The sequence below is a fragment of the Amphiura filiformis genome, chromosome 5, assembly GCF_039555335.1.
Source record: "Amphiura filiformis chromosome 5, Afil_fr2py, whole genome shotgun sequence".
Lineage (NCBI taxonomy): Eukaryota > Metazoa > Echinodermata > Ophiuroidea > Amphilepidida > Amphiuridae > Amphiura > Amphiura filiformis.
The window spans coordinates 57,951,702-58,023,790 of record NC_092632.1 but is presented as its reverse complement, the minus strand read 5'-3'; the positions used below and the strand labels follow the sequence as shown (position 1 = coordinate 58,023,790).

At 36.9% G+C, this 72,089-nt stretch overlaps 2 protein-coding genes across 2 annotated transcripts; one reads left to right on the top strand and one right to left on the bottom strand.

Moving 5' to 3' along the window:
• Positions 1-13,176: 13,176 nt before the first annotated feature.
• On the bottom strand, positions 13,177-68,949 carry LOC140151692 (protein TALPID3-like). Its single transcript, XM_072174028.1, has 19 exons — positions 68,846-68,949; positions 67,166-67,285; positions 66,604-66,675; positions 60,785-61,017; positions 56,998-57,070; positions 55,023-55,259; positions 53,572-53,773; positions 52,727-53,055; positions 51,931-52,035; positions 51,231-51,314; positions 39,535-39,728; positions 32,463-32,587; positions 31,753-31,940; positions 29,783-29,960; positions 28,287-28,503; positions 26,926-27,119; positions 26,422-26,513; positions 15,153-15,909; positions 13,177-14,458 (listed from the first exon to the last, which is right to left on the bottom strand). Exons 1-19 carry the CDS (start codon positions 68,846-68,848, stop codon positions 14,034-14,036), a joined length of 3,828 nt encoding a protein of 1,275 aa, XP_072030129.1. The 5' UTR covers positions 68,849-68,949; the 3' UTR covers positions 13,177-14,033.
• LOC140151693 (uncharacterized) lies at positions 34,232-35,765 on the top strand. Its single transcript, XM_072174029.1, has one exon. It carries the CDS (start codon positions 34,248-34,250, stop codon positions 35,763-35,765), a length of 1,518 nt encoding a protein of 505 aa, XP_072030130.1. The 5' UTR covers positions 34,232-34,247.
• Positions 68,950-72,089: the final 3,140 nt, after the last annotated feature.

The window sequence follows — 72,089 nt, the reverse complement described above, 5'->3', positions numbered from 1 at the left end:
GGTTACAGCAAACTACCATGTTTTTGTTCATACCACCTAAACAAAACATATTTCAGGCTTAAAATTGCACGGGAGTTTATGAAAAAAATATATGCTTTTACTTGATACTAAAATTTGCATATTGATGTGGTAAAGTGGTGGATAAGGGCAGGAGGTTGTCAATTGGGTCACACACAAAACAGTTAAACTATTTTATGCTGAAGATCCTGTATCATTTAAAAATGTCCAACTGTGGCCCAAGTTGATAAGATGGTGTGATCTACCTGACTGGTGTATTAATACAGAATTTATGGCACAGAACATTAACATTCTGTGCACCGAGAAACTTGAGTCTCTTAAAGTATCCTCTTTCTACAAATGTGATAGTTGGCTAGCATTTGATATTGTCAGCTATAAATTATTCAGAATGATAAGAGATATTGTGGCACAATAATGCAATAAGGTAGGGATGCTAAGAATAAGCAATTGCACATTTTTTTTGTGATTTTTTCTTTTCTTTACAGATTTGGAGAGCCAAGTGCTGCAATCATTTGTGGCTGATTAAAAAAAAAATTGCCAAAAAATAACAGTTTTGTATCCAAAACGGGCAAATATATAACTTATGTCACTTCAGAATCTATTTAAGATTGTGTACAAAACCAACACTTTTTTAGATCTTTAATAGTAGGGATGACCAATGAACCATCAACTTGATTAGAACACTCCCATAGACATGCAGGGAGCTCAACTGTGCACTGCTTGCACATACATTTCTAAATTGATCTCATTCTTTTATTTTTCAATATTTTTCTGTAAAATTTGGGGAAGTTACTGCCAATTATATTTTGTAACTATCTTGCAAATTACAGCAACATAACTCATTTTGTTTTTCTGTAAGTGCGAGTCAAAATTGGTCCATCGCCACAGTGCGCTTAATTGCCAGTGGCTGAGTTTAGCACTGCTCAAGAATGGCACAAAATATTCAAATCAGTAAGATCAGGTGAAAAACGTGGCCTACTGAGCTGTAATTTGGCAGAGTTGCCAGTAATACCTCTATCATACCCTCTGTAAAAAGGTTAAAAAATTGAACAAGTAGATCTCGAGTTACAAATTAAATCACCAGCTTCCCTTTGGAATTTTTATATTCCTTTCAAATCATGTTAAGAAGACACCTTTCTGAACATAAATGTGAAGTTTCGTGCTCATTCGATGTATTGTTCACCTGATCTTAACCCTAAACGTTTTCTTATATTTAGGCCTATAACATCTACAACTTGCTGCTGGCTATACCTTGTTTAGGACTTTCAAAAGAAGTACCTGAATGTGCAACCATAACTGTTTCAAAATAGCCCGCGATAGTCATGCAGGTAACTCCGAGGTCAAGCATTGAATTGGTTTGAACAAAGATACTCATAATGTATTGAGTGCTACTTTGGTTTGAATGAGGAATACTACAGGAATACACATGAGCATGATGAGGATAATCTCTATTGTTGTGAATGAGTCAATGACCTTCAAAACTTAAGATTTTGTTTACATACACCTACTAATTGGTCATATTAAACCCAATAACATTGAAATTCTTGGTTGTGAAAAAAAAGTTCACCTACTTAGTGCAATTTTGATTTTGTGCCATATCGGCTATCTTGGATGATTTTTGGCAAACGTCCTCTAAATGCATGATTTCAATGCCTTGGTTTGAAAAAATAAGTTATGCCAGTGACTAGTTAAGTGCCATTTCATAAGAAACCCTTTGATACTTTCACAATATGCTTGTTTCATGTTTGCAAATATGTTAAAATAAAGAAATATATAAAGGTAAATATATGCTTATGCCAATTTTGCTCCCAACTGCTATTTTTGGACCTTGTCATTTTATTTCGTTCCAATGACCGGTCAGAATGGGAAACTTTGATAATTCATAATTCAAAAGTTTTTGACCGATTTTGACCATTTAACCACCAAAATACTTCTGTTGATTAGTTCTACTCAGAAAACAATCTTTTGTAGCAATAGGATCAACATGAAATTTTGATGGTTATCCCTATTAATAGATACATGTTACAAATCTGCCGCTTTTGGACACAAACTTGTAATTTTTTGGCATTTTTTTTCAATCAACCATGAATGATTTCAGAACATGGCTTTAGGTCCAGGGACTCTCCAATTAAGCAAAAAAGAAATTTAAAATTGCAAATTTTTGTTTGCATTTTTGGCGGGAAATCGCATATTTTTATGTTTTTTCGAATATTGAGGTGCATATTCTTAGCGGACCTATTATAAGGTTAGTATAAATTTGGATTAAGGGTACTACTTCAAACTTGAAAGATCACCTGTATCTTTTAGATCAGCATATTAAGTTATGGATCAGTATTTAAGTTATAGATCAGCATATTTAAGTTAATAGATCAGCATATTTAAGTTAATAGATCAGCATATTTAAAGTTATGGATAAATTAGTTGCTGACATACTTGTAACAGTAACAAAATGTTTTGTTATTATTTTATGTAGATGCATAATGGAATGTAGACTTTGGTGTCAATTTTATCCTTGCCATGTATTTTGTCATATTTAAAGAATACAAGTTTGATGTTACTATTTCCCTAGCAATTGAACACATATTTGAAAGGAAAAAAAAGGAATTTTCTTGAGTAAAAATTGAATAATCAGTGAAAACATTGTTTTTGCTTGTATATAGAAATGATTGATAAAAACAAGAACTTGTAAAGAAGTGTGAACACATTATCTAAAAGAAAAGAAAATTCTGACTCTGTAGCAATGATTAATGCAATGTTATTATTACCATAACTGTTTTTGTACCTCAAAAAAGGCAGAGCAAATTCAAGATATGGTTTGGATGTGAAAGATGATATCCTTATGAATATCAAGCATACTGTCTTATGAATCGCTTTCATCTACTCAAAGTGTGGTAAAAAGAAAAACAACCCCAGCATAAGCGTTGCTAAGAGTGTGGAAGGGGACATGTGCATTAATAGCATTTGACAGGTATTTCTGGACTGAAGTTGTCAGGACTTGACATGTTTTGTTTTGGCTCTTACGGCCCGGCTGAAAATAGATCAGACAACAAAGTGTGTAGAGAAAATACACGGCAAGTCATGGATCCATAGCAAATACAGACAGACCATTCACCTTTTACATTGACATGAGCAATTTCTTTGCTAAGTGCTGCAGTGTGGCATAATGGGAAGAGATATTGAAAGAATATTGGCTTTGAGCTGACGCATTGCCTTCAAGGTGTGCTCTTATGAAAAGCTTTGAATTCTGTAGGGTTATTACAAAGTAATGGTTATTCTTTACACTAATGGAATAAATATATCTGTAATTGAATTTGATAACAATCAGTTACTCTTTAGTTCAATATACCTCTCTACCTTGATAGGACAATAGCAAAGTGTTTCCTGTAATTCACAGTAGTTTCAATGTGAAATTACATGTTGTGCTACAGTATGAATGTTTAGAACCAAATAACTTATAAAGAGAATATTTGTATCAAGATCAAACAAATAGGTTTAGATTTTCTTCCACCACATTACTGCGCACAAAAAGTATGTGAACACTTAAAACAAAAGCAATATCTTAATGACACTAAACCTAAATTACCTAATGAAGTAATCAATAGATGGAGAATTTTATTCTGCATATTTTGATTCCTCATTCGACGTTATGACAGTTTATTTTCCCAAATTATACCGATTTGAATAAAAAAGAGTGCATTTCAAAAGTGACAAAATTTACATGGACTTTTCTCTTGAAACACGCTAATTATGATCACACCAAGTGATTGTTGATCCATCATGCTATATGAGCCCGTTAGAATAGTCGGGAATCACACTAGGAAATAGCCCACATTGTCACTTTTGAAATGTTCTCTTTTCCCATTTAATTTGGCATAACTTAGGAAATAAAGTTGCATTTTGCTTTTTTAAATGTTCGGATACTCTTTGTGTGCAGTAAACATGAAATGTGTGTAAATTGAGATCCATATTACATGATGGAGAGGACTAAGTCTGTTTATTTAGTATAATTACAAAGTCTTGTGAAGTTTCTTGCTGTATATGTTGTACTTGGCATACATTCTGCTTAATTTTCCTTGTTTCAAGCATATCAAATATCATTTTGTTGATAAAACAGTAGATTTTATGTGCATAAACATTGTGAATATTAGTCATGTATAAAAAGTGTTATAATCACACTTTGCTTGATATTAATTCACATTATGTTGATACATCCGTTGTTAATCAAAAATATGAGTGGGCAGCTGACATGTACTAAGGTTGTATTAAAGCTGCACTATGTGGGTGAACATCATGTTTTACAAGTATAGCATACATCACAGGATAAAATGTTTGTTTGAGCGAGTGATCATTAAGCTAAATATGTGCACATTGATATCAAAAGGATGCACTTTTGTCAGCTGTTACATGTGTTGTGTCTCTTTTGAAATAATAGATAGGAATGAATACCAGACTCATCTGAAGTGGAGGATACCTCCAAATCATCGCAAGTCACATGGTTTAGTAATGTACTCTGTATTCCTAAACCATGTGACTTGGGGATGATTTGGGAGTGTCCTCCACATGAGATGAGTCTGGTACTTATTCCTAGGAGGCCTGTCGAGTGCAGATCCATCGGAACACGCTTTTCAATACGGAATAAATGCTAACCTCATCATGACATCATCCAAGCAGCAAAGTTCATTTCCCATTGAAAAAGCGTTATCCGACGGATCTGCAGTCGACCATTCTGCTTGCTATTTAAAAAAGGACACATGTAGCAGTCGACAGGAGTGCATCCTTTTTATATCTATTGTACTTCATAACAGAGTTCATTGATTAGGAATGAGTGACTGATTAAGAATTGTACTTTCCATTCATGTGCTCAACTAGTTCACAACAATGCGAAACAGCTGTCATTCATTACAGATGAAAATGACTTTTTTTAGCATTGCCTGGAATTGGTAACAAGATCAGATCAATATGACCATAAAATTTGCTTATCCTGCTGTTTAAGGTTAATGTTCTATTCCTTATGTGGTTAAATACATATTTGAAGCATGAATTCAGAATTAGGCTACCCATCGCTGGTGACAGGAAGTCGACACTAGTTCTGAGACTTGTTATTTTAATTAACAAGAAAACCAAGGAAATCATTGTAACTGCTTTATTCAATACAGGTGTGCATGTGGAACCATAGTAAACATGCAAAGAAAACTGAAGTGTGGAAATGTATGGGCCTGTGATTGAGAACTCTTTAGATATAAAGTACCTCATGTAGGCAACAATAATTATGTGGACGCACAGATGAAGACATATACAATCCTATTCCTATTCATCCATTCATGGATAATGTGACAATGAAATTCTAACACTTGACACCATATTTGCAAGATATTAACCCACCTCATCTATTTTGTTGAATAAGTGTTGCATGACACTAAAGTGAACATTAATATTTTATTAATGTCTCAGAGTGAATTTGGAATTTGTTTATGATTTATTAATTTCATAAAAAAATTATTCATAGGTTGGTGGGATTAATATGCATTACTGATGGGCAGGTTAGCTAACATGCAATTTTAGTATCCATAGGGAGTTTTATTTGAATGTTTGTCAATATATTTGCATGATTATTCAAATGGAAATGTAACTTGATTTGAACAAGAAAGGATGTTGATTGACTCAGAGTCACTATCAGCTACTTAATACATAGGTCTTTGTAAACTTATTTAAACATTTCGTTAATCTATTGCATTATTTTTAAAAATTTTGTAGTGTTTTATTATATTTTGACATATCTTGACTACACTGTGATTTTGATGTCATGAAATGTGTCCTCTCTGGATTGATCATATCATATTTACAGATTTTTCTCAGCAGTTAAATTATTGATGCACTCCAAGCTTTATAAATAATATTCTTTTAAGCTCCTTCCGTAGGAGTGCAAATAGTATAAAAAAGTCATACATGATTAGGAGTCCGTTAAGCTGTACAGATGGTAGTTGTATGACAAATACAATGCTTCCTTTACAGCTAAAAACACTTCGAATACTGGTGTACTGATCAAATGTTATCACTTAACATGACCCTAAAAAGTACAATTGATGAAGGTGGAAGTGTAAAAATAACCTGTTTTGTGAACTCTTGTGGTAGATGGTAGTAGCAGTAATCAGCATAGTATGAGAAAGACTTGATATCATCTTTAAAACATTTGTTCTTAGAAATTAAATCTAGTCTTTTGATGGCATTGTTTGTAGATTGGAAGATGAAAACCTTGCATATAATTACATCAGTGATATATTCTGATGTCCAATAACTTGTCTACTATTGTAATATATTATTATATAGAAGTTATGTATGTACTATAGGGAGTATGTTATGTATTATAGGGAGTCTAGTATTATTGTTAATGAAATGTTATGGTGTGTATATCTCACATACATTCAAGCTTTCAGGCTACCTTTTTGCATGGACTCATCTAAGTAGCACTTAATCCTCTTTGTTCTATCTGGGTGGGTGCACACCATTAAACCGGCAATAAACTAGATTTAGAGGCCGTAGGTAGCCCTGTTGAGAGCTTTTGTTTGTATTGTCATGAATGATTCCACAACTGACCAAGACAAGGCGTGGTTTATTTTGGCTTTTATAAATCGATAATTAAAGGGCATGAATTTGGCAAATAGTATGTGTATGGCATGGGATTGTTTGTGATATACTAACAAACATTGCCTGGACCATTGCCTTCATGTGCATTCAACAAAATTGTATTCATAATTGTGATTACATACATTACCCACCACTGTTTTGATGATACCGAGTATGGTTAATTGTTTGACTCGAGGATTCAGTTTAAAAAAGTGATCAATTTTGTTTACATATTTTGTCATTTGAAGTGTATGAATTATGTAACTTGCCCCCAATGATGAATCCTTATTATATAGTCCCAACTTGACAAAACTTGTATGCATGTAATACAAAGAAGTGTTTCCTGAACTACCATATCAATGAACTCACAGACTCCTCTAAATTATGACCTATCTGTGAAATCACATTCCCGAGTCTGTGAGTTCATAAACCCTTTCATTTATTTCAATTTTGGCAGCAAATAAAGCATTTTGGCACTCACAATAGACAGTTAACATGCTCCTTTGCTTTATGTCCACAATATATTTTAGTAAAGCAAAAGCCAAATAATCAAATTCGTTCATTGTTTTCAGGATGTTATGTTGTTGAAGCACATAGCAAATGTTTAAACCACAACAATCTAAAGCCCACGTACAATAAAAACTAGCTAAAATGCAGCGACAGTACGGGTCGGTGAATTCAGAGGAGCGCCCCCAATCTGATATAATAAACTGGAACATAATGGGAAATTCCCAATATTTAAAGACTGCCATGAATAAGTGGAACATCTGGGTCCACTTCAAATGTATTCTACATAGACTGCCAGAGTACCTAATGTTACATTTGGAAACTTGTCTAGGCTTTGTGCCTTTGGTATCAAAACAATGAAACTTGCATGTAAATGATTCATCTTGGCTCCCACTCCAACTATTGTGAATATATATATTTTTTTTCTTGTGAATAAATCCATGTATAATGAATTTAATATAATGTATTAATTGTAATATAAGGGTGTATCTATGAATGGGATTCAAACAAAGGCCTTGTTATCAATTATATTCTTCTTTCCAAATGCAACGAAAACAAAATATAACATGTATATAGCGATATTTTTGTACAAGTTTTGATGATATGAAATCACCGGGAATGTATTTCTAAAAGGAGTCAATCTTTAATCTAGGCAAAACCATGTTGCAGGCAAGTGATGGTTTGAAGGAAGGGTGCCTCTTTTCCATGTTCAAATTATTTTTGCAACCTTTTAAGGTAATTTACTCTTTGAACCAAGATATGAACAAAAGAGTAGTAATGTTGCAAAGTTCTGAAAAATCCAACATGTTGAAAAGTGTCACCAATGTTGGCACCATCATGTTGACTGTTTGGGGCACACAAAGCCTAACTGCATAGCTGCCTGGAGTGCAAAATGGGTTATCTGCTCAGTAGCTAAGTTCTATAATGCATATCCATGTACAAAGTACACACATTTTATGGAGACTTGACGTTTCGAAACCACCTTGTCTGGTTTCCTAATCATGAGTGATGACTTGATCCAACAACATAGGTGGCAGTTAACCCTTTTGTGCAGAAGGCAGCTATTGCAGTTAGCCTTTATGTGCACCAAGCATTCATGTATTGTATATTTTTCATTGAACTGGTTTTGTGCCAGGTCAAAGGTTAATTTCCTTAACATATAGCCAATGGTATCAAGATGGGGGTTTGAAGCTTGATCATTCTGTGCTCTTAAATAAGTTGTATATTTTTGTTTGATGCTTAATTATGAATGTCTGTTAAACAAAATGATCAATATTATGTTTCTGTAATTTTATGACACAAAAGTACTTTCATTCATTATTTTTCTCCTTTTTTTTATAAGCTTCAGTTGCCTTGGTGATCTTGCCTCTGTAGAAATTGATAAGGGGTTCTGGTGCTCGTAGAAAGAAATCTTCCATATGCTTTCCAGATTGATGAAAAGAATTGATAAATTTGATTTCAGATGTTTTAAATGGTAACTGACCGTTTGATATGAAAAGTTATCAAGCTTCAAACCACTTTTTTCTATATTATGTAAAGGTGTAAATAATACAACAGAAATGGATAACAACTTTTCAAAAGTTAACTTGATAAATACAATATTTTATCTTTTTATGTCAAATTTGGCCTTTTGGCAATCCAATAGGCATGTTTATAAAGCATTGCAAAGTAAGAATTGTGACATGTCTGTATTTTTTGAGAATAAATCTTTTTGGAGGTATGAAGCACAAATCAGAGTTGAACTTGTTTTATTCTTTTGTGTATTTGTGGAGAAGACAATATAAACAATTCAATACATTTTGTAAACATTTTATTATAATATTTCCATTTACACAGTATATACAATGAATTTCTGATTGATACAAATAATGATTTGTACCCATCAATTTGAAGTCAACTGATGAAAAAAGATTACATTCAAAAGAAAGACAATGATTTGAATACATGAATACAAAACCCATCCAAGTCCATGGGAAGTGATTTTGAGAGAAAAACCTGTGTATCATTTTAATTCCTTCAGTTAGATTTACCTGGTCAATATGGTAAGTTTTACGTGCAAACGAGTGGATTAAACTGTATTAGGTATGACGATTAGTATTTCAGGGACTTTGTGGGGTTCATTTTAAATGCTGGACTTGGGTGGTTTTTTGAATCATATACAAAGACAACAATGTTGGAATGAGATTACCACTAGTAAGATAATACAAAATAAAGCACACAGGTTTGTATAATGTTGATAAGCTTTCTGCCATGTAATATAAACCACACACTTTCCTTTATTAAACCCGTTTTTTTTTCTAAGTCACTCTCCAGCAATGAATGTGTTACAAGTGGACTTTTATACATACTGGATTTCAATTAATGTGTTACAAGACTCAAATCATGGAATTGGGTGGTTCTTTCATACATGCTATTTTTCACATGCTCAATAGACACAGAGGATGAATTTGAGTTGATCTTTTATACATATGACAGGCCTATGTATAGCAACAATTTCCCATGCTGAACTCAATTTGGCCAAAGTATGGACTTGGGTGGGTTTTGTATTCATATATTCATTTATTTGAATATGGTTATGTTGTATGTGGCAGGCCTGGCATGTGGATTTGGTAGTCTTGCAAATAAAATGATCTTGCACATGGACATTCGACAAACTTAACTATATTTGACACAATGTAGTCCATGGAAGACAAATGTGGCAAATTGGAAATTGAGATAAAGGCAAAAATTTGAAGTTTTGTGTATTTCATTGTTTTTACTCCATAACTTTAGAACCAAGTATGCTGGACGTTCGGTGTTTTCAGTAATGTCTCCTTTGGCCTCCATGAACCATATCGTGTCACATATGTGACACAATCTAGTCCATGGGGGCCAAAGGTGGCAAATTTGAAATTGAGATACAGGCAAAAAATAATGGAGTAAAAAACAACAAAATACACAAGAAAATAGACATCACAAAAATTCATAACTTTAGAACCAAGTATGCCAGAACTTTGGTGTTTTCAGTATATGATAGCCTGATGTTTGAATAAGGTAATAACAATAGTAACAAAATGTTCAAAAACGCCTCCTTTGGCCCCCATGGAGCAGATCGTGTCACTTATTAGCTTGCAAATTTGATTAGTCTACCTTTCTGCACATTCCTTTTCTGGCTCAAATTTCTCTATTATGTGACGTGGTATATCGAAAGGAGACACCTTTGAGCTGTATCGTAAATGGAGAAATAGCAAAAAATCTGACCTGGTTATTTTTTTCACAATTTGGATTTGTTGCAAATTTGATGTTAATAATGTTGAAAATATTGTCTGATAGGTTCAGACCGGAATATAACTGGTATTTTGTATTTTCATTCCTACTCTCAACATTGTCAATGATATTTTTAAATGCCAATATCACAATTTCCAATTATATATACCATAACTTATGAAGTCAATATCTTTGCTTATGAATGTCCGATTTTCATTGGGGAAAGTTTTAAGATATGTAAAACACTCAAAAGTGGTAACCTGCTCGAAAGTGGTAACCTGCCCAAAAGTGGTAACCTGCCCAAAAGTGGTAACCTGCCCAAAAGTGGTAACCTGCCCAAACGTGGTAACCTGCCCAAAAGTGGTAACCTGCCCAAAAGTGGTAACCTGCCCAAAAGTGGTAACCTGCCCAAAAGTGGTAACCTGCCCAAAAGTGTCTCTTTTTGATATACCACATCACATATTATCATCGGGGGAGGGGGTGGTCTCTATAATAAATCTCAGAAGAATGTAAAACCAGTAATAGACATTAAAATATAAATTCTGCTCACTTATAGTTTGACACAATGCTCATGACCTTTTCCCTTGTTGTGCCAGATGGAAGATGTATAAAAAAGAGGGAGATAAAAAAACTCAACCGACAGGGAGATATATTCATTTAGAACCTGAGTGAACTATCAATTAAGATAAAATCCCTTGCTGTGTAAAGTGATGCTTGAGATCAGCACATACTGATCCAATTCACAGCACAAATCAACTCCACCTACAATGCCTTGCTCATATGAAACTTGGCTACACGTCATGACACTAAAATATCTCAAACCGTAAGTAAAACGTAATTGTCTTAATTTGGCAAAAATTACAGATGGGAGTGTTTATACTGAACGCATGATACGAGTAATCCCTCCTTCATTACGAGATAGTAACTCATAATTCTCATTCAGGCAGGGTGGGGGGTGTTTTTTTGACCTGGAGTATATGCTATTGAAATAAGGCATGATGGGACACCATGCTCCAATACAATGTTGACACATCAATGCAAATACTACATGATCTACTGATTTCAACATTCCTTATACCTTTCCAAAGGATTTCACTAGCAAGAAACTAAATCCTGCTGATGTAATTGCTAAATGAATATCAAAAGTAGTTTTAACTGCTGTGTAACTGTAAGGGATGCTTCTATTTTTAACACACTGAGATCCAAGGACAGCTTCTTCATTTCACTATAACACCCCCATACTTACAGTAATTTTTATGCCCCTTCAACTTGCCATTTGGAAGCTACTATTTGTCATGGTTGATTTACACTTCTCAGATTTATACAGTTAATTTATATATACTTTCTGTTCTCTCATTGAATTTCAACTTCCTGTCAAATATTTGATTTCCAAGTCGGCATTTTTGGCACAAATATTGTTACCACTATTTGTTTAATGCTTCCATCATATTCAAATAAGTGACAGTATACAAATATTAACTGTCTATGAGTGTTATGGATGAAATATAATCATGAGGTGAAAGATGGATTGCTTAATTCCACAAGCTGAATGACAAGTAGAATGGAATTACACATCTCCAATACACAAAATTAAGACAGTTAATATTTGTCGTATATCACTCATACACAAATTCTGTTACTTAAATACTACACTATTTCAGGTGAGAAATACATTTGTCATCAACATAACACTATGTTTTGCATCAACACAATTCACATTTTGAGGTCCACCCCATAACTAAATTGGCAAGTCCAAAAGTCAGCGCACAGATGCTATGGCGTTGCGTTGTGATGGTTAAAGACCACACAGAGAGCCTGATGGTATCCACTGCCTATAATTTCTGCATGAGTGATATAAAGGACAATGATATCATTGTGATTATGCAGAATGCCCAATAAGAGTTTACTATAAACCATCCCTATCCATTCCATCTCCAGTGACACCTCATTAATTTCCCTGGACCTTTGGAAACATTGAAATAGGTATTAGCATTTTACTTTGAAAAATCAATATGACACGGCTATAGTGCTAGTTTTCATGCCCCTCCCATGAATATAGCCTAATCCTACCCAGGACAATATGCATGAGGTGTCACTAGAGTTGGAACAGATATAATAACATAATTTACAGTTACAGAGTTAGGGTCATAGTTGCTTGGAACAACAAAATACAATGAAAGTTGAATACTATTAATATTAGCAATAAATGACTCATTTAGCATGATCTCTCACATATGCTGTGATCACAACAATATATTTTTCTCTGTTCTCGCTTACACTATGAATATGAACAAACTGCTTTGTTCTTATATACCAGGGTAATGACTTTGTGAAGGCCATATGGAATAAGAGGATTTACCACAGAGGCTTTTGGAAAGGAAAATAGAAAGGTCCTGGATGGGGCCACTGACCCAGGAGCCACTGACCTCTGCCACTCTCTGTAAACCTTTAGACCATCATGAGTTGGACTATCCAAATACCAATAAAATTAATCATGCAGTTATCTATGATAAGACTTGGCATAGAGCATGTGAAAGTTAACTCTTGGGATGGGAAAGTAAAAGGTAAACATTCTAATCAAGATTATTCAGATAAGGAGATATATTTATCTATTTCTATTGTTTATATACAACCCAGATGACGTCAGAGAATGTATATTTTAGGTATTGCATATGATTTTATTATTTCAAATAAATGCAACTGATGAGTATCTAAATTGGTAATCAATATACAAGAATTATTATAGTTACCAATAACTATATATATATATATATATATATATATTCAAGGAATACAATTATGATGTCAAGTGTCAAATTAAGACACTACTAGTACTAAGTACCCATCAAACCAAACATGCTCATCAGTGTACACTTTTTCTCGAATTTTTTTTAAGGATACCAATTTCTTGCACCATTTCTCATTTTCACTGCGCCAAAATTGCAACATGTATGGCCTGAGAATGAACATGAGAATGAACACTGGTGCTAATTCTTTATAACAAAATATTGTGATCCAGGGAATATCTGAAGTGTGTAGGATATGTTATTTGTTGAGATGTAAATCCTAAATTGATAAGCTTAATTACCAAATAATTCATTCTTGGGGTTGCAAATATGTGCAATAAAGATCCCATATTTTCAAAGTGTATCAAAGTGTATAGTCAACTACAGTAAGAATTTCATTTGAACGAACATGGCATGATGAACGCCCACATACACCATGTGATAGTGAAGTGAATTAAACTCACTCCAGAATGAAATATATTCATAATTATAATTATGAAATATCTTTGTGTGCCGATGAATTTGATCATAATTTGCAAAATGTGGTTTTCTCTCTATTTCAAAAAATATAGTTCTTCTTATTCACTGTAGGCAAAGTTATTGGTCAATCTGGCATGTAGACAGGAATGTTATTGGAACCCAATTATTGTGGAACACTGACAATGTTAATGAAGTTTGTTTGGTCATTTTCAGATGAAAGCATTGAGGTTAGGATTCATATTGTCCTGTGATGCAACTTTTTAAAATCCGATTCAGATATTTGCTAATAACTCGTTATATCTGCGCAATAAATAGTACACATTTATGCATTCATTCTACAAATCCAATAAAAAATTTGCTGGAATGTTTTGTTCACAAATCTCCTGCTGATATTTCTGACACGTCACTTATGGTATCCACCTGGGCAATATCGCCCTCGCTTGAATCACCAACATCCTGCATGGATTGTGCAGAAGGTAAAGTTACTGAGAATGTTCTAGGACCTTTCTCTGGCTTCATCTTTTTGGGAAATTCTAACGAGTCTTCAGTCATAGTTGTTGCACCAAACGGTGTGGTCCCTGATGTCATGCCAAGTTCTCCGGACTGACTTAGACCTCCTGCTGGATAGCCTTGCATTCTTTCTCCTGTTCTTTCGAAGTCGCTTGTGCCGGCTTCTGATTGGCTGAATGTTTGGCTGAGATAACCTGATTGGAGGAGTGCATCGATGTTGATTGCATCTGGTGTCATAGTTCTAGAAGCACCAAAATCACTCATGGTGTGTGTTCCAAATACACCACCTAAATGAACAAACAAGATTGGTGAAAATTATGTTATATTTGCCCAAACTGAGTCTTATTTCTGAAAAGAAAACAAAGAAATCCTCTCATATGTGATGCGATCAAGCAAAATCAGTCGGAACTCGGAAATATTACATTTTCAGGTTCTTATAGGATAGTAAAAAGCAGTTACAAAGCTGGATTTTGCAGAAAACCCCATTGAAATTGAACAAGCAGTTCCAAAGATGTGAGCAATTAAAGGGTTTCCAAAACAAGAGAAAACAAAGGAAATATTTCCTTTGTTTGGCTATATCTCAAAATCAATATTTGTGAGCTCCGACTGATTTTGCTTGATCGCATCACATATTTAAAAATATTTTATTTCATAGGTTTAAGGACAGGCCCTTTTGGACCAGACGACCACATTGTGAATTTCAGACAGTTTGACAGGCTGCACTAAGTGTTTGATGTTGTGAATTTGTTGGACTTCTTTTTATCCATCTGATGTATTAATTCTTTGATGAAATAATAATCGGATATCAATGAATTGGCAAATCAGTAGGATTTTCTCCAACCTTTGATTTACAGCTGATACGGCATCATAAACAAGTCTCTTTCATAAGCTACCAATATCTGCTAATTACTTTACCAAGTACAAATAACAACTATTGGTATAACAACTTTCCTTGCAACCAACCACACAACAAATAAATACCTGGTGGCATCGGTTGTCTCTTGGCATCACCATCCTCCATCTGATCAGTTGGCAGATCTTCCACTGGTGTCATTCCTGCAGCATCTATACTACGCCTCTGACCTCCCACTGCTCCTCTCTCCTCTAAAGCATCATCATCTTCATCTCTTACATCTGGTAATCTACCGCCTCCAACCTGTATCACTCTTGGTGCTGCTACATTGATAATGTGTGGTCTTGGAGCTGGTTGAGGTCTTGTGGTAGTTACATCTGGTGGTTTACTCTCTTCACTTTCAGCAGCTGGGTGCCTTGTGTCATTATGACTATCCACATGACTGCCAACAAGTATAGTAGGGTTGCTAGGTTGATCATTGGTTTTCACCAGATGAGATACCCTTAAAGTCGAGTCCACACCTGGTTGATTGCTAGCTGCGTAATCACCACTCCGTTTCTCCTGACTATCAACTTCGCCAAGTTCTCCAGGAGATAATTGACGTCGGATTGCCCGCACCTCGTCAAAACCATCATCTGCTCCTTCTGCTTGAATCTGACCTATCACAAATCTTTCAGTTGATGGGGTCAAGCTGGGTCGCTGACCCAAGCTGACCTCTCCAGGACTGCGAGCTCCATTATCGGATGACCTTCGCACAGGAGGTTTGAATTCAGGTGTTGACTGCAGTGGGTGCCCAAGTTTAGTTAATAATGCAACCACAGGGTCATCTGTCAGGTTAAATTTTCTGAATCTGCTTGGTAGGATTTCACCTTCACTGGGTGGCTCCTGAATTGAACAGAAACAAAGATTTATGATTGAAAAGTGATACTGAGATTCAGTTCAGAAGACTCTTACTACACAATGTGTTTAAACACAATACAAGTAAATATTATACATTTATTTTAGCATGCATATTTGTGACCTGCTTCCAGGGTCAGTGGCCCCATGCAGGACCTTTCTATTTTCCTCTCCAAAAGCCTAAGTGGTCAATCTTCTATTCCATATGGCCTTAAGGGCAGAGTAATGGGAGAGAACATGGACCTTTTCGAGCTTCATTATATCTGAATTGTATGTCCAAAGTATATAAAATTATACATTTTTGGAAAGGAAATGAGTCAAGGAATCCCATGGTGACGTCAGATTTGTTCAAAAATCTCAAGTTTTTGAAAAAATCACAAAATTCACTTTTTACCCCAATTTTTTTGTGACAACTTAAAAAAAAATCCGTTCGGAGTAAAAAAAAAATTCAGTTAGCTTTTCATGAAGAAGAGACATGAACTTAGGGAAGGTTTTTTTTTTTTTTTTATTCGCCTCTTTTTTCAAATATTGAAAAAAATAATGTGAAAAAAGCCATATTGTCACTCTATTAAGCTAAAAATTGCACATAATGGTGTATATTTTTGTTTAAAACAAATATTTTGAAAAAATGAAAAAACCTTCCCTAGACTTTGATGTACTCTAAAGGATAGTGCAAGAAGTTTACCCATTTCTTGCATATTTTTCGAGTTATCTTGTCACAAAAATCGCAAGCAATATTGTCAAAAGTGAACTCTGAGAAATCGACGCTTTTAGTAAAAAATGTCAAAATTATGCACAAAACGCCCTTAAATTTTAAAACGGTAAGACTTTCACACTTGTAAAAGCTGTATCTGGTGCATGGTCTAAATATGCATCTTTTTGCACCAATGAATCTATAATGTCTGCTTTCAGTGCGACAAAATTCAAAATAATTCAAAAATCTAAGTGGCATTTTGACTGGAAATTTTTGTTTTGTTTACACCACATTTGCTGGCGTTAACAACATACCGAATGCGCCTTGACTCATGCGTTGGACATACGCTGCCAGAGAGTTACGCCACGTCACGCTTGACGCGAATCACGCTGCGTTATCACAATATTTCGCATTCGCGCATTTCTGACTCATTATTTCCCGCCAATTTACTAAGCTGTCTTGAGCCATGTGACTTTTTAGAGGTGAAAAGAGTGAAATAAATCAAGCAAAAAATACGAATAAATATTAGCAAGTTGTATTTTATCAGTTTCAAGTGAAAGAATACATCTTAGTGTTGATAAATATCAAAAAATCTCAAATTCGGTCGTGGACGAATGTGTCTTCCATTACTCTGGCCTTAACACCTAGGTTTCATTATCATTGAGGTATAGGACTTTTTATTTTTTCGGAGAAGAGCAGGTAGGGTAACTACTTGATTATATTTCTACATGTTCATACTACATACTCTGAAAATTTTAGAAAATTCAGACGAGTCCTATTTTTTTTAAAAATCACATTTTTGTTCCTAAAATGGGGGTTATAGCGCCTCAATGGGCACTCTCTCCATAGGGCTACATGTAAAGACCAGTTATAGACAAATGGCCCTAAAATAAAACGGACTCGCTCATTTTTCCTCAAATTTTGCATATGATGTAGATTTACCATCTGGAATGTAATACAAGTGGTGTCGTTGCTGCTCTTCTAAATTCATTTTTAAAATGTCCGCCCCAGACCAAGGTGCCTTCACAGAGTCATTGCCCTGGTTTCAATAGGACATTGCTGTTTGTTAATATTCATAGTGTTACAGAGAAAAAATATATTGTTGGGATCACAGCATATGTGAAAGATCAATAATATATGACCTGTTATGCTTCTTGCTTTGGTCCTTAATTCAATATTTGCTGCTTTTCAAAATTCTTTAAATTTGTTTTTCTGTTGAATTCATAATACAGATTGGTGTTATTATTTGGCATTAACAAGCAGAATGAGGTGGATAAATCAATTTTGAATTACAGTCTGAAGTGTGTTGAACTCCTGTATTTCATCGTTTCTTGAAAACTTTCAAATGCGAAGACAGAAAAGTAGCACTACAAACCAAAATCGACCTAACAAGGAAAAATCGTCCTAAGATTATCAACATCAATGAATGAGGAATTAGCCTAAGTTGACAAAAGAATTTAGGGAGAATTTAGGGAGATTTTAGGGACATGAAAGGTCGATAGACCGCCCAAAACTGCCACCCAAAGCAAAATCAATACCAATGTCTCCATGCCCATCAAGTATCGAGTAAACCAATAAAGCCACCATGAACCACTTTATATCCGGGCACTTACCATTGAAATGTCAATCTCAATTAGCGTATAATACAAACTCTGTTAGGGCTACCACGATGACAAAGCAGCCTTTGTTAAGAAGTGGAAATGTATAGCACTTATCATGTTTTATTTTTATGGTGATCGATCGAATAGTTGACCGTTAGTTTTTATTACATCACAGAAAGGAACCGTCAGCGTGGAGAAAAAGTTTTTTTAATCAAGTTCCAATTTATATGAAAGTTAGTTCAACCATGGTTCAACCGAAAAAAAAACCCCACAACAGTCATACCGCGTATGGTTATCTCTGGAACGTGGTTCAATATCATGCACATCGCAAGCACATGATTTGATGTAGGCCTAAACAATAATTATGATTAAGAAAAGCCTACTCCCAATATTTTTTTGTTATGTCGTGATATTCACCCATTTACCATTTTCAGCTGGATAATCAATGCTGCGATCTTAAAAAGTTGTAAAATATTAAATTTAAAATGTGCATGTTTATTTGACAAACTTGTTAAAACTACAGGGGATTTTGTCGACGTTCATGCCTACTCTTCCCGCTACTCTTAGTATTTTCAATTTTAAAAAATCAATGAAACCCGATTTATATTGGCGGTTCATGAAACGAAACAGCTTAATTATCTTTTAAATCAAGCAAACAGATCTGCAGGAAGAAAAGACAAAGTAAAATGTACCGCAAACTCTCCGTGTCACTTATTATGTTTATGTTTGTTTACACAGATTTGAGCGAGGGGAGAGAGAGAGAGTCCGAGAAAGAGTGTTTGTAAGAAACATCTCAAGACATAGTTATAATATATTATAAGTTCCTACCTCAAAAAATTCTTGAGTAAACGCATGAAAAATCGGGGGAAGTTTTGTTGTCCATTGACCGGGCCGTTGAGATGCACTATCGCATCATGGATTTTTCGCCACGATATGTATGCTTCATTTCGTTTTACTTCAGACCTTTTGTGGCCTAGAACTTCCAAGCAAATGTCCCAAAATAATGTTTTTCTCGTAAAGTATTCTACGCAATGCAAGTATATTGGATCAGGATCAGCACATCACAATTTACAGATAGATGATGGCCTGAGGATGCCGGATCAATTGGATACCTACACTACGGTACTGGTTAAACATTGTTGTTAACTACTTCATCCGGATCCGGTGCGGTTCAAACAAAAACAAAAAGCCAACATTTATTGGTAGATATATTCCATGATCAAATGCTATAAATTGTCGGCACGGCATTTAATTCTCCCGGTTATTTCTCCATTTTGATACAATTTCCAGCAAATACCGTCATCAATTAACTTTCTGCCGCTCGCTCCATGTAACTATATCCATCATTCTCGTGCCTCGAACTTGAAGGTTGGCCTAACAAAGTAACTTATGCCTACCGGCAAGCCGGCAAGGCCGGGTACCAATGTCAGGAAAGACCGGTCGCGTTGTCAGTGGTCTGGCGAGTTCGTCGTCCAACCCAAGCATGAAGTTCAAAGAAATATAATTGTCTTCAATCTGATATAAACGTCTAGGATATGGATAGTCCAGTAGTCCACATTAAAATTTTATTTTAAAACATCATGCTGCTTCCTGTTCATCTCCAAATGAAATCATGGAAGTACCGTGAGAAAGTCTTGAGTAAGCCAACGTACCCACTTGACCCGATGATGAGCATGTGTAATTATGTGCATGTACCGTCCGTTTAACGTGTTTACAAACAATTTACACTTGGCTTTATAAAATAGTTGCTGTATAATAATTGCAATTAATAAAAACTGAGGTTTTTTTCTACTTGGCAAAAACAATGTTGCCAACAAAAATGGAAAAAACTAAAAAAACTGATGAATGTTTCACTTTTTTCATCTCAAAACCAAATGATTAATTAACAAATAATAATAGTAATAATAATTCGATCATTACAATATATTATTTCCTTCTGTCATTTTTGATCAGCAAGATTCTAAATTGTCCACGATTTCGTATTTCCTTGATAATCCATCGCTGTATTTTTTTTTTTTTTTTATTCCTTTCTGATTTATTCCAGGTACGTATCTTCCAAGTTCAAAAGACCCAAGCTATTGTTTCCCATCATATTCAAGATTACTCATGCATGGATCAAGACATATAATTATAATAAACACATGTTGCCCCATTCATAAAATGATCATCAGGTGTCCTTCCCACATCCCCGCCCACATCATTTGTGATCGGTTGGTTTGAACTACATCCTTGTTTTGAACGTGCCAGAAGTCGACCACAAAGGGACCACAAAGGACACGCCGCCCAGTTAAAACCACGTGGTCACCATGGTTACAACTCGATGCATATGGTATATGTTGTCAACATTCCAAAAATAACATCTTTCAACCGTTGCCATGGGTTAGAAGCAAAACTTTTTTTTTATCTTTGCATTGTTAGCAATATAGTTGGTTTAGACCAGAGGAGATGCTCATCTTCTCTGGTGCAGATGGAGGGGGGAAGGGGCTCATCATGTTTTACTTCGGGGTGCGAGATGGCAGCTCGAAGTCCGAGATGGAAGCTCGGGGTCCAAGATGGTAGCTCGGGTCCGAGATGGTAGCTAGGGGTGCGGGGTGATACCGTAGCTCGAGGTGCGGGATGGTAGTTCGGGGTGAGGGTGATAGCTCAGGTTGCGAGATGGCAGCTCAAGTCCAAGATGGAAGCTCGGGGTCCAAGATGGTAGCTCGGGGTCCGAGATGGTAGCTCGGGTGCGGGTGATAGCTCGGGTGCGGATGCTAGCTCGGGTGAGAGGTGATAGATAGCTCGAAAGAGATGGCAGCTCGAAGTCCGAGATGGAAGCTCGGGGTCCAAGATGGTAGCTCGGGGTCCGAGATGGTAGCTAGGGGTGCGGGGTGATAGCTCGGGGTGGGGGATGGTAGCTCGGGGTGAGGGGTGATAGCTCAGGTTGCGAGATGGCAGCTCGGGTCCAAGATGGAAGCTCGGGGTCCAAGATGGAAGCTCGGGGTCCAAGATGGTAGCTCGGGGTCCAAGATGGTAGCTCGGGGTCCAAGATGGTAGTTCGGGGTGATGAGCTCAGGTTGCGAGATGGCAGCTCAAGTCCAAGATGGAAGCTCGGGGTCCAAGATGGAAGCTTGGGGTCCAAGATGGTAGCTCGGGTCCAAGATGGTAGCTCGGGGTCCAAGATGGTAGCTTCGGGGTGCCGGGTGATAGCTCGGGTGCGGGATGGTATCTCGGGTGAGGGGTGATAGATAGCTCGGGTGCGAGATGGCAGCTCAAGTCCGAGATGGAAGCTCGGGGTCCAAGATGGTAGCGCGGGGTCCGAGATGGTAGCTCAAAAGCGGGGTGATAGCTCAAAAGCGGATGGTAGCTCGAGGTGAGGGGTGATAGATAGCTCGGGGTGCGAGATGGCAGCTCGCAGATGGAAGCTCGGGGTCCAAGATGGTAGCTCGGGGTCCGAGATGGTAGCTCAAAAGCGGGGTGATAGCTCGGGTGCGGGATGGTAGCTCGAGGTGAGGGGTGATAGATAGCTCAAAAGTGCGAGATGGCAGCTCAAGTCCGAGATGGAAGCTCGGGGTCCAAGATGGTAGCTCGGGGTCCGAGATGGTAGCTAGGGGTGCGGGGTGATAGCTCGGGGTGCGGGATGGTAGTTCTGGGTGAGGGGTGATAGCTCGGGGGGTGAGATGGCAGCTCGAAGTCCGAGATGGAAGCTCGGGGTGCGAGGTGGTTGCTTGGGGTGCGAGGTGGTAGCTCGGGTGCGACTGAGTTGATTGCTCGGGGTGCGAGGTGGTAGCTCAGGGTGCGAGGTGGTAGGTCAGGGTGCGGGATGGTAGCTTGGGGTGCGAGGTAATAGCTCAGGGTGCTCTAATGCCATAACTCATAACTTAAAATTGAGCGCAAAATCTAGATTTTTAACTTTAGCGCTCACGCACATGAAACTGAGTCGATGTGGATGGGTTGGGGTGTGTACACGAGTCTGGTGTAGGATATAGTGTGTGCCGCACCAGGAATTGTTTTCGGGGCATTGGGTCAAAGTGAATAGGGGGTGGGTGGGGATTAACTAATTTTACACACAATTACGGCAAAAGTGGAACATTTCAGTAAATTGGGGGGGCGGTTTTACTGGAGGGGGGGGTTCTAGGGGTCATGGGCCATCATCGTATCAAGTATGGGCCGAGGCTACTTTAGTTCTTAAGCTAGAGGAGTGCAAAGGACTGGTCTTGAGAAGGAGGAGGAGGAGGAGAAGCCAGAAGACTAAACACAACAAATACAATATCTATGCCCGTTGCACGGGCATAGATAAAAAGTACGCAAATTCTACACTTTCAATTTATGACGAACACTCCCCCAACACACCCGCTCCTACTTACAAGGTATAAGCCCAGGTTAAAGCACCATAGCTCAATCTTATACCGGTGCTCCTTTTAAAACACGGGATATCCCAGCATGGACAGCTCCGATTTAAGTTATGGACTCATCACTGTTTGGACTCACCATATTGATCAAAGTTTTATTAGATACTCTCCACTTTAAGGATTAATCTTAATCTCAAATTATAGTATTTGAGATTTTTTTTATACAAAAACAACAATGATTAAAAGTTATGTCAAATAATTTCAAACAAACAACTTTTCCAAACAGGAATTGACATTTTAATTATACCCCACCCCACCACGGTTACGGTTCGCTATCTCTAAGGTTCGCTATCTCTAAGGTTCACTATCTCTAAGGTTCGTTATCACTAATTACGAAAAAGGTTCGCTATACCTAAGGTTCGATATCACTAATTTTGAAAAAGGTTCGGTATTTCTAAGGTTCGATATCACTAATTTTAAATAAGGTTCGCTATCTCTAATTTTAAATAAGGTCCGCTATCACTAATTTATTGAAGGTTCGCTATCTCTAAGGTTCGCTATCACTAATTTAAAATAAGGTCCGCTATCTCTAATTTTAACAATCCCGGTATCCCTATGGTTCGCTATCTCTAATTTTAAATAAGGTTCGCTATCTCTAAGGTTCGCTATCTCTAAGGTTCGCTATCACTAATTTCAAATAAGGTTCGCTATCTCTAATTTTAAATAAGGTTCGCTATCTCTAATTTGTAATAAGGTTCGCTATCTCTAATTTCAAATAAGGTTCGCTATAGCGGTCCTTATTTAAAATTAGAGATAGCGGACCTTATTTGTAATTAGAGATAGCGGACCTTATTTAAAATTAGAGATAGTGGACCTTAGTGATAACGAACCTTAGGTATAGCGAACCTTAATCGAAATTAGTAGCGAACCTTAATTAATTAGGGATAGCGAACCTGAAACAAAATTAGTGATAGCGAACCTTAGGTATAGCGGACCTTTATTGGGATTAGTGATAACGAACCTTAGAGATAGCGAAATAAATTAGTGACAGCGGACCTTATTCAAAATTAGTGATAGGGAACCTTATTTTAAATTAGCGATAGCGAACCTTATTTATATTTAGTGATATCGAACCTTAGAACTAGCGAACCTTATTCTAAACATGGAAGAAAGAGTTCCATGTTCTAAATTAGTGATATCGAACCTTAGAATTAGCGGACCTTTTTCAGGTATAGCGAACCCTTTTCTCTATTAGAGATAGCGGGATTCTGATCTCCATAGACTTTACACGTTAGTGATAGCGAACCTTAGAGATAGCGAACCTTAGAGATAGCGGACCTTAGAGATAGCGGGTTGTCCCGCCCACCACACCCCCTACACTCAAATTTTATTTCAAATTCGAGAATCAAAATTAAAGACCATAGTGACCTACACCCCACCCCACCACACCCCCTACACTCAGATTTTATTTCAAATTCAAACATCGGACTCAAAGACCATAATGATCTACACCCCACCCCACCACACCCCCTACACTCAAATTTAATTTCAAATTCGAGTATCAAAAACTCAAAGACCATAGTGACCTACACCCCACCCACCCCAAATTTTATTTCAAATTCAATATCGAACTCAAAGACCATAGTGACCTACACCCACCCCACCCCAAGCACTCCAAATTTATTTCAAATTCGAATATCAGACTCAAAGACCATAATTACCTACACCACACCCCCTACACTCAAATTTTATTTCAAATTCGAGCATTGAACTCAAAGACCACAGTGAATTAAATTTACAAACTTTAATTAACTTGATGACTTGATTGACTTTGAATTTAAAAGCTGAACAAATCTACACTGCACGAAACGACCCCTTCCAAACTTCAAATGGACAGGTGTTTGGCCAATTGCCAAAGATTTATTTTTTTTCCATTGTTATTGTCCATACTTCCAAAGACCTATTTTTAGTTTGGTATACATCTCTTGAGAAATTGGACCTGTGATTGGATGATCATAATACACGCCCCGAACACACCCAAAAAATCGATAGTATAAACATCTAGCTGGCGCTAGGATCCACAACATGCTCATCTAATCAGGGCACAGTTCTTTAACCCCAATAAATTTGTATATTCATTGAATGACCTCTGAAAACTTGGTTACACAAACTCATACCTTGCAACTTGAGGTCAAATTTTGCACTATGATTGTAAAATATAGTTTATTGAACTACACCATTGGGATGAGGACATCGTAGGCATCATCAGGTCAAGTGGGTATGTTGACACTTATTTCTCACGGCCGCGCGCGAACAAGAGACATCAGATGTGACATGGGCAGGGCTTCAATCTGGAAATTATAGTGTTTACATTTTTAGAACAAATATTTTATGCGGACTATCCATCGGACCAAAGATCAGATTGAAGAATATTTATTTTCCTGGAACTTGGGCGATGTTTGCGTTGGAACTTTGAGTTGGAGGACAACTCATAAGACCACCGCGACGACGGGAGCTGACGGGATCTTTTGTACTGCATACATCCAGGCACGCTTGAAAGATGATCATAATAATTAATGATTGGAGAGGATTGATCGAGTTGATGACTATGTTAAAATGTTTGCTGGAATCTGTATTAAAATTGGAAATAAAATATGACAACAATTGAAATTATTTGATCATGGAAGGATTATATAAAAACTATTATCATCGATATAAATATGTGAACCACCGCCCTGGGTGATGCTCCAGTATCTATGACTGGACCATCATCTGAATTCTGAACTTTGATGTTCTGATCACCTATTCAGATGCATGCTTTTGTGGAAATACCTTGAGTTATAGGACTACGTTATTATGTGGGTCTTCTAAGCCACAAAAGGCTAAACGTAAATGAAATAAAAACTCGGGAAAATATCGAGATGAGCATACTGAACGACAAATCAACCTAGGATTATTAATGCGGTCAACAATATTGAGCATGGTGAGTTCGAGATTTATCAAGATTTATTGCAAACAGCGCGAGCTAATATTGACTAGTTTATTTATTTGAAATTCATCATATCATAAAAAATCGCGATTTCGAATTTGATGAATTTTAAACGTACATTTATAATATTGTTTAAATAATTGCAGACCGATATAATCATAGGCCTACGTATTTGACTGGTCACTTCCCCAGGATCACTCCTAAATCTGCATTTTTGTTTTAATATATTTTTCTCATGCTACATTTTTTGTCATCTTCGTTCGGTCATTTCTAAAAACAAATGGTCCATTTTTAACCACATGGTTTAACCTACAATTTTTTTAAGTAAGTTAATTATTACTAGTTTTAATACACGCATGGAAAAATTAAGCAAACAGAAGAAACTTATATTCACGGTTCATTTATTATTTTTAATGCTGGGGTAACCGACTCCACGGCAGAAATACAAATACTATGCCTAAATTGGAACAAACAGTGTAGTGGAGCTTCGGCGATCATGATCAACAACAAAATCGATTTTATAGCACGCACTTGAGCTGGCTCGGAAGTGGTTCCTATCGATCGATTGTAGGAGTTGTGTTTGGCTGATACCCGTGGCTTTCTAGTGCTGACATGCTACCAAGCTGATGTTTTGCAAAAGCGTAGCGGTTTTGCACCCAAAAATAAATTGGGTGCCATCCTAACTCATGACGTAAGATTGGGTAAAACAGCTTTGTATACCGCCCTAAATTGAAGTGGGTCGTCCTAACACTGCCTAATAATGCCTAAAAACATAAAAGATTGCAGAGATAATTCCTCATTGTTGTGGGGGATTTAAGTTACGTCGATTTTTCCTTGTTAGGTCGATTATGGTTTGTAGTGTAGGTAGCTAGTAGGTGTACTTACCTGAAGATCTCTTTCAATATCCTCTGTCCCTCTCATGGTACTATCAGCACTGCTGGCCTCAAACAACTTCATATCCTTTGCTGCTAAAGCATCTGGAAATTCAACAACAATTATGGATTTATACCATTGACCAAATAGACATGCAACCATTTTGGTTTGCTGGTTAAATACTTTACAGAGCACAAAATTAGCCCCTGTCTGTTCGTAAGAGATACATGTGTATGCTTATGTTATGGTAAATCCACCATGCTGGATTGCCACAGATGGGAGCTAAAATAATTCACTGCTAGTATATATCAGGCCAACACCGAATGAAAATTGTCATCTGAAACCCTTATTATTACAAAGGCTTGCAAATACAGATCTCAAGCAAGCAAGCAAGCAATCTGTATGGTATTGATAAAGTCACATGATCGAAAGTGGTAACTGGTATTGCATCCTTATTGTTGGTTTTCTAGAAACAACACCCTAAAAGTTTAGCTAATTTTAATAATGTTTTCCTACCTTGTATTAAGTCTACCTGTCCCTCACTCTTGCTAATCAACCACTCCCCTTCTGATATGTCTTTTCCAACAGTCTCTGATACACTAGCAGTAGTTACATCTGGAGATTCTTCACTCTCTGTCTCACTTGACTCAACAGGTGGTGGTGGCGGAGGTGGCGGCGGAGTCGGTTCTGCTGGCGGTGGTGTGGGTGTTCTGTTATGGTAGAATTTCATTTACACAAAAATGTGATGAATCTGTTAATTTTTTTACTCAGATGTAAACTTTATATGATATCAAATATCGGGATTTAAACAAACTTTCGGCACAGAACAGAAAACTTAATAAACCTTGAAAGCTCAATATGAAGCACAACACCTTCTCAATAGGATGGGTACTTCACATCGAAAAATCTAAGGCTATATAGTTTGAACTTTCAAATGTGCTGCAATTTTGCTTAAATCACTTGTTTGAGAAAAAATGAATATATTGTTTAAGATCAATTATACTGATATTCTGTCAGTCGTTGCTCTCAACCGGGGGAAATCACAAAGCATGGCATAAAATAAATACCTCTTGATGAAGCAGTTGCAAAAGTTTGATTTCTTATCAGGGAAATCAACTTTAAATATTTACCAAAGACAAGGCAAATTGGTATTTTCTATGCTGAGAAAATAACTGGAACTGCAAACCAACGGATTTCGGGAGGGTGTCCCCTTTGACAGACATGAGAAGTGGGTAAGTGCAATAGATGGAACAACCCCGGCCGAGAGAATGAAATCCACACTCCCTGTGTGGGAGATTAAGGTCATGTCTTCATGCGGGGTATGTGGATTTCAACTGGGATAGCCAATTCTTGGAAGGCTGTAATATTCAGTGAGGTTGATCCAAGTTTCCAAACCTACATATTTAAGTCATTTCTATAATGTAGTCAATCATTTCTCTTTCACCTCTTCTTGCCAAACAGGTTACTGTCATTTGGTTATGAAGTACAACTAACTCCATACGTCAAAACTTTCTTTTACAAAGTCCCATGTACTTAACCAAAATAAATCAAGTCAGTATTCTAATTATTGTCTGGCCAATTAAACAAGAATTTCAATTTTATAATTCATTGATCTGTTTGGCAAAGTACAGACTGTATCCAAATGATTTGATACTCATCACTATTGGTGTTTTATGAAAATTCTGCTTCTTCCAAGATGCAAAGTTGGATCCTCTTGAAATAAACAGACTTTGTAGTTTTATGACCTATTAAAACATTAACTTACAAAGTTGTTTGATCTTATGGTTAGCATTTTGATGTGGCATTCTTGTCCATAATCAGTGCAAACTGATGGGTACCAATCATTTTGATACAGTATGTCTGTATTACAGACTAACCTTGGTGGTGTTTCTTCTATCTTCTCTGGCTCTGGCTCAGGGCTGACTGGCTCAGGAGTTGCGGATGGAGTAGGTAGGTCTGTCTCATTAAGTAGTAATGGTACAGGTGATTCCCTGGGGGATAACTCTGGGGTAGGTGCTTTGGGTGGGGTTGGGGGAGGGGTTGCAGCTGGGGTTGCTACTGGAGAGGTTGGTACTGGTAGAGGTGCTGGAGTTTCTGTGACAAGGAAGCATGTCAATGGAAGTTTGTTATACAAAGATATTGGGAAACAAAGTGGAAATATTCTTGTCTGATAAAGGTTCTATTTATACAATTCATGTTCATGGAAGCATAATTTGAAATAACATTTTTGTTCACATGCACAAAACTACCTGATCAAAGATATGTAGAAACATGAGCATATTTACTTGTTATTATTTGTAACAAATGATGTAAACTGATGATGGATCTTGATCTGAACTGCAAAGACCACCCACACTGATTTCAGAAATACTCTGAGGAAGAGGAAGTCATTGCAGCTCACTGTGCAAGAAGACACAAGGGACCTGTCTCACAGCTTGTATATTTTGGGAGCCTACCCGTGGATAATGCAGCCAATGGAAATCAAGGCTTAAATATTGCAAATAGCTTTGCTAGGACACAAGTTATACAGCTCAAGACCTACACAACCTGATGCAAGATCATACACAGTAGAGACTGGAGATGATTCATCATATCTTCCAAACAAGGTAGACCAAAGTAAAGTATTTGCACATCATAAGGCCTGGTCTTTTGAGGCATGCGAGTGCACTGATCACATGCCTAACATCATCACGAGGAGTGCGATTTACAGCACACCCAAATGTAGATAGTACACTTAAACATCTGAGAATTCAAATCACACACCTAAAGCAAACTTAACATCATGGGGAGTGTGATTTGAAGCATTCCTGGCTGGAAGTTTCAGAAGACAAGGCCTGCATCTTTTATCAATTGCAAGCCACAAATAAAATGAAGCAAGATTCTTCTCTATCATCTTTGTGCACAAAAAAAAGTGCAATACATTTTGGTTGATTTATTCAGTATAGAATGCTAAGTGGGAAAATGGAAGGTATGCTTGCCAAAACTATCTGATTATCTCTACACTAAGGTAAAGGTAAAAGAGACGATCCTGTATAAACAGTGATCGGAGTGCCCATCTCTCTTTGGGCCAGACTCCTCCATGTAATGTTGCTATAGGGGGATCGCTACACCTCCTCTACAGCGAGTCTGTTACCTTCCCAGCCAGCATTTAAGAATGCCGGTACCCATTTAAATACCTGGGTGGAGTGGAGTAATCGAGATAAAGTGCCTTACTCAAGGGCACAACACGATGGCGTCGCCGGGGCTCGAACCCGAAACCTTCCGATTATGAGTCAGTGCCCGTTCCGCTAGGCCACCGTGCTCCCCATCTCTACACTACTGACATAGTAATCTCATCATACCATCTATTATATGTAATACTAGGGATTCATACCTTCTCTTGGAGGAGGTTCAGGTGTCTTCACACTCTCTGGTTCTGATTCAGCTAGTGAGGACTCTGCAATGCTGGCAGCAGGTGTAGTTATAGGTGAGCCTGCTGTAGGTGGGGTATGTACTGGACTAGCTTTGGGTGTCACTTCTGGTGTAGGGATAGGACTTCTCTGTACAAATACCTGCAACAGGGGTGAGAAATAAAACAACATTTCAGTGTTTGCTGGTAAGTGAGACAACAGTAAAAATTTCATTTGAATGAATACAGCAGCAGGTTTGTTTGCAACGCAGTTCAAAGAACAAAATGTGGGCGTGTGAAAATACAGCTCACATTCCAATAAGGAGTGAGATAGATATACTCTGTGTTATGCACACACGGGCATTCATCACATGTTCATTCAAATGATATTCTTACTACAGATACATGTAATAGCTTAATTTTAATGTACCTGAAACTAGATAGTCGATGCGAAGAACAAGGTCGTGCGCACTTCAATAAAATGTCGAATTTTGTTTTTGTTTACATTAAAGGGGTCAAATTAAGTTAATTAGTTTCAAAAGCACTGAAAGCTCCCTGCGTGCTAAGCACTGAGTAAACAGTCACAATACACTACAATAGAGTCATGCTCATGCTGTTTAACATGAACACCCGCAAATCCTATGTCTGGTCTGATATTGGGTCACTCATACATTACACAGGAGAATCTCACTTGACTAATTTTACATATTGTTTATCATGTCAGTGTCAAAGAATGACTGCTTTTTATAGAGAACCTATTGTCAACAGTCAAGTGTTTGTTTATTGAATTAGGTCAAGTGTTTGATGCTTTTGTGTTGAAGGACCATTGAAAGAATATCCAATTTCACTATTTTGAAGTCTCCAAATCACCCAAATTAATCAGGGTTGCCAAACTGCGATTCGGTAGCCCAAATGGGTGACTTTTGAAGATTTTCCCCGCAACTTTTGACAATTTCCTGTCCCATTAAGACAGATGGTTAAGAAAAATGGGTGACTTTTTAGCAATGCAGATACAAGTCTGGTAAGGCTCACTGTAACTCACAGGTTATCAGTGTCTGTGCAAAATACTTTGGCCCATGTTGAAAGTAAGTGTTCTACAAAATTGTACATTTATTTTGATTATTCCGAGACTGCACTTGCCCTGCAAATTGCCCTGCACCAGGTGAAATTACACCAAAACTTTCAAAATGGGGTGTAAAAAAATTAACTCAAACACTGTAATTGCACCTGACCATTACATCTGACCAGTACATTACAAAAGAATATAAAATATCAGTACTGCAAAAGACAGTAACCGCAAAAGACAGTGACCGCATAAGACGGGTGACCGCTGGTAGGAATAAATTATTCAATTTCTCCAACTACACGGCAGTACAGGCATCAATAAAGTCCAAATGTATGTTTGCATGAAATCATGAAGGTGTGTGTGCACCGGTACCAGTCACACAATATGTAAAGTGTAGGTTTAGGTGTGGTGCCCAACTTCTTGTATACCAATCTACATAAATTCATGATGTTATGAGTCTCCCTATATCAAGTTGAATAAAATAAGTTTTTCTTTTCTTGGATTTTCTTTTTTGTGTGGATCATTTGGAAGCAAAAGAAGCGATAGACTGATCCCAATCTGCAAGGGAATTAAACAACAGGAAGTAACAAATTTCGAATCATTTCAACACTTTCACCATTGTTATTTATCATTAAAGGAGCAAACAGGAAAAGTGATCAGAGGCCAGGAATCAAACCCAGGACCTCAGGTTTGCGAGACCTGTGCCTTTACCACACAAGCTGTCTGCTTAATCATGAAGTTCCTGTGGCTAAATGGACAAGGCACAGGTCTTGGAAACCTTAGGTTCTCGGTTAAATTCCTTGGCAGGCTCACTTTCCTCTTCTTCCTTTAATAATAAGTAATAACAGCATAACTGTTAAAATAATTTGAGATCCTTAATCTGGCTTACTGGTTCTGGTGATGATTCTCTCTTCTGTGTTTCTACAGAGATAGGTCTTGGTTCCCGCTGTCTTTGTCCCAACATAGCAGCAATCTTTTCTTCCAATGCCTCCCTTACTAGACCATCAACAAGCTCTGGGTTGACAGGCTGCCCTGCATCTACAAACAACTGAAGACCTGCTGCACCATAGGCTTCAACTAAGCACATGAAGAAATTGAAATAAAACATAAAAAGAGGTATGAATATCATTTAATGTACAGGGCCTTAAATCAATTCACTATTTAATTACTTGTAACTTATGGTATGTAATGTGTCATTATTTTCAATCTTATTGGCACCACATATCAAGATGATGATAAACTTTTATAATTTATTCTCAACTCTCTGATCAAGTAATACTTATATGACAGTGGGGTTAGGTTGAAATGTTCAAGTAGGCTATTTGAATTTGCAGATCTGTAATACTGCAATTTGACTGCTCAGTGCCAGAAGTGGGTAAGCGCGATAGCTGCCATGTGTGGCTGCCATGTGTAGATGAGTACAATATACTGGGTGTAAATTGCCAAAACTGCAGCTATTGCACTTACCCACTTCTGGCACTGAGCAGTCGAATTGTGTGATTAATCCTTGTTCCAATTTTTGGATCTTGAGTAGTTGAATTTCATATTTCTTGCTGCATTAAAAAAAAACATCCCACAACATTATCTAAATGCTCTTACCCATTGATGTCTGTGATGATGCAGCAGACATGATGCTACTATCTGGTGAGGTAGGTCTAGGTTCTTTTTGCTGCTGCCTGTTGTTTAGTTCACTTATCATCCTAGCCATCAACTCCTGTTCTATCCTGTATGCAACCAACAAAAACAAAATAAAGCAAAGATGATGAGTTCTTGATGCTAAAATTATATTTGGCGAGGTAGGTCTGGGTTCTTTGGGCTGCTGTCTATTGGCTCAGAAAGATTTTCAACATGGGGGGGCTGACCAAACAAAAATGTTGGTGACCCATCATGGAGGGTGACCTGAGGGGGGTGCCCAAGTGGGATTTCCCAGTCATGAAATTTTCTGAAAAATAGGTCAAAAACACCCTTTTTCCCGGTATCTGGTCACATTTTTTATCTGGAATTATTGGGGGGAGGGCTGAGCCTCCAGACCAAAATTAGTGAGGGGGCCGAGCCCTGCACGCCCCGGTTCCTAAGCCTATGCTGTCTGTTGTTTAGTGCACTGATCATCCTAGCCATCAACTACTGCTCTATTCTGCATGTAAAGACAAAATAATGCAAAGGTGAATAGGTCATCAGGACATGATGCTACCATTTGGTGAGGATGGTCCAAGTCGGAATTCTTCGGGCCCCTGTTTGCTGTTTAACTCACTTATCCTTCTTAGCAAAATGCACGCAAATATTTTTTCTTCTTCCTATAAACTTTAAGAAAATGTACAAATTTGCACAAAATTTCATGTCACAGTAACATGGGTTGTCTCCAAAATTTTAATGCTGCATAAATATCATGCATTACAGTATCACCTCATAACTCTGTACCTCACTGCTACCATGAAGGGCAATACAAAGAAAATAAAGACATACAAAATGTACATTTTAATTTGTTTTTATAGTTTTGTGTGAGAATAACTATCAATATGTTTCAGTGAAAAAGTCATTTCAAGGTTATTTGAGGTCATCTGAGGTCAAAAAATTCACCACTGGGATTATTTCCGGTTATGAACTGAACTGATGTCTTGTACTTCATATATGATGTGATACAAAAATCTGATATTTATATTTATTTTTATACTTCCAACACTGAGTCTCATTTATTTACGTTGTGTCACATTTGAGTCACAGAAGTTTCTATGCCATACCCTGGGGGAACTATTCGTGTTCACTCACCTGTGCAAGGCACGTTCTTGAACACAAAAGTTAGGGCACAATGGGAAGGGCATAATAAGCATAATACACATGTAAAAGGGGCCGTTCACAAATATTGTGTGAAAGTATCAGAGCATGAAATTGTACTATTTGCACCAATGGGCTATTCCATTTAAAATCCACACTACCCCTGTGGAAGATTTTGGAAATGTGTTCCACAGAGGGAGTATGAATTTTAAATGAAATTAGCACATTAGGCAGCTCCATTTGAATTTTATACACCCTCTGAGAAAGATTCAACCTGAATCTTCCACATAGGGGAGGGTGAGTTTCAAATGGAGCTATCTAATGTGCTAATTCCATTTCAATTCATACTCCCTCTGTGGAACACATTTCCAAAATCTTCCACAGGGGTAGTGTGGATTTTAAATGGAATAGCCCAATATATATGTATATGTAAGTAGGACTTTGAGGAAGTGAAGTTAAGTATGCCATATTCCATACAGTTGTTAATTCACTGTTCTTCTGTATAATTTGAACACTTTATTTCCTGTTCATTTGGTAAATCAAGTCTTTGTGGTTTGTCTCCACTGATATCTTCTATTTGAACTCATATTTGATGCACATCAAATTTTCATCATGATTTTCTCACTGATCCATCTGATTCCTTTTCTTGTTTCCACTGTGGAATTGTCCAGTCAATTCATCTTTCCAAAAGGATTACCTTGTAAGGTGTACAATAGGACAAGATTAGACTGCTACAACAGGACACTTACAAGTATACCACCGCTGAAAGATGACAACATCAAGAGCTTAGATTTGAGTCTTAACCAACTGGAAGCTGTAAACGGGATTAGTTTGACTAATCTTGATCAACTTGAAGAATTAAATTTGAGCCACAACTCTGTGAGTAACATCAGTTTTGACACCAACTTGCCTCTACGAGTGTTGGATTTAAGCTACAACAAGATTCGCAATATCAACGCCGATACATTTACACTGAACAAGCTGGAAACGCTAGATCTAAGCCATCAAAGTCATCCACTTACTTTGCATGCAAGTGCATTTCACTCAGCTACGTCACTGAAAAACTTAACTATTGCTAACAGTGGTTTGACCAGTCTACCACCACTGGTATTTAGTGGGTTACATGAGCTGCAAGAACTTTATATAGGTCAGAATTCAATAGAATCTTTACCTACTTCTGTTTTCCATGGACTGGCCAGTCTAACTCACTTGGATGTAAGATACGATGTCCTTCGTTCACTACCAGCTGTTCTCTTTCAAGATCTCACCAGTCTGGAACATTTAGATCTATCCAGCAATACGATATCAAGCTTTGTAATGCCAGAGATAACAGAGACATTGCTTGCCAATCTCAAATATTTAGACCTATCCTGGAATGTATTAATTTCCACTCTACCAGAGACATTGTTTGTGAATCTTATCAGTCTGGAATATTTGGACCTCTCCGTAAATTCGCTATCAAACTTGTCAGAGACATTGTTTGTGAATCTTACGAATCTTAAATATTTAGATATATCCACAAATTACATATCAAGCTTACCAGACACGCTGTTTGCAAATCTGATGCATCTAACATACTTAGATATTACTGTAAACTGGTTAACCTCTATACCATGTAAAGCAATAGAAGGCCTCCAAATGCTAAGAACACTAGCTATATATTATAATAAATATGACTATGTACCTTGTCCTCTAGTTAATATGACTAGTCTAAAGGAGTTGCATGCATCATATTCGACAGATCAGCAAGGAACTAAATATTGGAATGAAACTGAATATTGGAATGAAACTGAATATTGGAATGAAACTAAATGGTCAGAACTAATCACACGGTTACCTGCTTCACTATCGACTCTGTACCTGGAAGTGTATACTGAGAGTGTATTTCAATCTGTGACGGCAGGATCATATTTGAACTCATCTTTGACATCATTGGATATTTTGTATCTCAATGATCTATCAATTGAAGATGATGCATTTAGTATGTTTCCATATCTACAAACTTTGAGTATATATAATTTCTTTTATAGAAATCCCATAGCTTTATCCAAATATGCCTTTCGGAGCTTATCCCACCTTAAATCACTGAATCTCAGTAGAAATGGTCTTACGTACCAAATTTCCTTATGAAGCACTGAAAGTGCTTGCAAACTCACTAACATACTTGAATCTGAGCAATAATAACATAGAAGATATACCCAACTATTATGACCAGTATACAAGTTTACAATTGGAATCGCTGGATGTATCACAAAATCCAAGTGGTAGATTCAATCTTAGTTTCTTTGACAAATTGGTTGATGTGCGTTTGAATGGTGTTGACAGACAGTTCGTTTCCATTCGTGGCATCAATAAAGCACTCAGATCTATGGACATTTCAGCCGACTCAAATATTGCTACAGTAAATGTTTACTCCATGCCATTGTGCACCAGAGCGCCTGCACTAGAGGAAATTACCCTCAATAAACTTGACTTCAGCACTTGGAATCCATTTGTTTGGGTTAACTGTTCAAATCTCAAATCTCTTACCATATCTGAATCAAGTAGATATATTGTTGGTGAACAAGAAATTATAAACTTTCCTCACCTAGAAAAACTGACATTAACAAAATGCGACTTGCCATCAATTAATCAATTCATTCTTGAAAGTCAAAGTCTGCGATATTTAGATCTGAGCAGCAATAACATTGACAACATTCATGGAAATGATTTTTCTTCACTGGTAAACCTCATCCACATGGATCTCAGTCATAACAAAATAGATAGTTTACCTAGCAACCAATTCCATCGCATGTCAAATCTGCTCTACCTTAATTTGGCTGGAAACACAATTGGTAGTTTGAATGACTTGGAAGGTCTCCTTGGTCTACATACACTTATTGTATCTGATAATGCATTGACTACCCTCCCTGCCTTCTTGATGAAAACACCATACAACTTGCAGTATTTAAACTATGGGAAAAATCCCTTTTCTTGCACATGTGATATAGAAGCCTTGCAAGACTGGATGCTCAGAGATGACAGAACATACATAGATCCGCAACCGACATACATGTGCAAGTATCCTGCTAGCCGTTATGGACATGGTATTACACAAGATAGTTTAGACTGCAGTCTGCATCTGGCATACTACATCAGTTTCGGGTCAGCTGTAATTGTCCTGTGTGTAATAATTGCTATCATTTATCGGAAATATCGATGGCGTATACATTACAGATTCTGGGTGTGGTTTTATCAGAGAAGATATCGGTGATATATAGACAATGATGACGATGCTGATATCATGAATAGCGACGATGAGGACGATGTTGATGCAGATCACAGATATGAAGCACCAATCATGCGACGTCGATATCATGCATATGTTGCCTACCACAGGGAGAGTCAAGCATGGATAGATGATCAACTCATTCGAGTCATTGAGGATGGGCAAGAACAGTTCCGTCTTTGTCTGAAAGAAAGAGGTGATGTACCAGCTGGGCATTATATTCTCAATGCCATATGCCATGGTATTTATCATAGTCGTAAAACTATTGTAGTTTTATCGGAAAATTTTATGGATGATGGATGGTGTAATTATCAGCTACAGATTGCACAAATGCGATTGGTAAAGGACAATGAAGATGTCATTATTCTTGTACAGATTGGAGAAATTCCTGATAACAAAAAAACATTGTTGCTTCGTCAGATATTACGTAACAAGAAAGTGTTGTTCTGGAATCAGTTGAGGATGGAACTACGTAAACCATCGCGATTTGATTGTAGATTTGAAAATGTTTAAATGACTGTACTGACTTGTATAAGTTGGACCACATTGATTGTAATTAGTCTTGAACATTTTTAATATTTCTACTTTATTAAACAGCTATGTTCATATATTTATCTCAGAAGTAATTTGCCAAGGTTATTAATTATTATACTTATCATTATGATATGGATCTCATGGTTCTTGAGTTAAGGTTTGAAAAACTTCAAAAAATATTTGTGTGATAACACTTAAATTTTCGACTGAGGTCCCAATACAAGACTTGATACGCAAAATGTGATACCATAGAATTTCATCTACAAGCATATATGTCTCTGAACGAGGCCTTTTTTGACGAAAGAGACAAAAGGCAGACACCCTCCACAAAAACATTATTTGGAGTTTGAGCCAATATATTACCAATACAGAAAGCTGTACAAACTTGTACTATATTATAAGACTATAAGTACATCTTTCCTTCTAATCCATGCTGCCAAGACATCAGATGACAGTCCCTGGTTAGGAGGTGGTGCTTTAGGTGGGAATGGAGGACCATGATAGTCTCTTGTAGGGCTTCCTCTGTAACCTGGTAAGGATATCCCTGACACAACTTACCATTCAACAGCTTGATTCTCTAGTACATCTTTCCTTCTAATCCCTGCAGCCAAGACATCAGATGACAGTCCCTGGTTAGGAGGTGGTGCTTTAGGTGGGAATGGAGGACCATGGTAGTCTCTTCTAGGGCTTCCTCTGTAACCTGGTAAGGATATCCCTGACACAACTTACCATTCAACAGCTTGATTCTCTAGTACATCTTTCCTTCTAATCCCTGCAGCCAAGACATCAGATGACAGTCCCTGGTTAGGAGGTGGTGCTTTAGGTGGGAATGGAGGGCCATGGTAGTCTCTTCTAGGGCTTCCTCTGTAACCAGGTAAGGATATCCCTGACACAACTTACCATTCAACAGCTTGATTCTCTAGTACATCTTTCCTTCTAATCCCTGCAGCCAAGACATCAGATGACAGTCCCTGGTTAGGAGGTGGTGCTTTAGGTGGGAATGGAGGGCCATGATAGTCTCTTCTAGGGCTTCCTCTGTAACCAGGTAAGGATATCCCTGACACAACTTACCATTCAACAGCTTGATTCTCTAGTACATCTTTCCTTCTAATCCCTGCTGCCAAGACATCAGATGACAGTCCCTGGTTAGGAGGTGGTGCTTTAGGTGGGAATGGAGGACCATGGTAGTCTCTTCTAGGGCTTCCTCTGTAACCAGGTAAGGATATCCCTGACACAACTTACCATTCAACAGCTTGATTCTCTAGTACATCTTTCCTTCTAATCCCTGCTGCCAAGACATCAGATGACAGTCCCTGGTTAGGAGGTGGTGCTTTAGGTGGGAATGGAGAACCATGGTAGTCTCTTCTAGGGCTTCCTCTGTAACCTGGTAAGGATATCCCTGACACAACTTACCATTCAACAGCTTGATTCTCTAGTACATCTTTCCTTCTAATCCCTGCAGCCAAGACATCAGATGACAGTCCCTGGTTAGGAGGTGGTGCTTTAGGTGGGAATGGAGAACCATGGTAGTCTCTTCTAGGGCTTCCTCTGTAACCTGGTAAGGATATCCCTGACACAACTTACCATTCAACAGCTTGATTCTCTAGTACATCTTTCCTTCTAATCCCTGCAGCCAAGACATCAGATGACAGTCCCTGGTTAGGAGGTGGTGCTTTAGGTGGGAATGGAGGACCATGGTAGTCTCTTGTAGGGCTTCCTCTGTAACCAGGCAAGGATATCCCTGACACAACTTACCATTCAACAGCTTGATTCTCTAGTACATCTTTCCTTCTAATCCCTGCAGCCAAGACATCAGATGACAGCCCCTGGTTAGGAGGTGGTGCTTTAGGTGGGAATGGAGGACCATGGTAGTCTCTTCTAGGGCTTCCTCTGTAACCTGGTAAGGATATCCCTGACACAACTTACCATTCAACAGCTTGATTCTCTAGTACATCTTTCCTTCTAATCCCTGCAGCCAAGACATCAGATGACAGTCCCTGGTTAGGAGGTGGTGCTTTAGGTGGGAATGGAGGACCATGGTAGTCTCTTGTAGGGCTTCCTCTGTAACCAGGCAAGGATATCCCTGACACAACTTACCATTCAACAGCTTGATTCTCTAGTACATCTTTCCTTCTAATCCCTGCAGCCAAGACATCAGATGACAGTCCCTGGTTAGGAGGTGGTGCTTTAGGTGGGAATGGAGGACCATGATAATCTCTTCTAGGGCTTCCTCTGTAACCTGGCAAGGATATCCCAGGTTCTGGCAACTCATCTTCAGATGATGATGATTCCTACAACAAATCAGAATTTGGAATTGTGTGAGAACTGTCATTTATCAAGTGGTCATCACATGCTGAAATGGAATGGTTAACGACTGCTGGTATGTAATTTTCATACACAGGTGTACATGCCAGGCATCATATTAATGTGTGTGCATAGGGACTCTGTGCTTTACAGAAGCTCCGATCTTACTGATGGGCTGTTAACATTGCTTAGCAGTACAACATCACACGCTTGTGGAATGTTTGCTGGTTGCACCAGTTGCGTTCAAATTACATGTCGTGTTCGTAAAAGTTAGGAACAGTAGGATGTAGGCTTCCAGAACAAAAAAATATAAAAAAACAGATGCAAAGACATTGAAAATGCACAAAATAATGATAACAAACACATCAAATAATTGCTAAATCCATCAAATATTATCACAAACACAATTTTCAAGTGAACCATGTAGAAATTATTTTTTTGGCAACTAACTATGTTTTTCTCCAATCCAAATATCAAAATATGAAAATAGTAACGATAACATTTGATCATTTTAAACTTGTGTGGCAGTATGCCGATATGTTCTTGTAAACAAATAAACATGTGTGTTTGGCATCAAGTAGCTATAATATTCTTCTGTCCAAATATTCCACTTGTGTGCCTGTTAAAGTATAGCTAAAATGACTCTCAATGGTCAACTTACTTTTGAGATAACCCTGTACATTGTTGTACAGGAAAACGTGTTTATTAATTTATTGGAACCAGAACATATTTCTACATGGTATGTAAATGAAAGTAAAATAAAAACCATCATAAATGTGTTGATGCAAAATTGTGCAGCCAGTCACATACATCACATGCATACAAATTTGTGCTAATTTTGTGTGTGGGAATCTATTACAAGGCCCAATTTGTTATCAATATTAGTATAATTCTCTCATTTCATGACACCAAACTGTCAATCTAATACACAGACACTTCCTTTTCATGACACAGACCTTTCCTGATTAGCCAACAGGCTATTGTGTCTGCAACTCGGACCATTTAGTGATAAGAAATACACAACCAGACTACTCCTTCTAGTCCCACTGTTCTAGTGTGTACATCCTAGAAACTAATTCTTCTTCTTCTTCCATATATGTGCTGTACCTCAATTTTGAGTATTATCACACAGGCTTTACATGTCTGTGCACAATCCTGGAACCTAGGATTAAATGCAGATATCACAACCGGGGATGGGCCCCCTTTTCTTTTTGGATAGCTCTAACAGGGTTGGGATCTTCCTGGACCAACAGCTTAATGTGACTTTCGAACCATTAGACATCGCACATACACTACCTATATATCTGCACATGCTAATCAGTGTATGGGTGTAAGAAGGAATTCTGCAATGACAATATATTCTATAAAGTAACTGAACACAATGCAGGATTTCTGACCTAGGAACATTTTGAGAGAGGAAGAGAATTCTGACCTAAGGCAAGCCCAACACTCCAGTATTACATGTATGATTGGTGTCATCCTCAAAACTGGATGAATTTAGACTTCAAAATTTGTTTTAATGTTTCAAATCATTCATTCATTAATCTCCATCATACATAGATTTGCCACAGCTCAGTTAGCAGTAATCCTGTCTGTCTAGCAACTGGATGATGTGCTTAATCACTTTCAAACAACCCCATATCGCAAACCTTGTGTGCTCAATATGAAGTACAATATCAAAGAAGGGATCTGGCTGTGCTAATTTGACCAGCCTTTCCTGATATTTTCTGTCACATTTTCACCAAAATAAACCTACCAGCTCCAGCCAAACTACTTCCTCCTACCCTACGCATCTTCACACCAACCTTTCCTATAAACTAGGGCAGCCAGCAGCAAAGTGTCTGCAACTGCCCATATGTCTACACACGATTGACATTGGCCAAACCAAAATGGCAGCCAACCGTCTCATTATTTTCCCTATGGACCATTTATCTAAGACAACACCGGGGAAATGGTCAGATGCCAAGTGATATTTGACGCATGTCATGCAAAAATGACTGTTTTTGTATTTCCTTATCATTTATAGAATGATGATGTTTATGCGCCTCTTCCATCCACCAGATTAATCCAACACTTGTCTGAATTGGAAGTTGACCAGGAAAGCCTCTAAGGGTTGTCTGTAATTGTCTCTTTGAACATTTCTGACCCAAGCTGCTATGTTGAGACTAATTTTAAACATTCTGTGCTGTAATTACTACTAGCTGACACATAGACATGGCCTCAGGGCTGGTCGGACTAATTATAGATTGAGCATTCTTTCATTATAAAGATTATAAAGAAACATTTAACCTCCTCGTTCAACACTTGAATCATTACCTGCATGGTTAACCTTGACATGTCAAATTGGTAACAAAACAAATATTTATTAAAATATATATCCAAGACTAGTAATAAAGTGGCTTGGAATTGATCAAAATTCCTCTCTAAAGCAATCATGCCATCCTTTCCAATTATTTACTAAATGACCAATCACAGTTGCACTCTACAGCAACTAAGGGCCTATGGCAGTACTCCAGGAGCCATCTACTCAGTTGGAAGAAGAAGCAAATCTGAAAACATATAATATGTATTCTTCAACTGAGCCAAATTGAGTATGCAATTGTCATATTCTTCATAACACATACAAGAAATACCTGGTGCAAATGTTAGTTGAGTTAAATTGAGTAAGTTTCCGATAAGGTAGCACATTCATCCTGCCACATATCCAGACTTGGCACTCTAATATGCCTACCTCATGCCATTACATCATTCCCACATCCCAAAGCAAAGAAATGTCATGAGATAAGGAAATCCAATCCTCTTTGGTCTTATCGCTTCCTAGGGTTAACCACCATCTATTGTTGACTGTTTATAGCCTTACATCCCAACACGAGTCAACACCCCAAGCCTTGTATTTTAACCGCGGATGAGTCGCGCATCATATCTTAATACTCGCCTTTGGGATGGCTCCCCAGATACATCCTGCTCCACACAACTTTGTCACGCAACTTCTGACACAGTTACAGAGGAAAAGGTAAACATACTCATGCAGTACTGTGTGGTGGTTGACTTTGGGAAGGAAGGGAATCATGAGTAGGGTAGGGTAAAAACTATGCCCGGTTAGATAAATACATTCAGGACTTTGCTGGTTTATCTTTCATACATGCATGCTATATTTGAAACTTGATACTTTTACAAGTGGGGTCAAAAGAGCAATTGAAAGAAATCTGATATGTATGATTCTGATATGGAAAACAAGAAAAGGAAAAATGGGTGATTTGAAGTTAGTGGGGAAGGGAGACAACCTACATTTTGTCAGAGAAAACTGCACTGGTTTTGTCTAACACGCACAAAGGTTGGTTTGATTGTGCAGTGCTGGGAAGAATCTATGTGTCATTTTGGTTTCCATCTTGTGCAAAATATTTGGTATTTCCAGTACAGGACCAGACTGTGAGTGAGTTTCTACTAATGTTTACCACATTGGACACAAGTAGATTTGCTATCTGGCTCAGTAGAATCTCTCCATACTGTTTATTCTGATCAACATTTTATGCCAGAATCAAACCTTCTCCCAGGAGGTTTTACCATGTTGCATACACTAAGCATACAGGGTACCGGTAAAGTGCTTTCATTGGAATTAGCCTGGATACCGGTAAAAGTTTTCTGTGTTGAATGTAATTTCCTTTCCAACACGTAAGTGACAAATCCTTATGCAGTCATTTGAGTTATGCATGCTGATTTCATTAGTTAAAAAGTATTTCAGAGATCTGTCTAAGACAAGCAAGAATTTCGGAAGTTGCATAAAAATGGTCGATAAATCAGGATAATACCCTTATATTATAAGGGTAAATATTCTAAAAGTTCGACAAAAATGGTTTGGGAGTGATGGATCTCCAAATATCCCTTTTACAGACCTGAAACTGATCATTTGTGAAAAAAGTGGAAAATGCTTTAAAAAAGAGGAAAACAGCACAAAAGCATGCTAAAAAAGCTCAAACTGGACTGAAAATAACAAATAATGTGTAAATTTCAGGAATAAAAAAAGAGGAAATCAGCTAAAAAGAGGAAACATTTCAGGTCTGAAAATACTCTCTGATAATTTTTTTAAATTTTTAATAAAATGAAGATCAAAGTAACCAGAAGGCACTAACACTTATCATCACATGGTACATGTAGTCATTACAACTATTTTGTAGTATATGAGGAAGGTTTTTCACACAAGTCTCCACATGCATAAATGACTACCAATGAAAAAAGTTCACTGACCATCCAGGATTTGAACCTGGGATCTTCACCGATGCTCTACCAACTGAGCTAATGAGTCAGATGGAGAAGAACAGTGATGTTATTATCTATAGGCCTTCAGTTCAATACATGCCCTCTATCATCTTTTCTCATTCAAGAAGTAAACTTCACATATCATCCACCAATAATATATTTTCATTTGAATCCAAGTAACAACAAAATGAAAAAAAACAAAAAAACTTTAAAATCCCAAAAAACCTTGTTGTCAAAATTGTTTGACATAGTCAGCAGATCAAAATATATTATGTGTTTAAGCATCAACTGTCATCTTGGCCTAAATCTCATCAAAATAAAATCATACAAGTACTAAAATACAGTAGTAGATGCAGGAACAAATCCATTAAGTACTCATTGTGCTGCGAGGGACTATGTATCCGTTCACCGTGGGATTAAACTTCTATCTCTGATCCAATCACAGCCCTACAGATATGTCAACCTTCAGACTATTTGGATTCCTTCATTTCTGTTTCCGCAGACGGACACATTCAACCATCAGAAAATTGGCTACTCACTGTATTTAGCCAATAAATTTTCCACAACTTCAGATTTAAAGTCAGTGCTACTATATCATGATTTTACTTTATTTCTGCTTTTAGCATAGGTAGCAAAAGTGCTGTTTACACTGTAAAGATTCCTCCTTAAAATTTCTACCAGCTCAGATCAGAAAGGATGAGACAAGTTTTGTCAAATTCAGTTTACTGCTATATTATGATGTACACTTAATTATGGTTGGTAGCAGAGGTTACAAAAGTAAGTGCAATTGTGACATGATCTGCTCCATGGAGGCCAAAGAAGGCATTTTTGAAAATTGAGTTACAATAATTATTACCTTACACAAACATTAGGCTATCATATACTGAAAACTCCAAAGGTCTAGCATACTTGGTTCTAAAGTTCTTACGTTTTATGAGGTCTAGTTTCTTATGTATTTTATTGTTTTTTTACTCCATATTTTTGTCTTTATCTCGATTTCAAATTTACCGCCTTTGGCCCCCATGGACCAGATCATGTCACAATTTAAAAATATTTAATTTTTGTAGCTTACTATTGCTTTGTCTTGGTTTTGTCTTGGTTTTTTTTTGGGGGGGGGCTAAATTTTGCTTGCAAGTAAATAATTTGAATAATGTAGTTGATTTTGTTCCTTGTTTTGTATAGTTAAATTTAAGAATTTTCTCTGTAAAAGCACTACTATGCATATTCCACATTGACTGCATTGTTCTTCTGTTCTTTAAAGCACTCCGTTTCTGTGCAATTATATGTTTTCTATTTTTTGCAAAGTGGTGCCTATTTCACATTTCTAATTTTTGTTGCTTTTGCATGTGCAATTTAATTTGTTTTGCTTCTTGTGCGAAATATGCATCTTGTGTTAATGTTTGCTTTCTAATTTTGCATGTTTATTGATGTATATTTCACATGTTACTGTCTCCCTACATGTATGTCCAAATAACTAGCAATATAAATGCTTCTTTTGGTAAAAAAAAACCCACTAATCCGAAATAAATTAAAATAACAATTAAGGTGATCCCCATAAATAATGTCCAGAATTATGGTCAGGTTACAAAAAGGCAACATATTAGGGCCACAGTAGTATCCTGAATAATTTCACACGCTTTTGTGATAAAAGTTTTACATTTTGCGTTCCTTTCAATGTATTGGTGTTCCTATTGTTTGACATAATTTGAAATACTCATAATTGATCCATATAATGTATAACAATATGCAGCCTGCCTCTACATAACCTCTTGTCTTTAAAATGAAATCCCATTAGACACAAGCAAACAAATTTTAAGCAATTCAATACACAACAGAACAATCAAAAAGTGCTTGCGACTTGAACCAAATCTCGTGCACATAGACCCCTCTCATAACTTACCCTCAGGTACAGTGTTGTTTTGTACAAAACACATGATCTTTTAAGGAATTCTTTATCTCGTTGGTTTGAGGGTTGGGCGAGGACATCCTTTTTGCAGTAGAATCCACCTTAGGCAAGTTTGTGGTAGTTAATTGACTGTGTCATCCCTATGATTTGTCTACCCAGAGCTAACTAGCATGATGCTATCTACTACCGTGGTTCCTGTATTAATAAGTTATTAATATATCTGCAATTGTTTCCAGATGAGGAATTACTTAGGGTAGGTTAAAGTACTGTGAACTTGTAGCAAGTTTGCTTGAAATTCTTCTTTTCTTAATTGTTATTGTCAAAATCATTTTGTTTCTCACAGATCAGGCTTCTAAGGAAAACATACCATTAATAGAAGAAAAGAAGCACTTAAAAGAAAAAATATTGAACCTAAAAGAAAAATATTGAAAAAAAAGAACCTAAAAGAAAAATATTGAACCTACCTCATATAGCTCCATTGAGAGCAGGGTGGCTCAGATGTATGGGGCCTGAGCTAGGACTTATGATCTGGCCTGAAACCAGATTTGATCTACAGCAGTAAAATAGGACCAATAATTACTTTTGCTCACTTGGTCACAATGGATACAAATAAATATGATTGCATCATCCAAGCTTTTGTTTTTATAATACAGGTCTTTCCCTGGCTGCATACAAAAATCAAATTCTTAGATATTAGCTTTAAAATCTTTAAAAAAAGTATATGTTTAATTTATGTGGGTGAAATAATATTTCTATTCATCTATTGCTTATTCATAACCTCATTAATAAACGCGATGCGTGCGATCCAATCATATTTTATTATTTGCAAAAGCGAACGCAAAATCGAGGTCATTAATATCTCACAATTGACCGCAAAATGCGTAATTGTTCCAATGTCGCACACAATTGACTTCTGCGTCTGCGGTATTGTCGTCCAACAAACTGCTTGCTGCGCTGGCTGCAGATTTGGATTGCGCGCTACCATATTTGCACAGATTGTGATCGCACTTTTGTTATTGGTCGTTCTGTTTTAGCCTGATCGATTTTTGGCAAGGGAAGATTTAAAATCATCTATTTTTATAAACTTTTGAGCAAAATTTTGTGTTATTTTGTAAGGTGAAGAGATTAAAGTGAGCGGTTATGAATGAGGTTAATAACTTTGCATCGGTAATATATGGGCATTGTGAAAAATCTAAACATTTTGCTTTGGACCTCGGAATATCGGGATATTCCTCGGTTCCAAAGGCAAAATGTTTAGATTTTTCACAATGCCCTCCAAATAACCGATGCGCAGTTATTAACCTCTAAGTGGTAAATTGTCACCATTCAGAAATAAATTCTCACTGGTTTCACACAAATGGCACAGCATAAATGGCTCCCTGTATAATGACATACTTCACACTGCCACTTTTAATGACTAAACCTGTACATCCTATTATATGAAAGTATAATTAGCAGTCAAGTTAGCTCAATCGATAAGGCGTTCGACTATGGTGCGAGAGGTTGAAGGTTTGAACCCTGGCGGTGCCTAGTACGCTCTCGTGGAGAAATTGAGTTAGCTTGAAATTCCTCTGGTCAAGGAACTTACTGCTAATTTGTCTTGTTGTAACCCATATACTGAAACTCGGGAGCTGGTCCTGGTTGCGTATGTTATTTGTGGATTGTCTAGGGTGTGTGCTCTTGAAGCAGCAAAGTCCCTGATTTGTTGTTTAATGGTTTATGGAATGATGTGGGGCTGTAGTGGTCAGCGACAACCTGTAAAGTGTGCTGAGGCTTGTGGATCAACGTTTTGGTCGTTGTGCCTGTGCGCAGCGCACTATAAATCACTGCACTTTAAAAAAAATAATATATGTATGTAAACATGTATGTGTCCTTTGGGTAGGAAAATAAATCTTTAGCATAATTTAATTAAGCAAAACAAAGGACATCATAGGGCAAATAACTTGTCCTACTTTCAATTTGGCCAAGTATTTCAGTAAAGCAAATTGTTGCATTTATAAGGTAGCTCCAGCTTTTCTTTTTGATTTGGTTCAAGATGCAATTCATCACAGCAAGGACTAACAATAGCTGAATTTAATATAAGACACATGGATGAATCATCTTAATTTGTTTCAATGTAATCTGTCTACTGCACCCTGTATCAATATTGTCATATCATCTCAGGCAGAAGCAGATATTGGGCTACTTTCCACACGCACAATTTGCCTCTTTGGCATATCTTTCAACTGTCAGTAACAGCAAATTTATAAATATGGATTTAAAACTTTTCTCATACAGCCATGGGCACCACCATAAGAAGACCACCAAGTGTCAAGTGATGGACCATACACACAAAAGAGAATAGAACTTGTTCAGAGAAATTCAATCAAAGTTACTTTGAACTTGTCTACCTAGTTTGTTATATAAACTATAGGTACTTGTGAGGTTTTTATGAAGGTAGACAGGGGTGTATTTCTTAGGATATTTTCCCTCTTCTTTCCCACAAAAGTACAGACCACTTGACATGTGACGTCATTGCCCGGCAGTACGCGCGCAAATTATGGCATTAATTTCCATTGTTCTTTGCCATGCAGTGTGCCACATTTCATATAGTACAAGAAAGCCATTGAATAGTGTAGCGGTTTGTTCAAGCATATCGATAGACCACTCCCTCGCCTTTGTTGATAAACAATGATGTCAAGTGGTCTATACGAAAGTACCATTTTCATTATGTTTTTGACAAGTGCAATCACAACCCTGGGTACAAAATAATTTCCAATGGAAATAAAGATTTACCTACAGAGAGTCTTCTACTAAACAGAGAGAAAAAAATCACAGAAATGTGTTACTGGTTAGAACTTCATTAATCATTAACCCTGTTTGTGCCTACGCTTTCTGAATTGAGGTTTTTTGATGTTTAGTAAGGTTAGGGTTAATGAGTACAGGCTTTGTGCTGTCTGATACCAACTCTAGCCTGATACTATCTATGTTAGCTATTCAATGGGCATTGTAGTCCACAAAATGAGCTCATTCTAATTTGAACTTGATTATTACGTATGTTCAGATCATAAAAGTTGACAACCTATGCAAAATTGGGCTACTAATCACCTTTATAAATGCACTAGAATCTGGCAACACTAAGCAACATATACACATTTAAACACAAAGGTGACAGAATAACCATAGCAGGATACTGTCTAGTCACAACGCCCCCTAAACACATCTCCACTCAGCCCCTGGGTAGACTCTCTCCCCTCACACACCCAGATCTACATAGGAACAATGAAAAGGAACCCCCATGGGCAAAGAGGAAAGCTACAGTCTATGCACCATTAAGAATTGACAATGCGTATCAAAGACGATATGAGTGATAGGATACCTAGCAAAGCTTTTTCAGTTATTGGATATCCCAGTTGTATTATTTAGTATCAAGATGATACAGCACTGAATGCTTCTGTGAATGTTTCATGTCTATAATGGGTGCGGCTTGTTTGTTGAAATCGCTTGCAATTAATGCTTTGTAATGGTTTGTTTATAAACAAATGATATACATGACAACATCACATAATGGTTTTATAATATGACATCTTGTCTTGTTAGCCAACCACATGATGTTGATGATTTAGGATTATTTTTTGAGGAAAAAAACCGCAGTGATTTATAGTGTGCTACACATCGGCACAACGCCTAGACATTGATCCACAAGCCTCAGCACACTTTACACTTAAAAGAAGTACTATATGCACAATCAAGAAGCACCAGGGTCTGTTCAATTGACGCTTTCGGAGAAGGGTTATTCAAATGTGTAAAATTTGCCTAACTGTTCAAGGTTTTGCAAAATGATTGAAATGTGATAGGATACATTTATTGTATCCAGCTTAAATGCGGGAAGGGAATATTTTGCTTTCGTCTCATACCTGCATGCAGCCTTTGGCTACATATGGCATGATACTTCCTTTGCTATACCTCCCCTTCATGCGGTGACTAATAATATCAATATAAGTATCCTTGATGATCACCTATTATTTAAATCTACTGGTTCATCATGAAGTGAAACGGTGACAACTCTAGTCTGAAGGCTCCTTAGTCCGAAGGTTCACTAGTCCGAACATGTAATTTACCAATTCGCTAGTCCGAATTCTGAAAAAGGTTCACTAGTCCAAATATCGGGTTCTCTAGTCGGAAGGTTCGCTAGTCCACAAAACTCCACATAATAAATAAGGTTCTCTAGTCCGAATATAGATTAAGGCTCGCTAAACCCTAATCCTAAACCCTAACCCTTAATCCTAACCCTTATTCTATACTTTATTTGGTTTTTGGACTAGCATCCCTTCGGACTAGCGAACCTTAGGACTAGCGACCATTCGGACTAGAGAGAAGTCACAAGTGAAACAGTGCAATTAATTTTTAAAATGAAAGGTTTTATATACACATGCAGTTATGTTAATTAAGTTGATAACTATGATTAACATGGGAAAATGTTAAAATGAAACAAATAAGAATGAAATGCAGTTACAATGTACATGTTATCTCAAAATGAGCAAGGGATTCAAAAAAGGGCCTTTTTGTGCTCTCCACCTCAGGCCCCCTATGAGGTCCAGGTGGTATTCACTCCTCCCCCACTTTGTTGGCAGGCCTGTAAACAATAGGTGATGATCAAACCATGCAACATTACTTCATCAGCCAGTGGATGCTGACATATGACCTAATTTAATCAGCTAATCAGGACCAGGGCATTTTCTTTAAGCATTTTGCTGAAGGGGTATATTCAATTTTTTGTACCCTTTCAATTGTAACTTTTTCCTCTGAAGAGGTATTACACATTGCTCAGGGGGTAATTGTCTTAAAACAAATGTGTGTCTCACATTCGCTGAATTGTTGACCCAATTTTTTTTGCCAGGATGCTCACAAATCTATAAAGTGGGATGGGGGAGGGGTGCAGAACAAAAATTTGTATCTTTGTTTAAGTAAATAATTACTAATGACTCATACGACCACTAGCTATGGCCCAAAACAAATGTTCATTCTCATAATAACAAAGGTAAATTCCGTCGGCCCCCATATGAAAATATGGGATATTTCTAAGTCAAATCATGGAATATATGAACATGTACGTTTTCAAGAGTTTGTGCGCATTGGACTTTCCATTTTGGATTTTACATGGCACGCGAAGTGTGTGAAGGCGTATACATGCTATTTGTGTGTTAATGAAAACCCTAACCTGGACTCAATTTCTTCATTTACAAAGTCAGGATCTACAACAAAATAGTGCAAATGAAATAAATTGACAGGCAATGTATGGTGAGTGAATTAAGGTGCAACACGAAAACAGTTGAGTTGTGCTAACCTCTACTTTATCTTCTACTTCAAGATAATTGGAGAATTGGGTGTCTGCAGCTACTTCTGCTTTGGGTGAATCCTGAGGTAGAAGCATGCAAGTACAAAACAAAGTATTGATACATTGTTGAAATAAGCAATGCATTTATTGAAATCTAGCCAGAGACACTCCATTGATTCCTGGATTGAGAGAGATCAAGAGAGACATATCACGAGAGAAATGAAGAGATCAAGAGAGATTGAGAGAGAATGAAAAAGATCCAAAAAAGATTGAAAGAGATTGAGATTGAAAGTAAAGAGAGATCAAGAGAGAAATAGAGAGAAAATGAAAGACAAAGGATGTAGAAAGTGATTTCTTCCACAGGAGCAGGGCTTTTCTATTTTCTTTTCCCCATCCTTTTTTCACATATGGCATCATTTTCTCAATTATGAGAATCATTGCCAAGGAGATGTGCTCCCTGCTCCCTCACTTACTACCATATTCATGTTAACCAAGATGGAGCCCCATGCAGTACTATAAAACTACATCAACTTGTTTGTCTTATTCATTCACATTTGTTTCAAATAAAAAACAAAGAGAGTTCTATATCCCGGTTCTATATTAAAAGCCTGGACACAGCAGCATCTCAGAAGACAGATCTGAAATTGTATAAAATGCAAAAAACTCCTCTTCATTGGTATTCCTGAAAGTGCTTGGGGTTTCCACTTACCTGAGGTGGAGATGGTGGTGGTGGTTCCTCTGGTGGCTGTACAATGGAGTCTTCACTTGGAGCAGGAGTTGGTGGGGCCGTGTCTATGTTTACACTTGGTAAATGCTAAAGTGGTAAAAGGCATAAGAGCATTTAGAAACTCACAAAGACTTTTGACAAAGTGCCCAAGCATCCATAGGTTATTTTTGTCTGGGATTAAGGACTTGTTATAATACCAGGCTAGTTATCATCTGCTCTTTCAGCACTTATGTTTGGAAACTTGCTGCAGGTCTTTGTGGAATCTGCCCAGGTTTCTTTCAGTAAGCAATAGTGTTTATGCAATTTATTTATGTGAAGCTTTCTTTGTAGGGCCTTAAGACGGGACAAAATATTCTCTTGAATCTTGTGTCTTTATCCATAGGGCTTAGTTGCTGAACTTGATTGAAAGGTTTGGCATTTTAGCTTTTCACCTTCTATCTTTTTGGTTATCATTTCAATTTTGGAATCCTTCTGATGCAGTTTGTGAAAGTTAATCACCAAACTAAAACTTTCATACAGAGCTCCTTTTTAAATACACATATAAAATCTGCAGGGCTTATATATGGGTTGCAATGAGTCAAGCCGATACTCACACATTTGATGGGTGTACTTTTTACACAACAACTAAAACAAACATTTCTAAGTTGGCAAGACAATGAGAAAGATTAAATACAATAAAGCTCTGACATTTATTGTTTTGATTGCAATCATAAAGGACTGAATTTTTGTACATAATTGACAAATGCTTTGAAAAATGTCCTTTCCAATATAAACTCACATGCATTTCAAGTTGTGGCCTTCTCTCTGATACAACATTCACTACGGCAACATTGGTAGTCTTCTGGCGTGGGGATCCCATTGGCATACTGGCTCCTTCTTCAGGTCCTCCTGTTGTAATAGTCACAGGCTGAGACAGACCAACCCCTACCCTGGGTTCACCCAATGGTATTGCCATGGGAATGAGTTGCCCATGGGTAGGGGCTACCGAAGCACTGGTGGATGGTTGATGAGATGGATAGGGGTCAAAGAAAAACTGGTTGCCTGGTGGAAGGCTGATTGGTAATGAGGACTCTTTGGTTTGGGTTTTGGAAGACTTGACTTCTATTCCTGTTGAAATGAAAAAGTATGTGTAAAACATTATTATGATGCATAAATACAACAACTGAAGTATGTTTGATGTTAAAACTGCTCAATTTTGTGACCATTTTAATGTTTCTGGTACAATAGAACTTCGACACCATACAGAAATCAAGTTCAAGACATGCAAAATACCTCTTTGAAAAACAGGAAAATAACAAAATCCATTGGCACATCTCCAAATGAGCCTTTAATGCTTATTAAAATTGGTGCTCTGTGGTGCAAATCACAAAGATGGAAAACTAGGAAGTAACAAGATGAGATTTAAACCATTTTTGGGAAGGGTGCTCTACATTAGTTTATATGATGCTTAGATCTGTGATAAGCTTAGTATAGATGTAACATGTATATGTGTAGGTGTCCAAATGCTCAGGGTAAGTAATTAAGAAAAAACAATTAGTTGTTGCAGCAAAAGCCAAGTATACCAACCAACTCACTCACTCACCTTACCCCCTCACTCACTAACCCACACAGTCAATCACTTACCTTTGGTTTGTACTACAGGCACAGGCCTAGTAGGTGATTTCTTTGGTGTATGTTCTGTTGCATATCTCAGATATGGTCCAGTCTTGAGGGTTCGTCTCTGAGCTTGATATGTTGCCTTGCCATAGACCCGGGCTATGTACTCCTCATCTCTGTTATGTGTGTATGATGATGGTCGTGGTGGTAGTTTCTTTGGTTTTGTAGTCTAAAATGAAAATAGGGACACCAATAGTCTTAGTTAAATGGAAAAGACAAAAGCGGAAACATGTAAACAATATTCTGATAACTCTGCTGTCTCGCTAAGTAAAATATAAAACAAAAAGAACATCCACAACCAGAATTTGAAGTAATGATGTATATTCATACGTAGCGGTAAACGTAAATAAAAAGCAAAATTATACTTCTACGCTACTGAAGACGCCGGTTGACCCGGTGAAAACGCTCCGGTGAGTGTGTCAAATTTGAGTAGCGTAGAAGTATAATTTTGCTTTCTATTCAGAATTTGAAGATTTGAAGCCATTTTCAAATCATGAAAAAAAATGTGCAATTCATTACATAAATTAGAACCCAGTTCATCTATAGGCATGTTATGAAGCTGTCTTTCCTTCAATTTAAACTATCACTGAAGGGAACTCAAATTTAACTGAAATGTTTGTTTGTTTGTTTGTTTGTTTTATTTCTTCTTTTGCCTGGGTTACTCATTCAGTGGATGTTTTAAGGTATCCTCTGTTCTTCCATGGAAGAACATTTCTTAATAAAAGCCAGCACGTTATGAAGCGGTCTTTGCTTTTCAAACTATCACTGAAGGGAACTCAAATTTAACTGCAATGACACCCTTACATTAGGTTCTTTATGAAAAGCCAGCACATTATGAAGCTGTCTTTGCTTCAATTCAAACTATCACTGAAAGGAACTCAAATTTAACTGCAATGACACCCTTACATTAGGTTCTTTATGAAAAGCCAGTACGTTATGAAGCTGTCTTTGCTTCAATTCAAACTATCACTGAAAGGAACTCAAATTTAACTGCAATGACACCCTTACATTAGGTTCTTTATGAAAAGCCAGCACGTTATGAAGCTGTCTTTGCTTCAATTCAAACTATCACTGAAAGGAACTCAAATTTAACTGCAATGACACCCTTACATTAGGTTCTTTATGAAAAGCCAGCACGTTATGAAGCTGTCTTTGCTTCAATTCAAACTATCACTGAAAGGAACTCAAATTTAACTGAAATGACACCCTTACATTAGGTTCTTTATGAAAAGCCAGCACGTTATGAAGCTGTCTTTGCTTCAATTCAAACTATCACTGAAAGGAACTCAAATTTAACTGAAATGACACCCTTACATTAGGTTCTTTATGAAAAGCCACATAATTTCAAACAGACTACTACTTGTCAATCTATTGGCCAATTTGCTAAGTACATACTAGGGTCAAGTTCACTCATTTACCATCTGACGTTGTTTTGTAGGTACATTCTCTTTTCCCTGTCCTGATTTAGTCTTTGTCCGATCCTCTACATCAGCCTTCTGTCCTTTCTTGAGACCAGTATTAATCCTAGCTTGGACGGTCTTCTTTTTACCAGCTTTTGATTTTGGTTTGTTCACTAATGGTCCAGCATCTCTTTCTGCAGGTAGTCTAGTTGGTCCATGATGAGTTCCAGCAGCTTTTAGCACCAGTAGTTCTTGCTGTAATATAAGACAGATTAAGTTTTGATAAACATGCTGTTATGTTTAGTACCAATGTATGCAGCATTCGAAATAGGGCCGGTCAGCCGGCCATTGGCCTGTAACTTTTTGGCCTGGCCGGTAACCTTTCTGACTGGCATCTAGTTGCCGGCCCGGCTGGCCGGTAACTTTTTAAGGTCAAGCCCGGCTGGCATGTAACTTTTTGAGGCATATTTCGAACACTGAATGTATGCCTATTCCTTTCTTCTAACCATTGATACAAAGTATACCAGAAAACTCTGTATAATATCACAACGATGTCATAATGTGGGCATACCCTAGAAAGCCTGTTATCACTGAAGACATGTTTTTTTAGAAGATCAACCAAACAACAACAAAAATAGTTACTGTATATAAATACATAAATAACTGTAATATTTGATGGTTGTCTTGATCACAGGGTGCTGGTAAAAACGATGGGCGAATTGAGCATGGTACTATAATTTGAAGAACCCCCTGTTTTTGTTCTATTTCTGCACATAGGATAGTAAACCTAAGGCAGATGCAACAATCTCTCTTCAGTTAGACAAAGATTACAATTGTTGAATGGCAAGGACGTTGCCATCAATCACATGCCAACTCTGCCAACTCATCACACCGAGATCCTGTTATATGTATACAACATGACAAATCATGATAAAGCCCATGATTTATTGAGTCTCTGAGTGATTGACCGATTGACTAACTCATCTCATCTGTCACCAGTCAGTATTTATGTTGAGATGTATCTAGGATACCACAGAACTCTTTACATAACATAACAAAATCTTTCAAAAGATGATTTGAGTCATTGACACGTTGATTGATCCACTGCCTATTTTGATCATTCATCATGGAAACTAACATGGAGATGCATGAAGGCATTGACTAAAATCCTGTAAATAAATAAGGTGAGAAAGTTGGAGAGATAACTTGATTTATTGACACAGTGATTGAATGATATGTTGATTGATTGACTGTTTGGGTGGTTAACTATATGTCATTTATTTGCTTTATACAATGGAGAAATGGCTACAAATTTGTCAGTTTATTGATGATCCACTATTGTACATTTTCTTGTGGCTCTCACAATGGAATTCAAAGAACCCCAAATGTTTACAAGTAAATTCAAATATGCACATAAAAAGTATCTAATGTGGGCCCCATGCTCAAAATATTAGGACAAAATCAACCAACATTTGTGATGTGCATCTTCTTTTTGGCCTGTTAGTCAATGATCCACATATAGCCTCATTTTAGTATCAAGTTTGTAAAATTTTACATACTTTGCAAGTATCTATCCCAGTAAAGTCATTTTGGTAGCAAGTCAGCAGGACAATTTTGCTCCCTTAGGAAATTTTGCCTGGTACGTCACTGGTACTATTAAGTAATACCTTGAAAAGTATTTCAACAATAGTTTCCTCTCAGATACTCACTGAGTCCAGATTTCAAATAGAATTCAAATAAACACACAAACAAGTAAATACAGGAGGCAAACAAACAATGACAAACAAACAGGCAAGCCAAAAACAAACATACATATAGAAAACATGCAAACTTAACAACAAGAACAATTGTATAATCAAATGATCATGCAAGCAAACAAACAAACTTGCCAGCAAACAAACAAACAAATATCCAAGCACACCAACCCAACTGTTATATCGTGTGTCATTAGCATCATAATCAAATCTCCATTCCTTTTAATGATACAACTTACCTGAATTTCATTTTGTATACCAGCAATTCGGTTGTCAACTTCTTTCCTAATTCGAGTCTTTTCCCTTGCACTCCTGATGCAAAAAAAAAAAATATATATATAACATAAAACAATTACAAAAACACTTCTAGTCTGTTTTATGTCAGGCACCTGGATGTTTACGGTTTGCTCGTTTACAGTTGATCCTTCATCGTTTGATATACAACATACAGAGAGATATACAAATGTATATTAAATATGATGATGTCCGGATCTAAAATGTATTTGATTTGTTCGGTTTTGACAGCCCTTGATAACGCCATAAAACCTCTTACGAAGCTTATTTCTGTTGGGGCCCACTTGAACACCGGGTTTTGTTGGGACAGTTAGGGGTTAACACCCTACTCTTCTCAAAACTCACTTGGTGACTCATTTTTGAAACAATTGCGCGCAGATTGTAACCACTTTAATGAAATTTGGTTACAATGGAGTCGAATTTCGGTCTTTAATTGATCTTTCAAATGACTATTTGTGCTGAAATGCGTGCAAAGATTTAGACTTCTGCTTGGCGGGGGCGCCGAATTGATTGGTTTTTTTAATCCACCGTCATTTCGGCGTCCCCCTAAATATGGCGCCCGGGGCACGTTGCCCCCCTAGTTACGCCACTGAATGGCTCTTCTGTACATGGGACAAACACCTTAATGTCCCCTCTGAAGGACAAAATTCTCCAAGAATGTCCCAGCAAGTTTTCAACCACCTGTGAATCAAACCTGTGACCTCATACACCAGATGCAAGAATTCTAACCACTGTACCACTGTGTTACTGCTATGAGATTTGCTGTTAATGTACAACTGTTTGCTGCTAATGTACAACTGTTTCCCGTCTTCGTTTGTTTTATTTTATGTTATATATTTCACGGGAGTGCATCTTTAGAGATCCAGTTTAAGTATGTGTGTTTCGTCAACTTTCTGTCTACAAATTGCTATGAGATATGTATGCAATTAATAGAAATGAGTCACATCACAAAGATCATCATTTTTATAATAAGGGCATTAAGGGGTGAATGCAAGTGGTCCGTTTTGTTTCAGAAATAGGAAACCCACATCTCAAGAATTGTCATTTAAATTTTACAGGGATTTTAGAATAGGTTTTTAAGGTGGTGTTTTAATAAAATGGTCAAACAAATCTAAATTTTACCAGAACAAATTCAGTTCATAAATATAAATTCATTCTTATATTCATAAGGAAACTATTTTCAAAGCACATCATAGAATGGTTTATTGGAAAATATTTGAGTCAACCAATGTGACTGTTTTGACTGTTGTACTCTCTGTCTACCACCATCATTTAAGTCAATTCAAATTTAAATATCAGAATTTTTCTGCACAGATATGTCCTAATGCTGGTGTAAACTTGAGTAAAACAAAACTAAAAACATTTCTGAACTTAACACACACAATAAAGATAATTGCCATACACATTTACTCCCCATTTCTGTTGACTTTTTCCCTCCACCATGCTATGGGCAGAAATAGGGAGTGGGTGGAAACGGCATAAGCATTCATCATATAGCATTAATGAAAATATGACTGCAAGACAACATTCCAATAGTGTTCTAACTATAATCTTAGACAGAATTAAAAAGACTAGATTGTATCTGATGTCACTGTCAATCAAATTCCCCATGACCCTTGATTGGTTAGTAGCGTGTAGATGGAAGGTTGGTTCATTTGGTGCCGATTGGAGAAAAGGAATCACAGAAAATGGCAAAAAATTACAATACTTTTACAAGGCAAAAAGTAACTTTTCAAAGCATTGTTGACATGGTGCCTTCAGGAAAGAAAGTTTCCCATTACTTAGACCTAACTTTTGAGATAGTTTGTATGTTTGAAGGTTCAAAAATAACCATAAGGCATGCTGTTGCACCGCCGTGTTCAGGAACTCAATCATCACAATACAGGGGTTCAAATTCGCAATCAATTGCGGGAACCAGTTTAGGTTCTCGCAAATGGCTTTTTGCGAGAACCTTTGGTTCTCATCAGAACCAGGCTTTCGATTCCCGCAAAATATTGAGAAAAAAAACCCTGTAAAATCATAATACCCTATAAATAGGTGGGAATTTGTAAGCAACTTACTATAACATTATTAATAACAAAACCAAGTTGATTATCTTTTTTTTTTTGTTAAAAGCAGTTGTTTCAACTTTAAATCCTGAAAGTAATTTTAGTTTACCGAACGTAAAATACTGACTACACTGTATAGTACAGTCTGTACACAGCAAGCTCAGCAACTTTCTTTAAGCTTATTAAACTTCGACTATCGCTGTGACTTGCCTATCATGCATTAATGAGACCTCAACATAACATTCATGTATTAAATATAGTACAGTTTAAAAGGTTTTACACACCCGTATGAGTTCTATTTTTGGAGAATTTGAGGCCGCGGATGACCCAATCTCCTACTGCTATTTACGCGATGAAGAGATGTCAAAACATGAAAATATACCATATACCGCAATACCCCTAATTTCACTTGATTTATTCATACCTAAATTTATTACAAATTTCCTTAAATGTTCGCTGAAAATTGCTTAAAATAGCTTTTGTATGTACTGTTATATGATTCGCAATTTTAAAACATATCTTTCCAAATGAAATGCAAATTAAATTAATTTTATTCCACATATTATTTTGTACATCGGGTAAAAGGGTGAGCACGTGTGTAATAAAAATGACGACGTCATTTGACGATTAATTATTCATGTTACGATTAATTATTCATGTTTACCAGACACTTTCGTAAGAAAGAGATGCCGTGATTGGTGGAAATAGGCAAGGTGAAAATGATACAAACCAATGAAGGAGACTTTCATTACTAGCGAGGTCACGGCTATTATTATGGGGGTGATCGTTTGTAAACACTAAAATTACATGGGCCATGGATTTCATGCTCACTGTGCTTTCTGTTCGTGATTGTAGAATAAATTGACAGCTAAAATGATGAAATCTTTGCCTTTTCCCCCAAACATTTCAGAATTATATATTTTTTTATGCACTAATGATGTTATTAAGGTGAGCACATGCGTGTAATAATTATATAATAAGCTTTAAATTGACGATGCCATTTAACAATTAATTATTCATGTCATGATTAATTATTCATATGACCCGACTCTTTGGTAAGAAAGAGTTGCCATGATTGGTGGAAATACGTGAGATGAAGACCAATGACATAGACGCTTTTATTACTAGCGAGGTCATATCTATTATTATGGGATGGTGGGTTGTAAACACACAGGCCAGGGCGAAACTTTCACGCTCTGTACGTCATGTACGTGATCGTACAATATAAAGTAATCGGCAGCTAAAATGATGAAAACTTTGCCCTTTTCCCCCAACATTTCAGAATTATATTCATGGATTAATGAGATTATTAAATCACATTTCCGCTGCAGAAAAAAAAGGTAAAAATAACACAAAATGTGATCTTAGACTTCAAGCTTGTGCGCGAACCAATTTTGGTTCGCCCAGTTGCAACACGGCGAGAACCTTCACGCGAGCCGGTTCGCGTCGGATTTGAAACCCTGCAATACTCATAAACAAACCGTGCTCGCGTCAGACGCAAATTAGTCTGTTTAATCCTGTCTTTGCTTATACTGTACGCTGAGGTACATCCCGTCAGTCAGAAACACTGTCAGTCCGAACCAACGTAAGTCCGAATTTTTAGAGTTACGGTTCCTAACCCTAAAAATTTGTACTGACGGGGAGTACGCTGTAATTGATTTATTGTCGTTGTCACATAACTTACTCATCTTGATAGAGGTGTTCCATCAAACTATAGAGTTCTTCTTCTGTGGTAGCCCTAGCTATGATATCCAGGTTGGATTCTAGATATGCCTTGTTAGCTTGTACTTGTTTGAGAAGCGCCTCTGCTTCTGTACAAGAGGACGATGGGACAGGTGCATTGTACTGAGATGGCGATAACGGTTGGCGGAGAACGGCTGATGGAGGACTGCTGAATTCAACAGGCTCTGGTTTTCTCTGAAAATACAAACAAAAGATTTATCATGTTACGCATTACAAGCATGGTATTTAATTTTGTGCCATTTGCGTTCCAAGCAGCAAGCATGGTAAATTTGTACTTTCATTTTCCGAACAACCTCGGAACAGTGGTCACCCCCACTCAACCTGAATCATATCTGAAATCTCTTATATTCCTAACCCTAAATCCTAACCCTGACCATCATAATCCTATCCCGACAACATAACCCTAATCTCCTGGGGCGATAGCAATGATTTGCAAAATTTTCAGTTAACAATGTATGAACTATATTTAAATTACATTGTCATGACTCTATTATGCACCAAATCAGCAGCACATGAAACATAGCTAAATGATTCCCTTGCTTATTGTGTCATAATCATGTGTCCAAGCCCAGCACAATCACCATCGATCCCTGGAGTGGCTCCCATCACTCACCTGTCACCAATCGCACCTATTCTTGTTTGCTTTACATCACATGCTCTTGACAATTTTGGTATGGAAATGGAAGCAAAGTATGTAACAGGAAATGTCAAGTCATGTTGCAACATTTTGTACGATGTTACTGACAAGTTTTGTGGCCTGTCAAGTTGATATTCATTGACAACCTTATTAAATTTAGCCCATTATTGTGGTTCTATGGTATGTTTTGTCATCATACCATGAGCGAGTACTTTTGAATAACTCAATTGCCAAATTACCCTGTTAGTGTCAAAAAAAATGTTTAAGGTTGCTGCTTTTACAGATTTAGGAATATGATAACCTAGCACTGGCTTCTGTGCTGTACTCGGATACCTGTATGATGATTTTCCAACTGTAGGATATAGCTCGCTGCGTGTTCCGCTCGCTGTTCGAGAGGCGTCGCGGTTTGAGAACGGGGTTAGTTCTATGATAACCTAAACTTGGGCTTACATTAGAAGATAAACATACTTGGTGGGGGATCAACAAAATCATATTTATGTATGGCATCATGCCATTGTATGTTGAAGACCTATACCCATGTGTATACCTACTTTTCACCAGAATGGACTATTCCATTTGAATCCATATACCATTATGGCTTTCACACAGGATGTGCGATTTTCAAATAGGGTTGCCTGAATTGGTGACTCCATTTGATATCTACACACCTGTGTGGGAGATTAAGGCCATGTCTTCCATAGGGGGTGTATGGATTTCACCTGGAATAGCCCATTGCAGATTTACAGTGCTATTTATTAGTTTACCGTATTCATTCCATTAACCGCCCAGGGCACTTAACAAAGTCATTTTGGGTGGACACTTAATTTTTTATATTGTTTATAGAATTACATATATGTAAAAAATGGCCCAGAATATGGACTATTGTGTGTAGAGGCCCTGTGTTTGATACACGAGTAGTTGCATACATGGATTCTGCGTTATGATAGAGGATCATATATAGTAAAGTCGCTGGGTTGGCGCTTATATAGGGGCATGGGCGGTTAATGGAATGAATATGGTAATTGCATTTAGTGATGCCTGTGCAAAGTTTATTGGTTGCAAATTTTCATTGGCTGCAACCTTAATGCAAGAACTTGTGTGCACACTCCCACACCTCCACACACACACACATGCATTTAAAAATGCCGCACATATTGAGTGCACCAATTGTCAATGACTAGACTAAAAAAAGAAATTCACCACCATTTTCTGGGTTTATTTGTCGATATATGAGGGGTCATCACTCTACCAAAATTGCTGGAACTCCATATCAAAAGGCAAAACACATAGCTGTCCATTAACTTATTAAGGAAAGTACCCCCACCCCATGCATTTAGTCCACTATGGGTTACTGACCAATACTTATGTGATGACTAAGTCATATGATTGATATAATGCATTCAACTCAAATCATGACCAATATCACACTGAAACAAAGGAAGCCAAGTTACAAGTGTATAGCAAACTCTATGATGGGTAGGCAGACTAACTGACGTTGGATTGCAAACTGTGCGTCATCATATCAGGCGCTAAATTTATACTACCTCCTAGTCTATTTATTTCACACTACTCTGGGAAACTGGAACATGAAAGACAATTTCTGTGCCCTTTGTGCAATGGTGTTAGGCCAGAGAGAGAGAGTGCTGCAATGATCAAAATTGTAAGACATACTCTATCATTAAACATATTACATTATTATGGAAGCCAACATGCAATTGAGGCTCCAAGATCTCAGGTTCTTGCTTCTGTTTTTGTCATTGCACATAAAAAAATACATTGACAAGAGTCATCTAGGTACAAAAAGGGTACTTGTTACTAAACCTAATCTTGAAACATGACTAAAGCAATCCAAGTTCCAAAATGAAGGGTTCATTTTGATTGTTGTAAGTTTTATGTGGTTTTTGTATCTTAGGAACAGCAAGTCCAATTTTGAGATTTTCAGTATTATGTAGCCTGTACTATAAAGGGCAATATAAGATATGTCGCAAACATGTACACCTTTTACATTTACCGTAGGTCTATTGACAAGAAAAAGAAGAAACAAATATTTTTTGGAGACACCATTTAAAAAATCATGTGATCAAAATTTGGTCCTTGTTTTTTTAAAAATCTTGTGACTCCATTCCAAGGAAATATTTTAATGTTTTAGATATTGGCACTTATGAACCAAAAGGCACAAAATATGACTCTTTTGACTAAAATAGTCATTTTTAGGCAAACATATGCCTTTTTTTGTCAATAATTTTACACAAACTTCCCCTATTAATCGAGCAAGACTCATTCTACATAAATGTTATATCATCATTTCTGCCATGACTCAATGACAGCAATACCTGATGAACTGTAAGTGCAATATTTGGACACCTTGACACATATCCTCTAGGATATGAAAATAGCAGTTTTGATTTGGTTTTTCATAAACTGCCAAGAATATATGTTAACAAACCTACAGGGTAAGCATGACCTTTAAGTACTCAATCTTGGTTCTTTTTTTAGGCCAGCTAGCAGGTTTTGTTTTTGATTGAGATTATGTAAATGAAACTAAATTGGTTTTCCAAATTCCAGTCGAAATCTGTATCAGGACCAAAGATGCTAATTTATAAAGGTAAAAGGTTGATATGATTTTTGGAACATCTTAAGGAACTATCACAAACATTACAAACTTATGGTATTAACAGTAACACAGAATTGATTTTCCTTGATTGCCCCAAATATATGATGTGAAAATCCAACGTGAGACAGCTATTTAGATATCAAATTGTTGGGTACCCTTCATGATAATGTGTGGTTGCCATGCTACATAAGACATCAACTTGAATCATGTCCAATAACATCATGCAGATGGAGCAAACCCGGAGCAAATCTGATAAACTGGGCACCCAAACATGGAACAAGAAACCCTGGTAGATCACCCCTTACATATGTAGATGTACTCAAGCAAGACACCGGACTGGAAGCATCGGACTTGGGAACGGCGATGCAGGACAGGAGGATATGGAGAGCTGTCGTGGTTCGAGAAAACCACCCGAAATAAAAATAATAATAAAAAAAAAAAAAGATGGAGCAAATCAATGTGGACTACACTTAACTATAAGTCCGTCTTGTCTTGTTTTAACAGTATGCCATCAGCTCCTAAAGACCCACCATCTCCAAATCCTGGGGGAGCATACCCACCAAAAAATTAATGTGCCCCACAAACCCAATCCCTAGGGGGATATACACATGCACTTAATGCACTAATTCAAATCTGGCACTGTGAAATCCACCATGACATTACTCTCATCTTTACACGAGACACACTACATACTAACATATTCATTGAGAAATAACATGCAGTCAAGCTTAAGGGATCTGGAATGAGCGTTTCGACAGTATTTTTTGTGGGACATGAGAGGACATCAGACATATCGAATTGCATTCTGAATACGAAGAATGTCTTTCTGATATCAAATAATTTTCATTTTCTGAAATTCACGATGTTATACAAATTTTATGACAAATTATTAAAATTTGATATTTTTCACATTTTTGATATATAACAGTCCTCGGTTAATTTTATAAATCTAATGACATATTCTTAAAGTGTATGTAGTTGGGAGGAAAAGCCGACGATCAATTGAAAATTTTGACCTTTCAGATTGAAGATATGGATTTTTTTCCCAAAAGACCTAATTTTTTTTTTTGGTGTTTTGGGAAAAAATCCATATCTTCAATACGAAAGGTCAAAATTTTCAATTGATCGTCGCCTTTTTCATCCCACGCATATACACTTTAAGTATAAAGCATCAGATTTATAAAGTTTACTTCGAGTACTGTTAAATATCAAAAATATCAATTTTAAATCATTTGCCATAAAATGTGTATTTATTGCGAATTTCAAAAAATCAAAATTATTTTTATATCAGAAGGACATTCTTTGTATTCAGAATGCAATTCGATATATGTCTGATGTGCTCTAATGTCCCACAATAAATACTGTCCAAACGTTCATACCCCACCCCTTAAGGGATCTGGAATGAGTGTTTTAAGCGTTTCAACAGTATTTTTTGTGAGACATGACAGCACATCAGACATATCGAATTGCATTCTGAATACGCAGAATGTCTTTCTGATATCAAATAATTTTCATTTTTGAAATTCACGATATAATACAAATTTTATGACAAATTATTAAAATTTGATATTTTTCACATTTTTGATATATAACAGTCCTCGGTAAATTTTATAAATCTAATGATATATTCTTAAAGTGTATGTAGTTGGGAGGAAAATCTGATTTATCAATTGAAAATTTGGACCTTTCATATTGAAGATATGGATTTTTTCCAAAAGACCTAATTTTTTTTGGTGTTTTGGGGAAAAAAAATCCATATCTTCAATACGAAAGGTCAAAATTTTCAATTGATCGTCAGCTTTTCATCCCACATACATACACTTCAAGTATAAATCATCAGATTTATAAAGTTTACTTCCAGTACTGTTATATATCAAAAATATCAATTTTTAATGATTTGCCATAAAATTTGAATTACATTGCGAATTTCAAAAAATCAAAATTATTTGATATCAGAAAGACATTCTTTGTATTCGATGTCTGATGTGCTCTAATGTCCCACAATAAATACTGTCCAAACGTTCATACCCCATCCCTAAATCAAAGAGTGAAAGCTGTTAAAGAAATATTATGGAGTACAGATATTTTCATGTTACATTTATTTTTGTGTTTTTCATGTTCAAAGCAGCCACCGCAAAAATAACAATGCACAAATATATTCATTTTGTGCATGAGTTAAAAAATTCAAATATGAGTGAAACAGTTCAAAATTGACAAAACACATAATATTAACCACCGAAAATGTCCACTTATAATAAATACAGTACCGTTTCATGCAAATAATGCTGGGTTTTTTTCAGGCTGCTCAGATGAAATTGTTTATCTAAAACCTAAAAACTATTCATATTCATGACCAGTTATTATTGTAATGTAACTATTACTTTTCCCACCTGAAATGGAACGTTGGATTTGACCAAGTAAAAGCCAGGAATTAAACTGAAAACTCAAGTCAAATAATGCATAATATGTTTTGGATCAATTAAATCTCTGAATATTCAACAATACATACTAGATAGTCGTCTAGAGGTGCCGGTTCTGACAATGCTTTTCTTCTTCTCCTCTCGACCTCCCTTTCTGCATCCTGTAAAGTGAAATTTCAAATCATAAACTTTAAAAATATTTACAAATGTACTTGATGCTCTACAAAAAGGACCCATTTTTGTGTCTATATTTTCTAAAAACTGTCACTTCATGGTAAACTAAGCGTGAGTTAATTTGTATATAATGTCAAAACACCATAAGTATATCCAAGCCAAAAAAATCCCCCTTCATACACATCCTAGCAAAAGCTAATAACCAAATGCAACTACACCGCAAGAAAAAAATATATGATAAATGAGCTTAAAAGGTAAAACAAATCTACTTTCTCTTTTTCCATATTATACAGTCCCACTCTCCATCTCAGATTAAACTCAAAACATATGAATCATATAAAGCAGAATGCACTTATATTTTCATATGTCAAATGTAAAATATAATTTGATCAAGATTACTGCGCCTCAAAACTTGGGTTGATGAAATCCCAAGAAAGCTTTCATGAATGTTTTAAAAGTGTTTCATGGTTGGTTTACCTGCAGCAGTTGTTCATGATAGTTGGTTGTAACGGATGCTTTGGTGATGGGAGTGGGTGGATTCCTGGGGGGTTCCTGATGAATACTTGATGATGATATAGGTGATGCTGCTGCTTGCCTCTGTGAATTGAAACCAAAAATATATAAAATGATGAATCTACTGCTTTCATATTGTGTGTATCTTATTTCATTTAGTGCAAAAACTCTGGTAAAGATCACATTTTTGGATGATTTTTGTTTAAATGTGATGCAAACTTTGGTTGGTGCACTTCAAATATGACTGACCTTTATGAGGACAACCTAAGATTATGACACCATGGTGATATTGTAAAAGAAATTTGTGATACTTTTTTCATCAATGTATACAGGCGACCCATATAGCATTGCATAAATCTGCCTATGATATTGTTGTTGCACAATGTGCTAAAAATATCTCAGTAAGATAAAAATCATGCAGATTAACCTGGTTATGGTAACATACAGTGAACGTAATAATGTCTGCTGTTATTGGCAAAATAATTGTATCAATAAATGTGACGTGTCATGTCAAAAGGAGACACTTTTGGGCAGGATCGTAAATGGAGAAATAGCCAAAACCTGTCCGGGGTGATTTTTTCACAATTTGGGTTTGTTGCGAATTTGTGATGTTATTAATGATAAACATATTGTCTGATAGTTTTAGACACGAATATAACTGGCATCTTGTATTTTTGAGACATTTTCAAGGTAATTCCTACTCTCAACATTGTCAATAATATTTTAAAGGCCGATATCTCAATTTCCAATTTTATAATACCATAACTTACAAACTCAATATCTTCGCTTAGGAATGTCCAATTACATTGGGGAAAACGGCATTAAAATTATTTAAGATATGTAAAAACCTCAAAATTGATAACCTGCCCAAAAGTGTCTCCTTTTGACATGATACGTCACATATGGCTGCAAATAATGCCATATCTTGTCATTTGCACAGATATTCAGTAAAAGATGAGAATTTTATGATGCAATAAAGTAAAACAAGTTACTTGATATAATTTGGTTCACCTCAAGTTTGGTAGTGACGTCAATGCTATTTCGCGGTTGCGCCGTAAGCGTGCCAACAAACTGCCTCTGTACGCGTGCGTGTACACTCAGCCTTCCGCGCGCGATTCGATACTGCGGCGAGCAAAATACGCACATACGTCACTACCAAACTTGAGGTGAACCAAATTATAGTCCAAAATTTAAAATCCCATTACAATCCGATACAAAATATTCTCTTGTTGAAATGACAATACTCTCCCAAAATATTTTAACATCTTCTCAAAATTACACATTCTGCTTGACCAAAACACATTTGGAAAGACATAGGCATTTGAAAAGCATCTGTTTGATGAAATGTTTTGCTTTTTAAATACTCAAAAGAAGGAAGTGAGTCTCACTTAAGATTTAAAAATTTATTTATTTTTATATTTATATTTCATATAATATCATTTTGGCTTCTTCCCATAAGATTTTCCAAGAGATTCTTCTTATTTTACTTTGCAAAATTGAATCTAAGGTGCAATGCCATTTTGGAAAGGGAATACAGCATGTAAAATATTGAATCTTTGTATGTGAAAAATATATTTTAATTTTGAACTTAATTTTAGGTTTGCAAATTGCTCTGCAATGGGACATGATTTGAGATCTGCCTACCATTATAGCCGCATCCACTCCACTTCTGATATCACCAAGCTCTTTGACAATCCTGGTTGCTTGTCTTGTAGCTGAATGTGATCCTTCTGCACCGCCATTGACTGCAGGTCTGAAAAGACAAGTAACAAATCATACCATTATTTATTATTTAAAACTTTTTTTCAATGGTGTCTTAATTTCTTGATTTATTTTGATATCAAGACTTCCTTGATGATTTCTGATGATTATATGAAAAGAATTCCAAACTGCATTGTTTCTAAAATTTCATAATTGTATATAAAGTTTTTGAATAGATATGACATGAATCAAAACTTGTCCATAATTTCAAATCTCTTTTAGAAGTACTTCACTTCACTGGATGCAGGGGCTGTGCAAAGAACTTCCACATAAAATCACACGTAGAAATCCTTTGATTACAGAGTCCCCTCAAAATATGAAGTGAGCCCTCATTTGTCTACCCTTGTAAACAAATAAGCTCGGCAAGTATCTGCATCAGGCACATTATACAAATGACAAGCATGTAGTTTCATGCTCTGTTTAATCAAAACCCGGCTTGTAAATTATTCTCTGCATGAAGATAACACATAGGATACGTCTGGAGCAGGGGAAAATGGGAAAAACCCCTTGAAAATAAGAAATTAAATAAATCAATTTCAATGACTATTCAAAATGTTGCCTCAGGCAGTTTGACAACTCAGAGGTTCCTCCGATTCTGGAATCTTATGCTGTGAGCAATACGAGGCACCGTTCAGAGAAACTGGGGAGGAAATGTTGACAGGATCATGAAGGCATGCTGCAGGTATCCATCTGCCCTGTCCATCTGTCAGTATTGGGTGTCATCTCTCATATATGCATGGTGTCATTGACCATAGTGACCAGGGGGCTGGCTGTAAAATTCATAGAAAGCTGCTGATGTGATGATGAACAAATGCCCACACTATGACAACTCAATGAATTATCTATATGATGATGGCAGTCATTAATATGATATAATTGAAAGATATATTATTGAATCTTTCAATAATGTGTGAAGGGTAAAAAAACACTGAGAAGCAAAAGTTCTCACTTGTAAAGACTTGTGGTATATGGTACACAATGTAAATATATTACATCCAATTAAAAGTAGATTGAAGACCATTTTGAAATGTTTTTTTTCTGATAAATATTGATTTTGTTCAATTCTAGTGTTGTTATGTGTAAGTATTAACTTCTTGAAAGACATGCTACCTCAAATATAAACACCAAATAAACTGAGCTCAAAAAGAAACTTTTAATTTTTCACAAGGTCATATCTTGAAATCCTGTCCATCAAATTGAACCAAAATTACACACAGATTTACGTCAATACTCTACTCTTAACACATGTCAGTAACCAAGCAGTTATCCAACTGACACAACAGCAAAATGCACTGACATGGGACAGCTTCCTGGACCACATTCACAGCCCAGCCCTGTTTCATGAAAAAAGTGTATGAAAAACAGAAAGCAGCACCATTTTATCATCTGTGCAAGGATCTTGTGTGCATTCTCACAGATTTTTTGTCCTGGGTGCCAAATGTTGGGCTGTGAAAGTGAAGGAAGTCCAGGAAGCTGTCCCATGACAGTGCATTTTGATGTTGTGTCAGTTGGACAACTGCTTGGTTACTAACATGTGTTTTGAGTAGAGTATTAAGGTAATCCTGTGTGTAATTTTGGTTCATTTTGATTGACAGTATTTTAAGATATGACCTTGTGATTCACAAGTTGTAAAAAATTATAAGTTTCTTTTTGAGCTTAGTTTATAAACACCAAAGTAACCAAAAGATGTACACTCAATGATAATATGCATACAACTTCTTCACCAGACATTTGAAATAGAAGTTAAAGTGCTGCAGAAAAAATTCCAGCTTGTTTTACAGTGAGTCAACATGCCAGCATGATGCCAGGCCCAGTTCTCTGTATGTCAATCATACAAACTTCATCAAGTCAAATGAAAAGGTTCCCATTTAGCTTCACACATCATAATGATGTTGACTTCCATCTATTCCAAGCATTTGGCAAAACATGACACCACCAATGTGTTCAATGTTCATTATCATCTCCTCTATATCTGTCTGGTCTGGTCTGTCTGGGTTTTTTCCTGCATCACTGTATTGAGAAACTGTTTAGAGGCAATTCAAGTTGTTCTACCATGCATTTCCCTCCATCTAACCTATCTGGAATCCAGCCTCCGGACATAATGAACCATAAACACAGTCATTACACATTCGCACTTGTAACCATACACTTATGAGGAGAGTCATTTTCTCTTTTAGACACAGAAGCGACATCAGGGATGTGTGCAAATGGCTTATGGCTATTTTGATGCAAATGGAGAACTTGACTCGTGTGAAATCCTGTACTAGATCTTCACTGGCAATTTGAGTCCACCAAATATATACATATAGCAGATACATACGACATGTTTTTTGCTTCAGGGGCTTATATGACATTGATAGGTACCAGTAGCTGATTTTCTACAAAAATATCAAAAATGATTGACAAAAAGAGCCTGGGTATTAATAAAATGCATTTCAAAAACAATGCAATGTGCTTGAGAGTTGACATCTCACACAATATTTTGATCAAATGAAATGGTATTCTTATTCAATGGGTGCGTCTTGTAAAGAATTCACGTAATTTGATTGGTTTTCTGGTGTATAATATCTCACAATAGTTGATAGTGATATTAGTCAGGGCGCTACGCCACGCAACGGCGGCACGCTTTGTTGCTCCTCAATGATCGCTAGCGATAATACGCTCGCGTAATACACGTATGAGAACTAAAACGCGATTCGGCGGCTTAGATGTTTGTGATGGTTTCGCTTCATTTAAAACAACGGGATGTCCTCACAAAAGTAACTTTATTTTTTCTGAAAAAGGCAGTTTTTCTCACAAAATTACATTACATTACATTTTTATCGTAGTGGATGCCGGCTGCGCCGGCATCCACTACTCAAAATATTGGCCAGCCCATCCATTATGACACGATATTTAATAGGCAAAAGACAAAATCCTATCTTTTATTCTCTAAATATAGCCAGTAGTTACATCTGATTTCATGATGATATGGGGAACACAGATAATTGTGGATAACTTCCATTGTAAAATACAATGTGAAAGTTGCATGTCATGATTAATGCCATGCCACCGTACCTTGCCAACTCACCCCCTACATCCATCATCTTCCAGGGTCTATGTATCCATACAACTGGACACCATGCAC

Excerpts from the sequence above, each read along its gene's own strand:
- LOC140151693 (XM_072174029.1), top strand. The coding sequence starts at position 34,248 with ATGATTTTCTCACTGATCCATCTGATTCCTTTTCTTGTTTCCACTGTG.
- LOC140151692 (XM_072174028.1), bottom strand. Across the intron at positions 51,315-51,930 it reads CACCACCATCTCCACCTCAG|CTTCTACCTCAGGATTCACC; the intron begins GTAAGTGGAAAC and ends TGTACTTGCATG. Across the intron at positions 27,120-28,286 it reads ATAGAAGAAACACCACCAAG|AACACCCACACCACCGCCAG; the intron begins GTTAGTCTGTAA and ends CTACCATAACAG.